Below are 60,948 nucleotides of genomic sequence, written 5' to 3' on the forward strand. Positions count from 1 at the left end.
ACTGTTTGTTTGTTCTGGCAGCCTTTACAGACCCTACACTAACTGTTTCACAGGAAAAATCTCTCCCTAGCTCAGCAGCGCTGTCCCTACACTGTCTGATCTGGAGCGTCTGTGTCCAAGATGGCGGCGCCCGGTTTTAAATACTCGAGGTGACGCTGTGCAGCCAACCAATCACTGTAATGCCCACAAACAACAAGGCAGTGGCATTACAGTGACTGGCTGGCAATCCCTGCATGTTCATTGGCTCTGTAAAGAGAGCCAAACATATATGGCGGAGACCCGAGCTCCGGCCCGAGTAACCCAGAAATGCTCGGTGCTCGCCGAACATCCCGAGTAGCGTGATGCACGGGCGAGTACCGAGCAGTGTCGAGCATGCTCGCTCAACACTAGTTGCAGCCAATTTTGAGCTTGATGACCAAGCACCGTTTTTTAAATCTGACATGTATCACTTTATGTGGCAATGCTTAACATATCCCCTTGATTCTGATAGTGTTATTTTGTAACACATTGTACTTTATATTAATGGTAAATTTAGGTCAATATATATTTAGTTTTTCTTGTGAAAATATCTAAAGTTGCACAATTTCATTGAAATGCGGTGATGCCCCATATGTCTTCAGAAACTACTGTTTGGTCACACAGCAGGCCTTTAAAAATAAGAGCGCTATTTGGGATTTGGGAACGCAGATTTTGCAAGAATATTTTGCGGGTGACATTTGCGAAGTTCCAAAAGTACCAAAACAGCAGAAACCCCTCCAAAGTGATCCCATTTTATAAATTACTCCTCACAATGAATTCATCAACACCGGCAATTACTATTTTTGTCGAACAGGTGTTTTCACTCTGCAACATCCAGAATTGCAAATAAGCCAGTTTAGTGCCCAGCTTGTGCTTATGGAGACAAGCACCCCATACATTTTAAGTGGGCTCTTCTCGCTAGAGAAATGCCAAATCTGTGGATTCTTTGTCTTACCATTAAAGTGGAAACCCCCTATTTTTAGAATGAAAGATGACGGTCCTGAGTTGGGGCTTGTGTTTTTTGCCTTCCTGACTTTTTCCCCAAACAGCTTTGTTCCTGGCATATTTTAGAAGCATATTTTTCTCACTAATGCCACAGCAATTCATAGTCAAAAGTACATGGCTGAAATCATTCAGCTAGTGTCCGATACATGCTGCCCGTATTAGCTATCAGGTTTCCTTTAAATCCTCATACAGCTAAGTCAAACTAAAATAAAACAAAATGATGACATCCAGAATGAAGGAAAAATTACAAAAAATATTATTTTTCTCAAAAAATAAAAGTGTTCAGTTCTTAAGTTTCTATCATTTTATTTCCTGTAGATAGTTATAATGATTAGGACTTTTACATTTTCTGTAAACAGTCAGTCCATATGCTTTGTTTATTTTCTGCTTAAAATTTAATGGGTGAAGAAGAAGACTTTTGCCGAAACCCGGGACCTTTAGGCTATGTGCCCACATTGCAGGAATGAAGCAGAAAATTTCTGCTTCATTTCTGCAAGTCCTCTCCCGGAAAAAAGCATGGGGAATTACTCACGCATTTATCGCGCGTTTTTCGTGCATTTATCGCGCGTTTTCCACATGCGGATTTGCCTTGCGTTTTTTAATGTATTGCACAAAGGCAATTCCGCTTGCGGAAATGCAAAATTAATTGACATGCTGCGGATTTTTGAACGCAGCATAAACGCTGCGGAAAAATCCGCAGCATGTGTATAGAACTTGCGGAATCCCCTTGGGGACCATGGGGTGCGGATTACCAAGCATTTTACAAGCGTTTCCGCTGCGAAAATTCCGCATCAAAAACGCTTTTAATCCGCAACGTGGGCACGCAGCCTTAGATCTTCAGTCTAACGCTCTCCCAAATGATCTATTTCGGTTGGACACATCTAATTTCAGGAATGATCAACACACTGCAAATGTCACAACTGGTTGTATTTAGTTTTACTTTGACTGGTTTTGGCAAAATAATCTATATTTGAATGTCCTGCTATTTTGCAGTACATATTTAAGAACTTTCATTAACTCTTTGTGAATGAATAGAAAAAAACAGCAATTCTGCATTTTTTTTACATTTTCAATTTTACTCCATTTGCCAGGGTAATTCTGACTGTGTCTCTGTAGGACAGGTGATGATAGAGCATAAAACACAATTTGTAAGCATTATGTTGCATCAAGCTTTATTTTTTCTTAGCTGCAAACAATTGGAGTGAAGAAAGGAGATGCAAATTTAGAGAAAATATTCTACTGATTGTTAATGTTGAAAGTGAAAACATTTGTCCCAAAATGTGGTGAAACTTTGATGTCAGTATCACATGCGCATTTCAGACTTGTTAAACTATGTTCATCTGCTCTTTTAGCTTTTGTTTATTAAGTATATTTATAGTCTATTGATGCCTGAGGTTGAAAAATCTGAAATTAGACTTACTGGTAATTCGGTTTCTAGGAATCTTCCACGACAGCACCTTAGGAGGTTCACTCTCTGCCCTAATAGGGACAGAGAACACATAGAGATGAAATAGTCCCTCCCATTTTCCTATCCACAGTATTTTTCTGGTGCCAAAACAACAACTAACATATGCACAAAGAAACTATTTGATGTTCCCAGAAGTCTTTTGTGAAAGCACAAATTCAGGACATTTAAGATTTGCCTTAAGGACCCGCAGGAATACAGCCAAAGTGCCAACGTTGAGAATTGGTTTTGCTAAGCCTCATCACTCTTAGTTTTCTGTTTGAGATTGCCACCAATAGAGCGGACCCCCAACTAATCAGTAACAGGAGTGAAGCTGAACAATTTCTTGAAAGAAAACGCTAATGTCAGAAGTGGGATTCAAACCCATGCCTCCAGGAGAGACTACGAACTGAACGCAGCGCCTTAGAACGTTTGGCCATCCTGACTAGAGTTGAGCCACCCCCGTACTGTTCGAGTTCGGTCCCTTCGCCGAAATGTTCGTTGAACTGTTCGTCGAACACCGTTGAACACCGTTAAAACCAATGGCAGGAAAACAAAAACACATAGAAACACATAGAAAACACCTTCAAAGGTGTCCAAAAGCTGACAAACTGCTCAGAAGACACAACTAACACATGGAAAAGTGACAAGTACATATAGTCATGCGAAAAGAAAAGAGGTGGAGGAGTTAAAGAAGGGGGAGACACAGATATAGGCATGTCATGCCCTTCTAAAACCAAGCAAGTGCGAAGCTGACACGGCCTGTCCGTTCCTGCCTGTGCCACCTCCGTGTCGCCGGATTTGTGCCAGAGCCGCGGTGGATCCTGACGGTGAGCCCCCCTCTCCCAATACTGGTGCCTGTCCACTGGTGGGTCGAGCGAACCCTCCTGGGGTGGAGACAGGTCTAATCTTTTTCATTTAAATTGTCTCTGTAATTTGAATGAGTACACTTTAAATCCTTTTACAAGGATCTATTGTAGGGCAAGTCTGATGCCAGCAGCTGCAGGAATTCCAGCTCCAGTAGCGTCCACTAAAGTTGCTGTAGTTAAAAAGCTTTTATAATGATCGTGCTTGGCGGGCTACCGCAAGGCGTCCTACCTCCAGTCCCAGCCCCTGTGACTTGGGGTGCCTCCCCAATGCTCTTCACTGAGTGTCCCGGGGGCCAGAACCATTTCCTTTGAAAAAATTAAGTGTCCAAACTACAGGTGGTGTAGCTTGCTTAACAGGTGGGATAATCCGTTGACTAGCAGACACTGCTACTAGGTCCAAAGTATTTCCTGGGCTAGATGCAGTTAAAAATTTGTAATTAGATACTCTCGTTGGATGCTGAGAAAGCATTCCATAGAGTCTCCTGGCACGCCATATATTATTCTCTTAAAAAGCTTGGTGTAGGGGTCTATTGGACCCTTTTATAGCCAAAATCATGGCCCTGTATCGCAATCCGTCAGCTAGGCTGAAGATAAATGGAACATTTTCATCACCTTTCATAATCACCAATGGCACAAGGCAGGGATGTCCTCTGTCCCCTCTCTTATACATCCTAGTGATGGAGCACCTGCTCTCATCAATTCGCGATAACCCCAATATTAGGTGGATTGAGGTGGGAGGCACCGAGTACAAGTGCTCTGCATTTGCTGATGATGTCCTAGTATATATCACTCAATCACATATATCCATCCCTGTTGTTATCGCTGAAATAGATCTCTTTGTTACATGGTCAAATTTTAAAATCAATGCAGAGAAACTTGAGGCCCTCGATGTCTCCCTCCCCAAATCCATACAGGATTCCATCCAGTCCAACTTTCCCTTTGCCTGGCTCTCACAGAGTATCAAATACTTAGGAATTCGTATTCATAGAGACCTCTCCCGTCTATTTTATCTTAATTTTGGGCCCTTTATTGAACAACTCCATAAAGATCTTACTTCTTGGACGGTGAAGGATTTTTCCTTGTTCGGCAGAATAAGAATACTAAAAATGAACGTCCTACCTAAACTCTTATACCTCTTCCCAACCATTCCCGTGGTAATTCCCTCAAATTTTTGGAAAAGGCTACTCAGTAGTTTTTAGTCTCCCCAGGATGACACAGGTGGGGCAGATGGTGGTTGTCCCGGCCCGCTAGGCCGCATTGTAGCACAGTGAGCTTTGCACTGCAACTTATGCATCATATCCATGTGACGGTTGATGCATGAAGTACTCAAACTATGTATTTTTTTACCTCTACTTAGCTTTTGGTGACAAATGTTACAGATAACACGAGTTGGGTCATCTTTAAGGATCTGAAAAAATGCACGGGCTATGCAAGGTTTAGAGCCCATGCGACTCTGCAACTAGCAATACTATCAAATGATTGGCTGGGTTAGATGCAGATCGTCTGTGTTTGGTTGGGGGTCCCCACAGTCTGCCTAGGCTAGATGCATTTAAAAATCATTATTAGATACACAGGCGATGGAGCTTGCTTCGCAGCTGGTTTACTAAGCTGACTAGCAGACAATGAAGCTTTGAAGCAGACCTCTGAGTAAACAGCTCTTCAGACTCAACCATCTGTGTTACCCCAAGCCATAGTGTATGCATTTTATTACGGTTAAAAGGGGGGGGGAGACATAACCCACCTCTAATTGATGATGGCAACGTCACGTAAAACAAAACAAAGGAACTCCAAAAAGAGTCTCCATTTTTTCCACTTAAGTGGCATTAATTGCCCCAGAGTTGCTTAAAACAGTTGGTTAGAATGAGTACCACACACTGCTACTATGCCCAAAATTATTTTCCAGACAAGATGCAGCTAAAAATTATTAGTAATTTGAAAGCTGGTGGAGCTTAGTATAGATGGCATAATAGAATGAGTACCGCACACTGCTACAGGCCCAAAATTATTTTCCAGACAAGAGGCAGCTAAAAATTATTAGTAATTTGAAAGCTTAAAACGATTGGTGAGGTGATTTTACGAAATCCTCAAGCTTTTACTCTCCCCAGGATGACACAGGGGTAGAAAAGTCCTTGCGGATCCATGATTTGTTCATCTTTATGAACGTGAATCTGTCTACATTCTCACTGGACAGCCGCATGCGCTTATCTGTCAGCACACCACCAGCAGCGCTGAACACACGTTCTGAGAGAACGCTGGCTGCGGGGTATGACAAGATCTCCAAGGCATAAGTGGCGAGCTCCGGACATTTATCCAGATTGGAAGCCCAAAAAGAGCAAGGGTCCAGTGACACAGTCATGGCTTCGATGTTTACTTGGAGGAACTCCTGTACCATCGTCTCTAGGCGTTGACTATGTGTCAGACTTCTTGTCTCCTGTGGCCTTGCAAAGGATGGGCTAAAAAAGCTGTGAAATGATTCCGCAAATTTGCTGTTGCCAGCAGATACTGTGTTTCTGTTACGGTTTGAGGGCTGAACACTCGACAGTCCCACGGTTGGCAAGTAAGAATTGTGAGATTCACTACGTGCACCACTGGTGTTTTGTGGAAAAGCACATGTAAGATTCTGCAACAGTCTCTGCTGATACTCCTGCATGCGTGAATCCCTTTCTACGGCAGGAATTATTTTGGCAAATTTACTTTTGTACCGGGGATCTAAGAGTGTGGCAACCCAGTAATTAGGATTATTTCGAATTCTGACAATTCGAGGGTCATGTTGCAGGTAGTGCAGCGAGAAGGCACTCATGTGTCTTGCGCATCCTGGAGCACCAAGTCCCTGTTGTGGTGGTGGCGAGGTAACAATCATGCTTCCTTCCTCTGCCCTCTCCCCCCAACCTCGCACAACAGAAATGTGATTAAGGTCTCCCTCATCTGATGAGTCTTCCATCAGTTCATCCTCCACTTCTTCCTGGGCTCCTGCACCTTCCTCACTAGTTTGGCTGCTACCATGCGCCATGGTAAATACATCTCCCCCACCCTCACATGCCTGCCGCCTTGGTGCTGCCGACCATCTGGACCTTGCAGATGTTAGCCCTTCCGCATACAACTCCTCCTCCTCTACTTCCTCCACCTCCTCTTGTCGCACCACCTGACTCCGAATTCTGTTTAACATGTGCTCCAGCATGTAAATCACCGGAATAGTCATGCTGATAATGGCATCATCAGCACTAAACCTCTTCGTCGCCATTTCAAAACTGTGCAGATCCCGTTGGCCCCGGCTATACATTAGAACATATTGCACAAGGGCTTGTCGGTGATGCCACAGTCGCTGCAACATGTGCAGAGTTGAATTCCACCGGGAAGGCACATCACATTTTAGCCGGTGAAGTGGCAGGCCCAACGACTTCTGTAGAGATGTAAGTCGCTGAACTGCGGGATGCGAATGGCGGAAGTGAGCACACCGCGACCCTGCGCTCTGCAGAAGGCCATCTAGTCCGGGATGGTAGCCTAAAAATTGCTGGACAACTAGGTTCAACACGTGAGCCATACAAGGCACGTGTGTGACATTGCCCGGCGAAGGGCCGCATCGAGGTTTGCAGCATTGTCGCACACGGCCTTCCCTGGTTTCAGGTCCAGTGGAGACAACCATTCATGAAACTGGTTCTCCAGAGCTGACCACAACTCCTCAGCTGTGTGACTCACATTTCCCAGACATTTCAAAGTAAAAACCGCCTGATGACGTTGAGTCCTGCTGCCAGCATAGTAAGGAGGTGTGCAGGATCCCTTCTGCGCAGTTAGAAAGTGTTTGGCATGACCAGACAGACTTTGGGTGCAGGTGGAGGACCGAGAGGAGGTTGAGGAGGCAGAAGCAGTTCAGGAACTTCGAGATAAAGAGGATTGACGCACAACTCGTGGGGATGGCAAGACTTGGACAGCAGCCCCTTGTCCTGCTGTCACCATAGTTACCCAGTGCCCAGTCAGCGACATATAATGCCCCTGTCCATGCCTACTCATCCAAGTGTCTGTGGTGAAATGCACCCTGTCACACACAGAGTTTCTCAAAGAAGCGATGATGTTGTGTGCGACATGCTGGTGGAGCCCAGGCACACCTTTCTTTGAGAAGTATTGCCGACTGGGCATCTGGTACTGGGGCACTGCGATGAACATAAGGTCTTGAAAATTCTCTGTGTCCACCAAGCGGAAAGGCAGCATTTCTGTATCCAAGAGCTTGCAGATGGTGAAATTCAACCTCTTAGCTTTCTCATGGCTAGGAGGAAAAGGTCTTTTACTTGTCCACATCTGAGGGACCGATGGCTGGCTGTTGTGCTTAGACGGGGTTGAGACGGGTGTCCCCGGCAAACTGCCGGTCTATACAGGCGGACATGTTAGGTTGCCTTGATCCAAAGGTGGTGCTCTCAGTGTTGGAGGGCGCTCAATACCAGCTGGTGTTTCCACCTCCAAATAAAATGATGACCTGCCAATCACGCTGGCTGTTGCGGGTAAAGAGGTGGCAGGTCTGCGTCCCAACACAGGTGTGACTGCTGTCCCCCCAGTCACAGAGGATGAAGAGGCCGCGGATGCACCAGATGGGGCAGACGGTGGTTGGCCCGGCCAACTAGGCCGCATTGTAGCACAGTGAGCTTCGCACTGCAACTTATGCTTCATATCCATGTGACGCTTCATGTATGAAGTACTCAAACTATGGATTTTTTGGCCTCTACTTAGCTTTTGATGACAAATGTTACAGATAACATGAGTTGGGTCATCCTTATCGATCTGAAAAAATGCCCAGGCTATGCAAGGCTTAACGCTCATGCGACCTGAAGAGCCACCACGACTTGTGGTCAGAGGCAGAGTTGTGTTTGAGGATGCAGTTGTTGACGTGCTTCCAGTACTACGTCACTGTCCAGGAAGGTGCAACCTGACCTCGTCGTCAATAGCATCCTCCTCCACCTCCTCTGCTGACCTCATCGACTGGCTGACTGTGGGTTGACAGTAAGTGGGATCTCCAACCTCGTCATTATCACCCTGTGTGTTCTCACACCCGTCGTCCTCAGAGCCAACCTCTTCCTGCCCTGACAAAAAACTCAAGTTGTCGCTCCAATCAGGTATTTGAGTCTCATCATCGTCTTCCTCATTGTCTCCACCAACAGGAGTTACAGTTTGGGAACGAAGGTCTTCATTATGGTCAGAACCTTCTGCGTCTGGTCCTGGATCTGACTCAAAGATTCTGGGCATCAGTGCAGATCATTTCCTCGTCTGGATTCACAGAAGCTCTGGAGCCGACCTCTTATTCCAAGGCTATAGTATGAGTAAACAGTAGAAATGAGCGGTGATCGAATCAAACTATTCGCCAATCTCAAATTCAAGCTGTTTTGGGCGGTGTTCGAGCCGTTCGGTGAACACGAACGCTTTGAAAAAAATTTGGCTGTTAGAGGTTATGTTTGATAACTGTTCGTGCACCAAAATCATAACTGGATTTTTTCTCAGTAATGCTGAAAATTATTGTTAATACGCAGTTTGAGTGCACAGCGGGGCGGGGGGAGGGGCAGGGGATGGATCTCTGCAGAAATAATGAAGATCTCCATTTTTTTTCTCTTTCCCGAATTTACAGTAGGGAGGTGCAATCTGTCAGACTATCGGCAGCGCACACACGGAGCGAAGTGCTTTTTTTCACACAAGCAAGGGCATGTGTCATTGGCTGTGTATGTCACATGTCCTTGCCCTATAAGACCCAGCCATTTTCCCTGTCGCCACCATTTTCTCACTGCTGCAGCTGCGTGTTAGACGGCACCACTGTTGCTGTTTGCGCTATACTTTCAGTGTTAATTTCAAGCCAATTTTCGCACAAATCTGCAGATAGCTTGGGAGTAGGGAATAGTTGTGATTGCAGTCCTTTTGAGGACTAGGTTACATAATTTCCTACAACTTTTATCAGGCAAGTCTGTGCTCTTAAATAGATAGGTTGGGAGTAGGGACTAAATGTAGTTGCAGTCCTTTTGAGGGCTAGGTTACATCAGTTCCTATTAGTTTTTACCAGGCAGGTCTGTGCCAGTGCTGTGCAAGTTTTTTCATAGCATTTGCCTAAATCTAGCTAAGAAAATCCCTTTTGGCCTCCTGCAGTGTGTGTTAGTCAGTGTAGTAGCCTATCTGTGTTGAAAGCTACACCACCTGTGTATAGAATACAATTTTTTTCGCTGAAACTAGGCAACTAAAACCTTTTGGGCATAGCATCATTCTAGTAGTCCATCTATACTAACCTCCACCAGGTTGCAAATAAAAAATAATTTTTATCTGCATCTAGCTCTGAAAAAATATTTGGGCTTGTAGCCGTGTGTGGGAATTGGTCTATTAGTCCATCTATACTAACCTCCACCAGGTTGCAAATTAAAAATAATTTTTATCTGCATCTAGCTCTGAAAAAATATTTGGGCTTGTAGCACTGTGTGGGACTTGTTCTATTAGTCCATCTATACTAACCTCCACCAGGTTGCAAATTAAAAATAATTTTTATCTGCATCTAGCTCTGAAAAAATATTTGGGCTTGTAGCAGTGTGTGGGACTTGTTCTATTAGTCCATCTATACTAACCTCCACCAGGTTGAAAGTTAAAATTAATTTTTATCTGCATCTAGCTCTGAAAAAATATTTGGGCTTGTAGCAGTGTGTGGGACTTGTTCTATTATTCCATCTATACTAACCTCCACCAGGTTGCAAATGAAAAATAATTTTTATCTGAATCTAGCTCTGAAAAAATATTTGGGCTTGTAGCAGTGTGTGGGACTTGTTCTATTATTCCATCTATACTAACCTCCACCAGGTTGCAAATTAAAAATAATTTTTATCTGCATCTAGCTTTGAAAAAATATTTGGGCTTGTAGCAGTGTGTGGGACTTGTTCTATTAGTCCATCTATACTAACCTTCACCAGGTAGCAAATTAAAATAATTTTTCTCTGCATATAGCTCTGAAAAAATATTTGGGCTTGTAGTACTGTGTGGGACTTGTTCTATTAGACCATCTATACTAACCTCCACCAGGTTGCAAATTGAAAATAATTTTTATCTGCATCTAGCTCTGAAAAAATATTTTGGCTTCTAGCAGTGTGTGGGACTTGTTTTATTAGTCCATCTATACTAACCTCCACCAGGTTGCAAATTAAAAATAATTTTTATCTGCATCTAGCTCTGAAAAAATGTTGGGCTTGTAGCAGTGTGTGGGACTTGGTCTATTAGTCCATCTATACTAACCTCCACCAGGTTGTAAATTAAAAATAATTTTTATCTGCATCTAGCTCTGAAAAAATATTTGGGCTTGTAGCAGTGTGTGGGACTTGGTCTATTAGCCCATCTATACTAACCTCCACCACCTGTGTATGTAATAAAATTGATTTACTGCATCTAACCCAGCCAATACTTTTGGGCTAATACCACAGTTTGGCCACTCAGCTCTGCTCGGTTCCCATCCATTGTTTTTTCTGCAAACAACTCCAGAGTTGTCAATTAGTTAACCACAAAAATGAGTGGAAAAAGGCCTGCTGCTGGTGGAAAGGGGAATAGGCGTGTTGGGAAGGGTAAGAAAGGTTGTGTCCATGGGGTAGGTGTTAAAGCAACGGTAACATCTGCAGCAAAAAGGCCATCTTCCAGCCAAACTAAGATGTCTACTTCTTTTAGCGGACAATGTGATACGATCCCTTTCTTACGGCGAAGCCCATCGCTACAAATTCCAGATGAGGCACAAAAACAGCAGGTGCTTCAACGGATATCAAGTGCTCCTTTAAGTAGGCTCTCCTCCACCTCAACTTCAACATCACAAATACTCCAGTCCTCAGAGGTGTCACCCCAATCGCATTTGCTTCCTCACAGCTCCCAAGTCTCCAGCTGCTCGTCTGATTATGGGGTAGAACAGATGGTTGAGTCTGCAGAGCTGTTTACTCATACTATAGCCTGGGAATCAGAGGTCGGCTCCAGAGCTTCTGTGAATCCAGACGAGGAAATTATCTGCACTGATGCCCAGAATCTTTATGAGTCAGATCCAGAAACAGACGCAGAAGGTTCTGACAATAATGTAGACCCTCGTTCCCAAACTGTAACTCCTGTTGGTGGAGACAATGAGGAAGACGATGATGAGACTCAAATACCTGATTGGAGCAACAACTTGAGTTTTTTGTCAGGGCAGGAAGAGGTTGGCTCTGAGGACGGCGGGTGTGATAACACACAGGGTGATGATGACGAGGTTGGAGATCCCACTTACTGTCAACCCACAGTCAGCCAGTCGATGAGGTCAGCAGAGGAGGTGGAGGAGGATGCTAGTGACGACGAGGTCAGTTTGCGCCTTCCTGGACAGAGACGTAGTACTGGAAGCACATCAACAACTGCATCCTCAAACATAACTCTGCCTCTGACCACAAGTCATGGTGGCACTTCAGGTCGCATGGGTGCTAAGCCTTGCATGGCCTGGGCATTTTTTCAAATCGATAAGGATGACCCAACTCGTGTTATCTGTAACATTTGTCAGCAAAAGCTAAGTAGAGGCCAAAAAATACATAGTTTGAGTACTTCATGCATGAACCGGCACTTGGATATGAAGCATAAGTTGCAGTGGGAAGATCACTGTGCTACAATGCGGCCTAGCCGGCCAGACCAACCACCGTCTGCCACATCTTGTGCATCCGCGGACTCTTCATCCTCTGTGACTGGGGGGACAGCAGTCACACCTGTTTTGGGACGCAGACCTGCCACCGCTTTACCCGCAACAGCCAACGTGATTGGCAGGTCATCATTTTCTTTGGAGGTGGAAACACCAGCTGGTGTTCAGCACTGTCCGACATCGATAGCACAACCTTTGGATCAAGGCAACCTAACATGTCCGCCTGCATCTTCCTCACAGACCGGCAGTTTGCCGGGGACACCCTTCTCAACTCCGTCTAAGCACAACAGCCAGCCCTCGGTCCCTCAGATGTGGACAAGTAAAAGACCATTTCCTCCTAGCCATGAGAAAGCTAAGAGGTTGAATTTCACCATCTGCAAGCTCTTGGCTACAGAAATGCTGCCTTTCCGCCTGGTGGACACAGAGGATTTTCCAGACCTTATGGCCATCGCAGTGCCCCAGTACCAGATGCCCAGTCGGCACGAATTCTCAAAGAAAGGTGTGCCTGTGTTCCACCAGCATGTTGCACACAACATCACCGCTTCTTTGAGAAACTCTGTGTGTGACAGGGTGCATTTCACCACAGACACTTGGATGAGTAGGCATGGACAGGGGCGTTACATGTCGCTGACTGGGCACTGGGTAACTATGGTGACAGCAGGACAAGGGGCTGCTGTCCAAGTCTTGCTGTCCCCACGAGTTGTGCATCAATCCTTTTTATCTCGAAGTTCCTCCAGTGCTTCTGCCTCCTCAACCTCCTCTCGGTCCTCAACCTGCACCCAAAGCCTGTCTTGTCATGCCACAAGCTTTCTAACTGCGCAGAAGGGATCCTGCACACCTCCTTACTATGCTGGCAGCAGGGCTCAACGTCATCAGGCGGTTTTTACTTTGAAATGTCTGGGAAATGTGAGTCACACAGCTGAGGAGTTGTGGTCAGCTCTGGAGAACCAGTTTCATGAATGGTTGTCTCCACTGGACCTGAAACCAGGGAAGGCCGTGTGCGACAATGCTGCAAACCTCGCTGCGGCCCTTCGCCGGGGCAATGTCACACACGTGCCTTGTATGGCTCACGTGTTGAACCTAGTTGTCCAGCAATTTTTAGCCCACTATCCCGGACTAGATGGCCTTCTGCAGAGGGCACGGTCGCTGTGTGCTCACTTCCGCCGTTCGCATCCCGCAGCTCAGCGACTTACATCTCTACAGAAGTCGTTGGGCCTGTCACTTCACCAGCTAAAATGCGATGTGCCTACCCGGTGGAATTCAACTCTGAACATGTTGAGGCGACTATGGCAGCAACGACAAGCCCTGGTGCAATATGTTCTGATGTATAGCCTGGGCCAACGAGATCCAGAGGAGGGGCAAATCACGCTGGAGGAGTGGTCTCAGATCAGGGACCTATGCACCCTTCTTCACAGTTTTGAAATGGCGACGAAGATGTTTAATGCTAACGATGCCATTATCAGTATGACTATTCCTGTGATTTACATGCTGGAGCACATGTTAAACAGAATTCGGAGACAGGTGGTGGCATAAGAGGAGGTGGAGGAAGTAGAGGAGGAGGAGTTGTATGCGGAAGGGCTAACATCTGCAAGGTCCAGACGGTCGGCAACACCAAGGCAGCAGGCATGTGAGGGTGGGGGAGAAGGTATTACCAGGGCGCATGGTAGCAGCCAAACTAGTGAGGAAGGTGCAGGAGCCCAGGAAGAAGTGGAGGACGAACTGTTGGAAGACTCATCAGATGAGGGAGACCTTGATCACATTTCTGTTGTGCGAGGTTGGGGGGAGAGGGCAGAGGAAGGAAGCATGATTGTTACCTCGCCACCAACACAACAGGGACTTGGTGCTCCTGGATGTGCAACACACATGAGTGCCTTCTTGCTGCACTACCTGCAACATGACCCTCGAATTGTGAGAATTAGAAATAATCCTGACTACTGGGTTGCCACACTGTTAGATCCCCGGTACAAAAGTAAATTTGCAGAAATTATTCCTGCCATAGAAAGGGATGCACGCATGCAGGAGTATCAGCAGAGACTGTTGCAGAATCTTACATGTGCTTTTCCACAAAGTACCAGTGGTGCACGTAGTGAATCTCACAGTTCCAACTTGCCAACCGTGGGACCGTCAAGTGTTCAGCACTCAAACCATAACAGAACCACAGTATCTGCTGGTAACATCAATTTTGCGGAATCATTTCACCACTTTTTTAGCCCATCCTTTGCAAGGCCACAGGAGACAAGAAGTCTGACACATAGTCAACGCCTAGAGACGATGGTACAGGAGTATCTCCAAGTAAACATTGAAGCCATGACTGTGTCACTGGACCCTTGCTCTTTTTGGGCTTCCAATCTGGATAAATGGCCGGAGCTAGCCACTTACGCCTTGGAGATCTTGTCATGCCCCGCAGCCAGCGTTCTGTCTGAACGTGTGTTCAGCGCTGCTGGTGGTGTGCTGACAGATAAGCGCACGCGGCTCTCCACTGATAATGTAGACAGACTCATGTTCATAAAGATGAACAAATCATGGATCCGAAACGACTTTTCTACCCATGTGTCATCCTGGGGAGAGTAAAAGCTTGATGATTGGTTAAAATCACCCTACCAACCGTTTTAAGCTTTCAAATTACTAATCATGTTTATCTGTATCTTGGCTGGAAAATAATTTGGGCTTTGTAGCAGTGTGCAGCACTGATTCTATTAGGCCATCTATAATAAGCTCCACCAGATTTAAAATTACTAATCATGTTTATCTGTATCTTGACTGGAAAATAATTTGGGCTTTGTAGCAGTGTGCAGCACTGATCCTATTAGGCCATCTATACTAAAGCTTCACCAGATTTAAAATTAATAATAATTTTTAGCTGCATCTAGCCCGGAAAATAATTTTGGGGCTCCGAGATGCGCAAGACACATAAGTGCCTTCTTGCTGCACTACCTGCAGCATGACCCTCATATTGTCAGAATTCGAAGTAATCATGACTACTGGGTTGCCACACTCTTAGATCCCCCAAACTTTTCGATCAACCTTTTCATTTTAATAAAGACCAAAAAAATGGTCATTTTTGAAATTATAAGCATTAGCAGGTTGTTAGAAACTGAAATCAAACAGTTTTCAACTCAAAACTTTATTCTAGGTGATGTTACATTTTCACATAGGACCCCTTGTTCGAAAGGAGCTTCTGAACTCTCTCGTCCATTGAATTTGTCAGGTTTTGGATGGTTTCTGCTTCAATTGTTTTGCATGAGGACAGAATACCCTCCCAGAGCTGTTGCTTAGATGTGAACTGCCTCCCGCCATCATAGACACTCCTTTTAATGATGCTCCAAAGGTTCTGAATGGGGTATAGGTAAGGGGAGCATGGGGGTCACACCATAAGTTTGTCCCCTTTTATGCCCATATCAGCCAGAGATGCAGATGTTTTATGTGCAGCATGAGATGGTGCATTATCATGCAAAAAAATGATCTTGCTGTGAAATACAAGGTTCTTCTTCTTGAACCATGGCAGGAAGTGCTGTTTGAGAAAATCCACATACATTATGGAGTTCATCTTTAGCGCCTTCAGGGATCCTAAAGGGGCCGACAATCTCTCTCCCCATGATTCCAGCCCAAAACATTACTCCACCTCCTCCTTGTTGGCGCTGTAGCCGTGTTTGCGTGGGGTGTCCATCAACCAGCCATCCTCCACTCCATCCATCTGGACTATCGAGCGCTGCACGGCACTCATCCGTGAACAAAACAGTTTTGAAATCAGTCTTCATGTAATGTTTGGCCCACTGGAGCCGTTTCTGCTTGTGTGAAGTGGATAGAGGAGGTCGACAGGATGGCGTATGCACAGCTGCAAACCTCTGAAGGACCCTGCATCTTGTTGTTCGGGGGACGTTGGAGGCACCAGCAGCTTCAAAAACTTGTCTGCTGCTATGACAAGGCTTTTTTGCCGCTGCTCTTTCAACCTGACGTAATTGCCTGTAGGAAAGAGTCCTCAATTTGCCCTTATCAGCACGCACACGTGTGTACTGTGAATCAGCTACATACTTCTTGATTGCCAAGACACTTCATCCTGATCATCGCACAATGTTGATTGTAGTCATGCCTTGACCTAAACACTCCACAATTTGTTGCTTCTCAGCAGCCGACACATCCTTTTTCTTTCCCATTTTGGCAGAAAATGTAGGCTGCTTAATAATGTGAGACAGCCTTCTTAAGTAGTCTTGCCTTTCATTGGACACACCTGCCAAACTAATTAGCACAGGTGTCTGCAATTGCTTACAGTGATATAAAGAGCCCTGACACACATCACCATCAATGAGTTTAACTGACAAACAAACAAATTCTTCCCTTATCACTCCTAAACACTTTTTGCATAATAATTTGGAACACAGTGTACATGTGCTTTTCCACAAAACACCAGTGGTTCACGTAGTGAATCTTACAGTTCTAACTTGCCAACCGTGGTCTGTATGGAGTTGTTCAATAAAGGGCCCAAAATTAAGATAACATAGATGGGAGAGGTCTCTATGAATAGGAATTCCTAAGTATTTGATACCCTGTGAGGGCCAGGCAAAGGGAAAGTTGGACTGGATGGAATCCTATATGGATTTGGGGAGGGAGACATCGAGGGCCTCAGACTTCGCTGCATTGATTTTAAAATTTGACCATGTAAAAAAGTGATCTATTTCAGCCATAACAGCATGGATGGATATATGTGATTGAGTGATATATACTAGGACATCATCAGCAAATAGAGAGCACTTGTACTCGGTGCCTCCCACCTCAATCCACCTAATATTGGGGTTATGGCGAATTGATGAGAGCAGGTGCTCCGTCACTAGGATGTATAAGAGAGGGGACAGAGAACATCCCTGCCTTGTCCCATTGGTGATTGTGAAAGGTGATGAAAATGTTCTGACGCGGCCCCTGGGCCTTGGGACACCCGGAGCCGGACCCTTTTTGGTGGATGCTGGTGGTTGTAGTCTCCGTGGCGGCGACCCGGTTCCGTGGCTCAGGGCGGTCAAACCAGTGGCGGAACTATTTATGTGGTTTTGATGTTTAAATGTCCGACTACGCCACCCGTGGATTGCGGTCAGAGTGAACCGCCGCTCCAGGGCAGACCGCTGAGGCTGGTGTTGTGGGTGCAGCAGAGCGTAGCATAACTCCCCACGGGAGGAGTATAGCCTCAGGGCAGTGTATGCGGAGGATGGGGGTGATGGTGCAGGGCAGCAGCAGTAACGACACGGAGTCAGTGATGCAGTCCAGGGCCTTTACTCACAGTTCTTATTATCCAGACCACGTTTGCAGGTAACGGCTGCCCACGTCGTACTGTGCTCACCAGGTGAGGGCCTCAGACAACTCCCAGATAACTTTGGAGCGCTTCACAGGACCCCCTTTGTGTGTCCTTTGTCTGGCTTTTCTTACCAACCCTTCTGTCCGGCTGCCTCGGGCCTCCTCTTGGTAAACTTGGCGCCAGTTTCCCTGACCCTATGTGGTGCCTTCCTAGCGGGTGTAGCGAGGGGCTGCGCCACATAAAATGTCACAGAATCCTGTTTCTAGCTGAGGGTCGTTTCCTGCCTCCACTAGTTTCGGGGACCGGTCTCCCCCTTTGGCCTGACCCCTCCACGCAGGTGGATTCGGGCGTGCGGTGGCGACTCGCCCGTCCGCACCCCTGGGATCCCTTCATTCCTCGTTCCTGGAGCCTTCTCCGCTCCTCTTCCTTCCTTCTCCCTCTTCCAGGCCTGGGCCTCTGTTACTAGGCCCGCCTCCGGAGCAGAGCTCATGCAGAGCCCCTGCTCCCTGCCACTTCTGCTCAGACTTCTCTGCACTGAACTAAGATGGTGCCCACCTTTTATACTCCCTTCTCAATGCACCCAGGAACTGCTTCCTCCCTGCTCCTGCACTACAGGGTTCCCCTTCCTCAGTGTTCCCTCCCCCCACTCCAGCCAGGGACAGGGACTGTCGTGCCCATCTCAGGGGCATATTGGTCGCCCTGCCCTACGGCAATGTGGTGTAATGCATGCAGGTGTCGGGTCCTGATCCACACTACATCCTTACCTGAGAGTGAGATATCACACCTCTGGGTGAGGTGCAATACCTCTGTAGCAACCGAGCCCTCAGGGTGCTACAGTTCCATTTATCTTCAGCCTAGGTGACGTATTTCGATACAGGGCTGTGATTTTGGCTATAAAAGGGTCCCCTAGACCCCTACCCCAAGCTTTTTAAGAGAATCATATATGGCGTGCCAGGAGACTCTATGGAATGCTTTCTCAGCATCCAACGAGAGTATCTAATTACAAATTTTTAACTGCATCTAGCCCAGGAAATACTTTGTGCCTAGTAGCAGTGTCTGCTAGTCAGCGGATTATCCCGGCTGTTAAGCAAGCTACACCACCTGTAGTTTGGACACTTAATTTTTTCAAAGGAAATGCTTCAGGACCACGGGATACTCAGTGAAGAGCATCAGGAGGCACCCCAAGGAATAGGGGCTGGGACTGGCATTAGGATGCCTTGCGGTGGACAGCCAAGCTCGATCCTTATAAAAGCTTTTTAACTGCAGCAGCTTTAGTGGACGCTACTGGAGCTGGAATTACGCGGCTGCTGGCATGAGACTTGCCCTCCAATAGATCCTTGTAAATGGATTTAAAGTGTATTCATTCAAATTAGAGAGACAATTTAAATTAAAAAGCTTAGAGCTGCCTCCACCACAGGGGGGCTCGCTCGACCCACCAGCGGACAGGCACCAGTATTGGGAGAGGGGGGCTGGCCATCAGGGTTCACCGCGGCTCTGGCACAAACCCGGCGACACGGAGGTGGCACGGGCAGGAGCGGACTGGCCGTGTCGGCTTCTCACTTTTTGGATTTTAGAAGGGCATGACATGCCTATATCTGTGTCTCCCCCTCCTTTTACTCCTGCACCTCTTTTCTTTTCGCATGACTATATGTACTTGTCACTTTTCCATGTGTTAGTTATGTCTTCTGAGCAGTTTGTCAGCTTTTGGACACCTTTGAAGGTGTTTTCTATGTGTTTTTGTTTTCCTGCCATTGGTTTAACGGTGTTCGACGAACAGTTCGACGAACACGAACCGAACTCGAACACTATGGGAGTGGCTCAACACTAGTCAGAAGGGGGATTCGAACCCACGCCTCCAGGAGAGACTGCGACCTGAACGCAGCGCCTTAGACCGCTCGGCCATCCTGACTTCTTCTGGCTTTTGTAATTTAACTCTTTCTAAGCTAAGCAGTGGAAAGATGAGCATTACTTGTGATGAAAGGAAATATGCCATGATTTCTTTTATTTTAATATTGATTTGTAACCTATTAGTTACAGCCAATTTTGAGCTTCATGACCAAGCACCGTTTTTTAAATCTGACATGTATCAATTTATGTGGCAATAACACTGGAATGCTTAACATATCCCTGTGATTCTGATAGTGTTATTTTGTAACACATTGTACTTTATATTAATGGTAAATTTAGGTCAATATATATTTAGTTTTTCTTGTGAAAATATCTAAAGTTGCACAATTTCATTGAAATGCGGTGATGCCCCATATGTCTTCAGAAACTACTGTTTGGTCACACAGCAGGGCTTTGAAAGTAAGAGCGCTATTTGGGTTTTGGGAATGCAGATTTTGCAAGAATATTTTGAGGGTGACATTTGCAGAGTTCCAAAAGTTCCAAAACAGCAGAAACCCCTCCAAAGTGATCCCATTTTATAAATTACTCCTCACAATGAATTCATCAACACCAGCAATTACTATTATTGTCCAACAGGTGTTTTCACTCTGCAACATCCAGAATTGCAAATAAGCCAGTTTAGTGCCCAGCTTGCGCTAATGGAGACAAGCACCCCATACATTTTAATTGGGCTCTCCTCGCTACAGAAATGCCAAATCTGTGGATTCTTTTTCTTACCATTAACGTGGAAACCCCTATTTTTAGAATGAAAGATGACGGTCCTGAGTTGGGGCTTGTGTTTTTTGCCTTCCTGGCTTTTTCCCCAAACAGCTTTGTTCCTGGCATATTTTTGAAGCATATTTGTCTCAGTAATGCCACAGCGATTCATAGTCAAACATAAATGGCTGAAATCATTCAGCTAGTGTCTGATACATGCTGCCCGTATTAGCTATCAGGCTTCCTTTAAATCCTCATACAGCTAAGTCAAACTAAAATAAAACAAAGTGATGACGTCCAGAATGAAGGAAAAATTACAAAAAATATTATTTTCCTCAAAAGTTAAAAGTGTTCAGTTCTCAAGTTTCTATCATTTTATTTCCTGTAGATAGTTATAATGATTAGGATTTTTATATTCTCTGTAAACAGTCAGTACATATGCTTTGTTTATTTTCTGCTTAAAATTTAATGGGTGAAGAAAAAAACTTTTGCCGAAACCCGGGATTGAACCAGGAACCTTTAGATCTTCAGTCTAACTCTCTCCCAACTGAGCTATTTCAGCAGGACAAATTTAGATTCAGGAATGTTCAACACACTGTACATGTCACAACTGGATGTATTTATTTTTACTTTGACTTGTTTTTGCAAGATTATCTATATTTGAAAGTCCCGCTATTTTGCGCACATATTTAAGAACTTACATTATTTCTTTGTGAATGAATAGAAAAAACAGCAATTCTGCATTTTTTTTACATTTTCAAATTTACTCATTTCGCCAGGGTAATTCTGACTGTGTCTCTGTAGGACAGGTGATGATTGAGCATAAAACACAATTTGTAAGCATAATGTTGCATCAAGCTTTATTTTTTTCTTAGGTGCAAACAATTGGAGTGAAGATAGGAGATGCAAATTTAGAGAAAATATTCTACTGATTGTTAATGTTGAAAGTGAAAACATTTGTCCCAAATTGTGGTGAAACTTTGATGTCAGTATCACATGCGCATTTCAGACTTGTTAAACTATGTTCATCAGCTCTTTTAGCTTTTGTTTATTAAGTATATATATAGTCTATTGATGCCTGAGGTAAAAAAATCTGAAATTAGACTTCCTGGTAATTCGGTTTCTAGGAACCTTCCACGACAGCACCTTAGGATGTTCACTCTCTGCCCTAATAGGGACAGAGAACACATAGAGATGAAATAGTCCCTCCCATTTTCCTATCCACAGTATTTTTCCGATGCCAAAGCAACAACTAACATATGCACAAAGAAACTATTTGATGTTCCCAGAAGTCTTTTGTGAAAGCACAAATTCAGGACATTTAAGCTTTGCCTCAAGGACCCCAAGGAATACTGCCAAAGTGCCAACGTTGAGAATTGGTTTTGCTAAGCCCCATCACTTTTAGTTTTCGATTTGAGATTGCCACCAATAGAGCGGACCCCCAACTAATCAGTAACAGGAGTGAAGCTGTACAATTTCTTGAAAGAAAATTCTAATGTCAGAAGTGGGATTCGAACCCACGCCTCCAGGAGAGACTGCGACCTGAACGCAGCGTCTTAGACTGACTTCTTCTGGCTTTTGTAGTTTAACTCTTTCTAAGCTAAGCAGTAGAAAGATGAGCATTACTTGTGATGAAAGGAAATATGCCATGATTTATTTTATTTTAATATTGATTTGTAGAGATGAGCTTTGTTCTACTCGAACTGTTCGCCAATCTCAAATTCGAGCTGTTTTGGGCGGTGTTCGAGCCGTTCGGCGAACACGAATGATTTGAGAAAAATTCGGCTGTTCGAGGTTATGTTCGATAACTGTTCGTGCACCAAAATCATAACTGGATTTTTTCTCAGTAATGATGAAAATTAATGTTAATACGCAGTTTGAGTGTACAGCGGGGTGGGGGGAGGGGCAGGGGATGGATCTCTGCAGGAACAATGAAGATCTCCATTTTTTTTTCTCTTTCCCTCATTTACAGTGGGGAGGTGCAATCTGTCAGCCTATCAGCAGCGCACACACGGAGCGAAGTGCTTTTTTTCACACAAGCAAGGGCATGTGTCATTGGCAGTGTATGTCACATGTCCTTGCCCTATAAGACCAAGCCATTTTCCCCGTCGCCACCATTTTCTCACTGCTGCAGCTGCGTGTTAGACGGCATCGCTGTTGCTGTGTGCGCTATACCTTGTTAATTTCAAGCCAATTTTCGCACAAATATACAGATAGCTTGGGAGTAGGGAATAGTTGTGATTGCAGTCCTTTTAAGGACTAGGTTACAGCATTTCCTACGACTTTTATCAGGCAGGTCTGTGCTCTTAAATAGATAGGTTGTGGGAGTAAAGACTAATTGTAATTGGAGTCCTTTTCAGGACTAGGTTACATCAGTTCCTATCAGTTTTTGCCAGGCAGGTCTGTGCCAGTGCTGTGCAAGTTTTTTTCACAGCATTTGGCTGAATCTAGCAAAGCTAATCCTTTTTGGCCTATTGCAGAGTGTGTTAGTCAGTGGAGTAGCCTATCTGTGTTGCAAGATATACCACCTGTGTATAGAATACCAATTTTTTTACTGCACCTAGTGAAGTAAAATCTTTTGGGCATAGCATCATTCTATTAGTCCATCTATACTGACCTCCATCAGGTTGCAAACTGAATATAATTTTTTTCTGCATCTAGCTCTGAAAAAATATTTGGCCTTCTAGCAGTGTGTCGGACTTTCTCTATTAGTCCATCTATACAGACCTCCATCAGGTTGCAAATTCAAAATAATTTTTATCTGCATCTACAGTACCTCTGAAAAAATATTTGGGCTTCTAGCTGTGTATGGGACTTGTTGTATTAGTCCATCTATACTGACCTCCATCAGGTTGCAAACTGAATATATTTTTTTCTGCATCTACCTCTGAAAAAATATTGGGCTTCTAGCTGTGTGGGTCTTGTTCTATTAATCCATCTATACAGACCTCCATCAGGTTGCAAACTGAATATCTTTTTTTTCTGCATCTAGCTCTGAAAAAATATTTGGCCTTCTAGTAGTGTGTGAGACTTTCTCTGTTAGTCCATCTATACTGACCTCCATCAGGTTGCAAACTGAATATATTTTTTTCTGCATCTACCTCTGAAAAAATATTGGGCTTCTAGCTGTGTGTTGGTCTTGTTCTATTAATCCATCTATACTGACCTCCATCAGGTTGCAAACTGAATATAATTTTTTTCTGCATCTAGCTCTGAAAAAATATTTGGCCTTCTAGTAGTGTGTCGGACTTTCTCTATTAGTCCATCTATACTGACCTCCATCAGGTTGCAAATTAAAAATAATTTTTATCTGCATCTACAGTACCTCTGAAAAAATATTTGGGCTTCTAGCTGTGTGTGGGACTTGTTGTATTAGTCCATCTATACTGACCTCCATCAGGTTGCAAACTGAATATATTTTTTTCTGCATCTACCTCTGAAAAAATGTTGGGCTTCTAGCTGTGTGTGGGACTTGTTGTATTAATCCATCTATACTGACCTCCATCAGGTTGCAAACTGAATATATTTTTTTCTGCATCTACCTCTGAAAAAATATTGGGCTTCTAGCTGTGTGTGGGTCTTGTTCTATTAATCCATCTATACAGACCTCCATCAGGTTGCAAACTGAATATAATTTTTTTCTGCATCTAGCTCTGAAAAAATATTTGGCCTTCTAGCAGTGTGTGGGACTTGTTCTATTAGTCCACCTATACTGACCTCCATCAGGTTGCAAATTCAAAATAATTTTTTGTATGCATCTAGCTCTGAAAAAATATTTGGCCTTCTAGCAGTGTGTGGGACTTTCTCTGTTAGTCCATCTATACTGACCTCCATCAGGTTGCAAACTGAATCTAATTTTTTTCTGCATCTAGCTCTGAAAAAATATTTGGCCTTCTAGCAGTGTGTCGGACTTTCTCTATTAGTCCATCTATACTGACCTCCATCAGGTTGCAAATTAAAAATAATTTTTATCTGCATCTACAGTACCTCTGAAAAAATATTTGGGCTTCTAGCTGTGTGTGGGACTTGTTGTATTAGTCCATCTATACTGACCTCCATCAGGTTGCAAACTGAATATATTTTTTTCTGCATCTACCTCTGAAAAAATATTTGGCCTTCTAGCAGTGTGTGGGACTTGTTTTATTAGTCCACCTATGCTGACCTCCATCAGGTTGCAAATTCAAAATAATTTTTTGTATGCATCTAGCTCTGAAAAAATATTTGGCCTTTTAGCAGTGTGTGGGACTCTCTCTATTAGTCCATCTATACTGACCTCCATCAGGTTGCAAACTGAATCTAATTTTTTTCTGCATCTAGCTCTGAAAAAATATTTGGCCTTCTAGCAGTGTGTCGGACTTTCTCTATTAGTCCATCTATACTGACCTCCATCAGGTTGCAAATTAAAAATAATTTTTATCTGCATCTACAGTACCTCTGAAAAAATATTTGGGCTTCTAGCTGTGTGTGGGACTTGTTGTATTAGTCCATCTATACTGACCTCCATCAGGTTGCAAACTGAATATATTTTTTTCTGCATCTACCTCTGAAAAAATATTGGGCTTCTAGCTGTGTATGGGTCTTGTTCTATTAATCCATCTATACAGACCTCCATCAGGTTGCAAACTGAATATAATTTTTTTCTGCATCTACCTCTGAAAAAATATTGGGCTTCTAGCTGTGTGTGGGACTTGTTGTATTAGTCCATCTATACTGACCTCCATCAGGTTGCAAACTGAATATATTTTTTTCTGCATCTACCTCTGAAAAAATATTGGGCTTCTAGCTGTGTGTGGGACTTGTTGTATTAGTCCATCTATACTGACCTCCATCAGGTTGCAAACTGAATATATTTTTTTCTGCATCTACCTCTGAAAAAATATTGGGCTTCTAGCTGTGTGTGGGACTTGTTGTATTAGTCCATCTATACTGACCTCCATCAGGTTGCAAACTGGATATATTTTTTTCTGCATCTACCTCTGAAAAAATATTGGGCTTCTAGCTGTGTGTGGGTCTTGTTCTATTAATCCATCTATACAGACCTCCATCAGGTTGCAAACTGAATATAATTTTTTTCTGCATCTAGCTCTGAAAAAATATTTGGCCTTCTAGCAGTGTGTGGGACTTGTTCTATTAGTCCACCTATACTGACCTCCATAAGGTTGCAAATTCAAAATAATTTTTTGTATGCATCTAGCTCTGAAAAAATATTTGGCCTTTTAGCAGTGTGTGGGACTTTCTCTATTAGTCCATCTATACTGACCTCCATCAGGTTGCAAACTGAATCTAATTTTTTTCTGCATCTAGCTCTGAAAAAATATTTGGCCTTCTAGCAGTGTGTCGGACTTTCTCTATTAGTCCATCTATACTGACCTCCATCAGGTTGCAAATTAAAAATAATTTTTATCTGCATCTACAGTACCTCTGAAAAAATATTTGGGCTTCTAGCTGTGTGTGGGACTTGTTGTATTAGTCCATCTATACTGACCTCCATCAGGTTGCAAACTGAATATATTTTTTTCTGCATCTACCTCTGAAAAAATATTGGGCTTCTAGCTGTGTATGGGTCTGTTCTATTAATCCATCTATACAGACCTCCATCAGGTTGCAAACTGAATATAATTTTTTTCTGCATCTACCTCTGAAAAAATATTGGGCTTCTAGCTGTGTGTGTTACTTGTTGTATTAGTCCATCTATACTGACCTCCATCAGGTTGCAAACTGAATATATTTTTTTGTGCATCTACCTCTGAAAAAATATTGGGCTTCTAGCTGTGTGTGGGACTTGTTGTATTAGTCCATCTATACTGACCTCCATCAGGTTGCAAATTGAATATAATTTTTTTCTGCATCTAACCCAGCCAATAGTTTTGGCCTAATACCACAGTTTGGCCACTCAGCTCTGCTCGGTTACCATCCATTGTTTTTTTGTGCAAACAACTCCAGAGTTGTGAATTAGTTAACCACCAAAATGAGTGGAAAAAGGCCTGCTGCTGGTGGAAAGGGGAATAGGCGTGTTGGGAAGGGGAAAAAGGTTGTGTCCGTGGGGTAGGTGTTAAAGCAACAGTAACATCTGCAGAAGAAAGACCATCTTCCAGCCAAACTAAAATGTCTACTTCTTTTAGCGGACAATGTGATAAGATCCCTTTCTTACGGCCACGCCAATCGCTACAAATTCCAGATGAGGCACAAAAACAGCAGGTGCTTCAACGGATATCAAGTGCTCCTTTAAGTGGGCTCTCCTCCACATCAACTTCAACATCACAAATACTCCAGTCCTCAAAGGTGTCACCCAAATCGCACTTGCTTCCTCACAGCTCCCAAATCTCCAGCTGCCCGTCTGAGTATGAGGTAGAACAGATGGTTGAGTCTGCAGAGCTGTTTACTCATACTATAGCCTGGGAATCAGAGGTCGACTCCAGCGCTTCTGTGAATCCAGACGAGGAAAGATCTGCACTGATGCCCAGAATCTTTATGAGTCAGATCCAGGACCAGACGCAGAAGGTTCTGACCATAATGTAGACCCTCATTCCCAAACTGTAACTCCTGTTGGTGGAGACAATGAGGAAGACGATGATAAGACTCAAATACCTGATTGGAGCGACAACTTTAGTTTTTTGTCAGGGCAGGAACAGGTTGGCTCTGAGGACGACGGGTGTGATAACACACAGGGTGATGATGATGAGGTTGGAGATCCCACTTACTGTCAACCCACAGTCAGCCAAGAGATGAGGTCAGCAGAGGAGGTGGAGGAAGATGCTAGTGACGACGAGGTCAGGTTGCGCCTTCCTGGACAGAGACGTAGTACTGGAAGCACGTCAACAACTGCATCCTCAAACACAACTCTGGCTCTCACCACAAGTCGTGGTGGCTCTTCAGGTCGCATGGGTGCTAAGCCTTGCATAGCCTGGGCATTTTTTCAGATCGATAAAGATGACCCAACTCGTGTTATTTGTAACATTTGTCAGCAAAAGCTAAGTAGAAGCCAAAAAATACATAGTTTGAGTACTTCATGCATGAACCGGCACATGGACATGAAGCATAAGTTGCAGTGGGAAGCTCAGTGTGCTACAATGCGGCCTAGTCGGCCGGGCCAACCACCGTCTGCCATATCTTGTGCATCCGCGGCCTCTTCATCCTCTGTGACTGGGGGGACAGCAGTCACACCTGTTTTGGGGCGCAGACCTGCCACCTCTTTACCCGCAACAGCCAGCGTGATTGGCAGGTCATCATTTTCTTTGGAGGTGGTAACACCAGCTGGTGTTGAGCGCTGTCCGACATCGATAGCACCACCTTTGGATCAAGGCAACCTAACATGTCCGCCTGCATCTTCCTCACAGACCGGCAGTTTGCCGGGGACACCCTTATCAACCCCGTCTAAGCACAATAGCCAGCCCTCGGTCCCTCAGATGTGGACAAATAAAAGACCATTTCCTCCTAGCCATGAGAAAGCTAAGAGGTTGAATTTCACCATCTGCAAGCTCTTGGCTACAGAAATGCTGCCTTTCCGCCTGGTAGACACAGAGGATTTTCGAGACCTTATGTCCGTCGCAGTGCCCCAGTACCAGATGCCCAGTCGGCACTACTTCTCAAAGAAAGGTGTGCCTGCGCTCCACCAGCATGTCGCACACAACATCACCGCTTCTTTGAGAAACTCTGTGTGTGACAGGGTGCATTTCACCACAGACACTTGGACGAGTAGGCATGGACAGGGGCGTTACATGTCGCTGACTGGGCACTGGGTAACTATGGTGACAGCAGGACAAGGGGCTGCTGTCCAAGTCTTGCCGTCCCCACGAGTTGTGCGTCAATCCTCTTTATGTCAAAGTTCCTCCACTGCTTCTGCCTCCTCAACCTCCTCTCGGTCTTCCACCTGCACGCAAAGCCTGTCTGGTCATGCCACAAGCTTTCTAACTGCGCAGAAGGGATCCTGCACACCTCCTTACTATGCTGGCAGTAGGGCTCAACGTCATCAGGCGGTTTTTACATTGAAATGTCTGGGAAATGTGAGTCACACAGCTGAGGAGTTGTGGTCAGCTCTGGAGAACCAATTTCATGAATGGTTGTCTCCACTGGACCTGAAACCAGGGAAGGCCGTGTGCGACAATGCTGCAAACCTGGGTGCGGCCCTTCGCCGGGGCAATGTCACACACGTGCCTTGTATGGCTCACGTGTTGAACCTGGTTGTCCAGCAATTTTTAGCCCACTATCCCAGACTAGATGGCCTTCTGCAGAGGGCACGGTCGCTGTGTGCTCACTTCCGCCGTTCGCATCCCGCAGCTCAGCGACTTACATCTCTACAGAAGTCGTTGGGCCTGCCACTTCACCGGCTAAAATGCGATGTGCCTACCCGGTGGAATTCAACTCTGCACATGTTGCAGCGACTGTGGCAGCACCGACAAGCCCTGGTGCAATACGTTCTGACGTATAGCCTGGGCCAACGAGATTCAGAGGTGGGGCAAATCACGCTGGAGGAGTGGTCTCAGATCAGGGACCTATGCACCCTTCTGCACAGTTTTGAAATGGCGACGAAGATGTTTAGTGCTGACGATGCCATTATCAGCATGACTATTTCGGTGATTTACATGCTGGAGCACATGTTAAACAGAATTCGGAGTCAGGTGGTGGCACAAGAGGAGGTGGAGGAAGTAGAGGAGGAGGAGTTGTATGCGGAAGGGCTAACATCTGCAAGGTCCAGAAGGTCGGCAGCACCAAGGCGGCAGGCATGTGAGGGTGGCTGAAATGGTTTTACCAGGGAGCATGGTAGCAGCCAAACTAGTGAGGAAGGTGCAGGAGCCCAGGAAGAAGTGGAGGACGAACTGATGGAAGACTCATCAGATGAGGGAGACCTTGATCACATTTCTGTTGTGCGAGGTTGGGGGGAGAGGACAGAGGAAGGAAGCATGATCGTTACCTCGCCACCAACACAACAGGGACTTGGTGCTCCTGGATGCGCAACACACATGAGTGCCTTCTTGCTGCACTACCTGCAACATGACCCTCGAATTGTGAGAATTAGAAATAATCCTGACTACTGGGTTGCCACACTGTTAGATCCCCGGTACAAAAGTAAATTTGCAGAAATTATTCCTGCCATAGAAAGGGATGCACGCATGCAGGAGTATCAGCAGAGACTGTTGCAGAATCTTACATGTGCTTTTCCACAAAATACCAGTGGTGCACGTAGTGAATCTCACAGTTCCAACATGCCAACCGTGGGACCGTCAAGTGTTCAGCACTCAAACCGTAACAGAACCACAGTATCTGCTGGTAACATCAATTTTGCGGAATCATTTCACCACTTTTTTAGCCCATCCTTTGCAAGGCCACAGGAGACAAGAAGTCTGACACATAGTCAACGCCTAGAGATGATGGTACAGGGGTATCTCCAAGTAAACATTGAAGCCACGACTGTGTCACTGGACCCTTGCTCTTTTTAGGCTTCCAATCTGGAAAAATGGCCGGAGCTAGCCACTTACGCCTTGGAGATCTTGTCATGCCCCGCAGCCAGCGTTCTGTCTGAACGTGTGTTCAGCGCTGCTGGTGGTGTGCTGACAGATAAGCGCACGCGGCTCTCCACTGATAATGTAGACAGACTCACGTTCATAAAGATGAACAAATCATGGATCCGAAACGACTTTTCTACCCCTGTGTCATCCTGGTGAGAGTAAAAGCTTGATGATTGGTTAAAATCACCCTACCAACCGTTTTAAGCTTTCAAATTACTAATCATGTTTATCTGTATCTTGACTGGAAAATAATTTGGGCTTTGTAGCAGTGTGCAGCACTGATCCTATTAGGCCATCTATAATAAGCTCCACCAGATTTAAAATTAAAAATAATTTTTAGCTGCATCTAGCCCGGAAAATAATTTTGGGGCTCCGAGATGCGCAAGACACATAAGTGCCTTCTTGCTGCACTACCTGCAGCATGACCCTCATATTGTCAGAATTCGAAGTAATCATGACTACTGGGTTGCCACACTCTAAGATCCCCCAAACTTTTCGATCAACCTTTTCATTTTAATAAAGACCAAAAAAATGGTCATTTTTGAAATTATAAGCATTAGCAGGTTGTTAGAAACTGAAATCAAACAGTTTTCAACTCAAAACTTTATTCTAGGTGATGTTACATTTTCACATAGGACCCCTTGTTCGAAAGGAGCTTCTGAACTCTCTCGTCCATTGAATTTGTCAGGTTTTGGATGGTTTCTGCTTCAATTGTTTTGCATGAGGACAGAATACCCTCCCAGAGCTGTTGCTTAGATGTGAACTGCCTCCCGCCATCATAGACACTCCTTTTAATGATGCTCCAAATGTTCTGAATGGGGTAGAGGTCAGGGGAGCATGGGGGTCACACCATAAGTTTGTCCCCTTTTATGCCCATATCAGCCAGAGATGCAGATGTTTTATGTGCAGCATGAGATGGTGCATTATCATGCAGAAAAATGATCTTGCTGTGAAATACACGGTTCTTCTTCTTGAACCATGGCAGGAAGTGCTGTTTGAGAAAATCCACATACATTATGGAGTTCATCTTTAGCGCTTTCAGGGATCCTAAAGGGGCCGACAATCTCTCTCCCCATGATTCTAGCCCAAAACATTACTTCACCTCCTCCTTGTTGGCGCTGTAGCCGTGTTTGCGTGGGGTGTCCATCAACCAGCCATCCTTCACTCCATCCATCTGGACCATCGAGCGCTGCACGGCACTCATCCGTGAACAAAACAGTTTTGAAATCAGTCTTCATGTAATGTTTGGCCCACTGGAGCCGTTTCTGCTTGTGTGAAGTGGATAGAGGAGGTCGACAGGATGGCGTATGCACAGCTGCAAACCTCTGAAGGACCCTGCATCTTGTTGTTCGGGGGACGTTGGAGGCACAAGCAGCTTCAAAAACTTGTCTGCTGCTATGACAAGGCTTTTTTGCCGCTGCTCTTTCAACCTGACGTAATTGCCTGTAGGAAAGAGTCCTCAATTTGCCCTTATCAGCACGCACATGTGTGTACTGTGAATCAGCTACATACTTCTTGATTGCCAAGACACTTCATCCTGATCATCGCACAATGTTGATTGTAGTCATGCCTTGACCTAAACACTCCACAATTTGTTGCTTCTCAGCAGCCGACACATCCTTTTTCTTTCCCATTTTGGCAGAAAATGTAGGCTGCTTAATAATGTGAGAGAGCCTTCTTAAGTAGTCTTGCCTTTCATTGGACACACCTGCCAAACTAATTAGCACAGGTGTCTGCAATTGCTTACAGTGATATAAAGAGCCCTGACACACATCACCATCAATGAGTTTAACTGACAAACAAACAAATTCTTCCCTTATCACTCCTAAACACTTTTTGCATAATAATTTGGAACGCGGTGTACATGTGCTTTTCCACAAAACACCAGTGGTTCACGTAGTGAATCTTACAGTTCTAACTTGCCAACCGTGGTCTGTATGGAATTGTTCAATAAAGGGCCCAAAATTAAGATAACATAGATGGGAGAGGTCTCTATGAATAGGAATTCCTAAGTATTTGATACCCTGTGAGGGCCAGGCAAAGGGAAAGTTGGACTGGATGGAATCCTATATGGATTTGGGGAGGGAGACATCGAGGGCCTCAGACTTCGCTGCATTGATTTTAAAATTTTACCATGTAACAAAGTGATCTATTTCAGCCATAACAGCAGGGATGGATATATGTGATTGAGTGATGTATACTAGGACATCATCAGCAAATAGAGAGCACTTGAACTCGGTGCCTCCCACCTCAATCCACCTAATATTGGGGTTATGGCGAATTGATGAGAGCAGGTGCTCCGTCACTAGGATGTAAAAGAGAGGGGACAGAGGACATCCCTGCCTTTTCTTATTGGTGATTGTGAAAGGTGATGAAAATGTTCTGACGCACCCCCTGGGCCTTGGGACACCCGGAGCCGGACCCTTTTTGGTGGATGCTGGTGGTTGTAGTCTTCGTGGCGGCGACCCGGTTCCGTGGCTCAGGGCGGTCAAACCAGTGGCGGAACTATTTATGTGGTTTTGATGTTTAAATGTCCGACTACGCCACCCGTGGATTGCGGTCAGAGTGAACCGCCGCTACAGGGCAGACCGCTGAGGCTGGTGTTGTGGGTGCAGCAGAGCGTAGCATAACTCCCCACGGGAGGAGTATAGCCTCAGGACAGTGTATGCGGAGGATGGGGGTGATGGTGCAGGGCAGCAGCAGTAACGACACGGAGTCAGTGATGCAGTCCAGGGCCTTTACTCACAGTTCTTATTATCCAGACCACGTCTGCAGGTAACGGCTGCCCACGTCGTACTGTGCTCACCAGGTGAGGGGCTCAGACAACTCCCAGATAACTTTGGAGCACTTCACAGGACCCCCTTTGTGTGTCCTTTGTCTGGCCTTTCTTACCAACACTTCTGTCCGGCTGCCTCGGGCCTCCTCTTGGTAAACTTGGCGCCAGTTTCCCTGACCCTCTGTGATGCCTTCCTAGCGGGTGTAGCGAGGGGCTGCGCCACATAAAATGTCAGAGCCTCCGGTTTCTAGCTGAGGGTCGTTTCCTGCCTCCACTAGTTCGGGGACCGGTCTCCCCTTTGGCCTGACCCCTCCACGCAGGTGGATTCGGGCGTGCGGTGGCGACTCGCCCGTCCGCACCCCTGGGATCCCTTCATTCCTCTTTCCTGGAGCCTTCTCCGCTCCTCTTCCTTCCTTCTCCCTCTTCCAGGCCTGGGCCTCTGTTACTAGGCCCGCCTCCGGAGCAGAGCTCATGCAGAGCCCCTGCTCCCTGCCACTTCTGCTCAGACTTCTCTGCACTGAACTAAGATGGTGCCCACCTTTTATACTCCCTTCTCAATGCACCCAGGAACTGCTTCCTCCCTGCTCCTGCACTACAGGGTTCCCCTTCCTCAGTGTTCCCTCCCCCCACTCCAGCCAGGGACTGGGACTGTCGTGCCCATCTCAGGGGCATATTGGTCGCCCTGCCCCACGGCAATGTGGTGTAATGCATGCAGTTGTCGGGTCCTGATCCACACTCCATCCTTACCTGAGAGTGAGATATCACACCTCTGGGTGAGGTGCAATACGTCTGTAGCAACCGAGCCCTCAGGGTGTTACAGTTCCATTTATCTTCAGCCTAGGTGACGTATTGCGATACAGGGCCGTGATTTTGGCTATAAAAGGGTCCCCTAGACCCCTACCCCAAGCTTTTTAAGAGAATCATATATGGCGTGCCAGGAGACTCTATGGAATGCTTTCTCAGCATCCAACGAGAGTATCTAATTACAAATTTTTAACTGCATCTAGCCCAGGAAATACTTTGTGCCTAGTAGCAGTGTCTGCTAGTCAGCGGATTATCCCGGCTGTTAAGCAAGCTACACCAACTGTAGTTTAGACACTTAATTTTTTCAAAGGAAATGCTTCGGGACCATGGGATACTTAGTGAAGAGCATCAGGAGGCAGCCCAAGGCATAGGGGCTGGGACTGTTAGTAGGATGCCTTGCGGTGGACAGCCGAGCTCGATCCTTATAAAAGCTTTTTAACTGCAGCAGCTTTAGTGGACGCTACTGGAGCTGGAATTACCGCGGCTGCTGGCATGAGACTTGCCCTCCAATAGATCCTTGTAAATGGATTTAAAGTGTATTCATTCAAATTAGAGAGACAATTTAAATTAAAAAGCTTAGAGCTGCCTCCACCACAGGGGGGCTCGCTCGACCCACCAGCGGACAGGCACCAGTATTGGGAGAGGGGGGCTGGCCGTCAGGGTTCACCGCGGCTCTGGCACAAACCCGGCGACACGGAGGTGGCACGGGCAGGAGCGGACTGGCCGTGTCGGCTTCTCACTTTTTGGATTTTAGAAGGGCATGACATGCCTATATCTGTGTCTCCCCCTCCTTTTACTCCTCCACCTCTTTTCTTTTCGCATGACTATATGTACTTGTCACTTTTCCATGTGTTAGTTATGTCTTCTGAGCAGTTTGTCAGCTTTTGGACACCTTTGAAGGTGTTTTCTATGTGTTTCTATGTGTTTTTGTTTGCCTGCCATTGGTTTTAACGGTGTTCGAAGGTGTTTCAACGAACAGTTCGACGAACAGTTCGGCGAACACACGGGTGTTTGACGAACCGAACCGAACTCGAACACTACGGGGGTGGTTCAACACTATTGATTTGCAACCTATTAGTTACAGCCAATTTTGAGCTTCATGACCAAGCACCGTTTTTTAAATCTGACATGTATCAATTTATGTGGCAATAACACTGGAATGCTTAACATATCCCCGTGATTCTGATAGTGTTATTTTGTAACACATTGTACATTATATTAATGGTAAATTTAGGTCAATATATATTTAGTTTTTCTTGTGAAAATATCTAAAGTTGCACAATTTCATTGAAATGCGGTGATGCCCCATATGTCTTCAGAAACTACTGTTTGGTCACACAGCAGGGCTTTGAAAGTAAGAGCGCTATTTGGGTTTTGGGAATGCAGATTTTGCAAGAATATTTTGAGGGTGACATTTGCGGAGTTCCAAAAGTACCAAAACAGCAGAAACCCCTCCAAAGTGATCCCATTTTATAAATTACTCCACACAATGAATTCATCAACGCCAGCAATTACTATTATTGTCCAACAGGTGTTTTCACTCTGCAACATCCAGAATTGCAAATAAGCCAGTTTAGTGCCCAGCTTGCGCTTATGGAGACAAGCACCCCATACATTTTAAGTGGGCTCTCCTCGCTAGAGAAATGCCAAATCTGTGGATTCTTTGTCTTACCATTAACGTGGAAACCCCTATTTTTAGAATGAAAGATGACGGTCCTGAGTTGGGGCTTGTGTTTTTTGCCTTCCTGGCTTTTTCCCCAAACAGCTTTGTTCCTGGCATATTTTTGAAGCATATTTGTCTCAGTAATGCCACAGCGATTCATAGTCAAACATAAATGGCTGAAATCATTCAGCTAGTGTCTGATACATGCTGCCCGTATTAGCTATCAGGTTTCCTTTAAATCCTCATACAGCTAAGTCAAACTAAAATAAAACAAAGTGATGACGTCCAGAATGAAGGAAAAATTACAAAAAATATTATTTTCCTCAAAAGTTAAAAGTGTTCCGTTCTCAAGTTTCTATCATTTTATTTCCTGTAGATAGTTATAATGATTAGGATTTTTACATTCTCTGTAAACAGTCAGTCCATATGCTTTGTTTATTTTCTGCTTAAAATTTAATGGGTGAAGAAAAAAACTTTTGCCGAAACCTGGGATTGAAACAGGGACCTTTAGATCTTCAGTCTAACGCTCTGCAAACTGAGCTATTTCGGCAGGACACACTTAGATTAAGGAATGTTCAACACACTGTAGATGTCACAACTGGATGTATTTATTTTTACTTTGACTTGCTTTTGCAAGATTATCTATATTTGAAAGTCCCGCTATTTTGCGTACATATTTAAGAACTTACATTAATTCTTTGTGAATGAATAGAAAAAACAGCAATTCTGCATTTTTTTTACATTTTCAAATTTACTCAATTCACCAGGGTAATTCTGACTGTGTCTCTGTAGGACAGGTGATGATTGAGCATAAAACACAATTTGTAAGCATAATGTTGCATCAAGCTTTATTTTTTTCTTAGGTGCAAACAATTGGAGTGAAGAAAGGAGATGCAAATTTAGAGAAAATATTCTACTGATTGTTAATGTTGAAACTGAAAACATTTGTCCCAAAATGTGGTGAAACTTTGATGTCAGTATCACATGCGCATTTCAAACTTGTTAAACTATGTTCATCTGCTCTTTTAGCTTTTGTTTATTAAGTATATATATAGTCTATTGATGCCTTGAGGTAAAAAAATCTGAAATTAGACTTACTGGTAATTTGGTTTCTAGGAATCTTCCACGACAGCACCTTAGTAGGTTCACTCTCTGCCCTAATAGGGACAGAGAACACATAGAGATGAAATAGTCCCTCCCATTTTCCTATCCACAGTATTTTTCCGATGCAAAAGCAACAACTAACATATGCACAAAGAAACTATTTGATGTTCCCAGAAGTCTTTTGTGAAAGCACAAATTCAGGACATTTAAGATTTGCCTCAAGGACCCCAAGGAATACTGCCAAAGTGCCAACGTTGAGAATTGGTTTTGCTAAGCCCCATCACTTTTAGTTTTCGATTTGAGATTGCCACCAATAGAACGGACCCCCAACTAATCAGTAACAGGAGTGAAGCTGTACAACTTCTTGAAAGAAAATCCTAATGTCAGAAGTGGGATTCGAACCCACACCTCCAGGAGAGACTGCGACCTGAACGCAGCGCCTTAGACCGCTCGGCCATCCTGACTTCTTCTGGCTTTTGTAATTTAACTCTTTCTAAGCTAAGCAGTAGAAAGATGAGCATTACTTGTGATGAAAGGAAATATGCCATGATTTCTTTTATTTTAATATTGATTTGTAACCTATTAGTTACAGCCAATTTTGAGCTTCATGACCAAGCACCGTTTTTTAAATCTGACATGTATCAATTTATGTGGCAATAACACTGGAATGCTTAACATATCCCCGTGATTCTGATAGTGTTATTTTGTAACACATTGTACTTTATATTAATGGTAAATTTAGGTCAATATATATTTAGATTTTCTTGTGAAAATATCTAAAGTTGCACAATTTCATTGAAATGCGGTGATGCCCCATATGTCTTCAGAAACTACTGTTTGGTCACACAGCAGGGCTTTGAAAGTAAGAGCGCTATTTGGGTTTTGGGAATGCAGATTTTGCAAGAATATTTTGAGGGTGACATTTGCGGAGTTCCAAAAGTACCAAAACAGCAGAAACCCCTCCAAAGTGATCCCATTTTATAAATTACTCCTCACAATGAATTCATCAACACCGGCAATTACTATTATTGTCCAACAGGTGTTTTCACTCTGCAACATCCAGAATTGCAAATAAGCCAGTTTAGTGCCCAGCTTGCGCTTATGGAGACAAGCACCCCATACATTTTAAGTGGGCTCTCCTCGCTAGAGAAATGCCAAATCTGTGGATTCTTTGTCTTACCATTAACGTGGAAACCCCTATTTTTAGAATGAAAGATGACGGTCCTGAGTTGGGGCTTGTGTTTTTTGCCTTCCTGGCTTTTTCCCCAAACAGCTTTGTTCCTGGCATATTTTTTAAGCATATTTGTCTCAGTAATGCCACAGCGATTCATAGTCAAACATAAATGGCTGAAATCATTCAGCTAGTGTCTGACACATGCTGCCCGTATTAGCTATCAGGTTTCCTTTAAATCCTCATACAGCTAAGTCAAACTAAAATAAAACAAAGTGATGACGTCCAGAATGAAGGAAAAATTACAAAAAATATTATTTTCCTCAAAAGTTAAAAGTGTTCAGTTCTCAAGTTTCTATCATTTTATTTCCTGTAGATAGTTATAATGATTAGGATTTTTACATTCTCTGTAAACAGTCAGTCCATATGCTTTGTTTATTTTCTGCTTAAAATTTAATGGGTGAAGAAAAAAACTTTTGCCGAAACCTGGGATTGAAACAGGGACCTTTAGATCTTCAGTCTAACGCTCTCCCAACTGAGCTATTTCGGCATGACACACTTAGATTCAGGAATGTTCAACACACTGTAGATGTCACAAATGGATGTATTTATTTTTACTTTGACTTGTTTTTGCAAGATTATCTATATTTGAAAGTCCCGCTATTTTGCGTACATATTTAAGAACTTACATTAATTCTTTGTGAATGAATAGAAAAAACAGCAATTCTGCATTTTTTTTACATTTTCAAATTTACTCAATTCACCAGGGTAATTCTGACTGTGTCTCTGTAGGACAGGTGATGATTGAGCATAAAACACAATTTGTAAGCATAATGTTGCATCAAGCTTTATTTTTTTCTTAGGTGCAAACAATTGGAGTGAAGAAAGGAGATGCAAATTTAGAGAAAATATTCTACTGATTGTTAATGTTGAAAGTGAAAACATTTGTCCCAAAATGTGGTGAAACTTTGATGTCAGTATCACATGCGCATTTCAGACTTGTTAAACTATGTTCATCTGCTCTTTTAGCTTTTGTTTATTAAGTATATATATATAGTCTATTGATGCCTTGAGGTAAAAAAATCTGAAATTAGACTTACTGGTAATTCCGTTTCTAGGAATCTTCCACGACAGCACCTTAGGAGGTTCACTCTCTGCCCTAATAGGGACAGAGAACACATAGAGATGAAATAGTCCCTCTCATTTTCCTATCCACAGTATTTTTCCGATGCCAAAGCAACAACTAACATATGCACAAAGAAACTATTTGATGTTCCCAGAAGTCTTTTGTGAAAGCACAAATTCAGGACATTTAAGATTTGCCTCAAGGACCCCAAGGAATACTGCCAAAGTGCCAACGTTGAGAATTGGTTTTGCTAAGCCCCATCACTTTTAGTTTTCGATTTGAGATTGCCACCAATAGAGCGGACCCCCAACTAATCAGTAACAGGAGTGAAGCTGTACAATTTCTTGAAAGAAAATTCTAATGTCAGAAATGGGATTCGAACCCACGCCTCCAGGAGGGACTGCGACCTGAACGCAGTGCCTTAGACCGCTCGGCCATCCTGACTTCTTCTTGCTTTTGTAATTTAACTCTTTCTAAGCTAAGCAGTAGAAAGATGAGCATTACTTGTGATGAAAGGAAATATGCCATGATTTCTTTTATTTTAATATTGATTTGTAACCTATTAGTTACAGCCAATTTTGAGCTTCATGACCAAGCACCGTTTTTTAAATCTGACATGTATCAATTTATGTGGCAATAACACTGGAATGCTTAACATATCCCCGTGATTCTGATAGTGTTATTTTGTAAGACATTGTACTTTATATTAATGGTAAATTTAGGTCAATATATATTTAGTTTTTCTTGTGAAAATATCTAAAGTTGCACAATTTCATTGAAATGCGGTGATGCCCCATATGTCTTCAGAAACTACTGTTTGGTCACACAGCAGGGCTTTGAAAGTAAGAGCGCTATTTGGGTTTTGGGAATGCAGATTTTGCAAGAATATTTTGAGGGTGACATTTGCGGAGTTCCAAAAGTACTAAAACAGCAGAAACCCCTCCAAAGTGATCCCATTTTATAAATTACTCCTCACAATGAATTCATCAACGCCAGCAATTACTATTATTGTCCAACAGGTGTTTTCACTCTGCAACTAGAGATGAGCGTTGTTCTACTCGAACTGTTCGCCAATCTCAAATTCGAGCTGTTTTGGGCGGTGTTCGAGCCGTTCGGCGAACACGAACGATTTGAGAAAAATTTGGCTGTTCGAGGTTATGTTCGATAACTGTTCGTGCACCAAAATCATAACTGGATTTTTTCTCAGTAATGATGAAAATTAATGTTAATACGCAGTTTGAGTGTACAGCGGGGTGGGGGGAGGGGCAGGGGATGGATCTCTGCAGGAACAATGAAGATCTCCATTTTTTTTTCTCTTTCCCGCATTTGCAGTGGGGAGGTGCAATCTGTCAGCCTATCAGCAGCGCACACACGGAGCGAAGTGCTTTTTTTCACACAAGCAAGGGCATGTGTCATTGGCAGTGTATGTCACATGTCCTTGCCCTATAAGACCAAGCCATTTTCCCCGTCGCCACCATTTTCTCACTGCTGCAGCTGCGTGTTAGACGGCACCGCTGTTGCTGTGTGCGCTATACCTTGTTAATTTCAAGCCAATTTTCGCACAAATCTACAGATAGCTTGGGAGTAGGGAATAGTTGTGATTGCAGTCCTTTTAAGGACTAGGTTACAGCATTTCCTACGACTTTTATCAGGCAGGTCTGTGCTCTTAAATAGATAGATTGTGGGAGTAAAGACTAATTGTAATTGGAGTCCTTTTCAGGACTAGGTTACATCAGTTCCTATCAGTTTTTGCCAGGCAGGTCTGTGCCAGTGCTGTGCAAGTTTTTTTCACAGTATGTGGCTGAATCTAGCAAAGCCAATCCTTTTTGGCCTATTGCAGAGTGTGTTAGTCAGTGGAGTAGCCTATCTGTGTTGCAAGATATACCACCTGTGTATAGAATACCAATTTTTTTACTGCACCTAGTGAAGTAAAATCTTTTAGGCATAGCATCATTCTATTAGTCCATCTATACTGACCTCCATCAGGTTGCAAATTGAATATAATTTTTTTCTGCATCTAGCTCTGAAAAAATATTGGGCTTCTAGTTCTGTGTGGGACTTGTTCTATTAATCCATCTATACAGACCTCCATCAGGTTGCAAACTGATTATATTTTTTTCTGCATCTACCTCTGAAAAAATATTGGGCTTCTAGCTGTGTGTGGGACTTGTTCTATTAATCCATCTATACAGACCTCCATCAGGTTGCAAACTGAATATATTTTTTTCTGCATCTACCTCTGAAAAAATATTGGGCTTCTAGCTGTGTGTGGGACTTGTTCTATTAATCCATCTATACAGACCTCCATCATGTTGCAAACTGAATATATTTTTTTCTGCATCTACCTCTGAAAAAATATTGGGCTTCTAGCTGTGTGTGGGACTTGTTGTATTAGTCCATCTATACTGACCTCCATCAGGTTGCAAACTGAATATATTGTTTTTCTGCATCTACCTCTGAAAAAATATTGGGCTTCTAGCTGTGTGTGGGACTTGTTCTATTAATCCATCTATACAGACCTCCATCAGGTTGCAAACTGAATATATTTTTTTCTGCATCTAAATCTGGAAAAATATTGGGCTTCTAGCTGTGTGTGGGACTTGTTCTATTAATCCATCTATACAGACCTCCATCAGGTTGCAAACTGAATAAATTTTTTTCTGCATCTACCTCTGAAAAAATATTGGGCTTCTAGCTGTGTGTGGGACTTGTTGTATTAGTCCATCTATACTGACCTCCATCAGGTTGCAAACTGAATATATTTTTTTCTGCATCTACCTCTGAAAAAATATTGGGCTTCTAGCTGTGTGTGGGACTTGTTCTATTGATCCATCTATACAGACCTCCATCAGGTTGCAAACTGAATATATTTTTGTCTGCATCTTGCTCTAAAAATATATTTTGCCTTCTATCTGTGTGTGGGACTTGTTCTATTATTCCATCTCTACTGACCTCCATCAGGTTGCAACAGAATATAATTTTTTTCTGCATCTACCTCTGAAAAAATATTTGGCCTTCTAGCTGTGTGTGGGACTTGTTCTATTAGTCCATCTATACTGACCTCCATCAGGTTGCAAATTGAATATAATTTTTTTCTGCATCTAGCTCTGAAAAAATGTTTGGCCTTCTAGCAGTGTGTGGGACTTGTTCTATTAGTCCATCTATACTGACCTCCATCAGGTTGCAAATTCAAAATAATTTTTTGTCTGCATCTACCTCTGAAAAAATATTTGGCCTTCTAGCAGTGTGTGGGACTTGTTCTATTAGTCCATCTATACTGACCTCCATCAGGTTGCAAACTGAATAAAATTTTTTTCTGCATCTACCTCTGAAAAAATATTTGGGCTTCTAGCTGTGTGTGGGACTTGTTCTATTAGTCCATATATACTGACCTCCATAAGGTTGCAAACTGAATATAATTTTTTTCTGCATCTAGCACTGAAAAAATATTTGGCCTTCTAGCAGTGTGTTGGACTTGTTCTATTAGTCATCTATACTGACCTCCATCAGGTTGCAAATTCAAAATAATTTTTTGGCTGCATCTACCTCTGAAAAAATATTTGGCCTTCTAGCAGTGTGTGGGACTTGTTCTATTAGTCCATCTATACTGACCTCCATCAGGTTGCAAACTGAATATAATTTTTTTCTGCATCTAACTCTGAAAAAATATTTGGCCTTCTAGCAGTGTGTGGGTCTCATTGTATTAGGCCATCTATACCAAGCTCCACCAGCTTTTCAATTAATAATAATTTTTCGCTGCATCTAGCCCTGAAAATAATTTTTCTTCCCAATAGTGGTAGCAATAGAAATATGGGGCGCGCTCCTGGCTTACAAAAATATACGCTTCATAACAAAAAACACCAGCTTAGCGCACTGCATTAATAAGATGGCATCATCGTCTCTCCCAGTGCTAGGCCTACTACCCAGGCTAGCATTCCTGTGCCTAAAACACAATGTATGGGTCCGCGCTAGCCACTATGCTGAGGGGTCTAAAGCTGCTGCTAACACTTTATAACAATTCAATTGGCAGATTTTCACAGAGCTCTTCCACAATGCCCACCCATCGGGACAACAGTTGCCCACCTTCCCTATGGGATCTAGTGGCGAATAGTTGATGCCATTAATCAGAGCGTCAGTTGCCCCGTCGACGTGGCAAGCATACGGTAAGGCATGGGAAGAGTGGACACGACTAGTAGCAGGCAGACGGGTTGACCAATGTGAACAAGCCAGATCACAAGTCACCATAGAATTTCTCCACCAGCTAATGATGAGGGGCATATCAGGGGCGTCAGCGCAGCGGTGTCTGACCGGAGTAGCATTTCACTTCCAACTACTGAATTGGGGAGATGTGACAAAGATTCATCATCAGACAATCCATAAAAGGGTGGAAAAGGGGTCAGCCAAGTCAGGAGTGTAGACGTCCCGTCCCGTGTCACTAAAACTGATTTCTCACATCATATCCCTAACACCATTAACATGACACTCACAATTTGAAGCAACACTACTGTCTACTGCATTTGTGATCGCCTTCTTCGGGGCGCTATGCATAAGCGAATTAGTCCCTCAATCCAAAATTAGCACCAGTGGAGGCTTATTACACCAGGACGTAGTCATAGGCAATAATGCAATACGTCTACGCATACACAAATCGAAAATGGTTCCAGCGGGCAGGGGCACTTGGGTACTTCTACAACCCACAAACGGTACACTGAGTCGGGTAACAATAGTAAAACCATATCTAACCATCATATCACAAAGTAATTTGTTCCTATCACACATTGATGGGACGCCATTATCAAGATACCAGTTCCAAGCTATATTTAATAAATGCATAACATCGGCAGGGAACCACCCCAAAGATTACGGGACACACTCATTCCGCATAGGCGCGGCCACAGAAGCAGCAAGAGCAGGACTGTCAGAAACGGAAGTTCAGAGGATAGAGAGATGGTGATCCACGTGTTTGGCAAGATACATAAGACCGGACTTGTTATCCTAACGTTATTTGTTTCTTTTACAGGTGACGCTAAGCCAACAGTGTGGGTGATAGGCCACTCGTATATATATTGGGCAGATTAAAGGGCGAAAGTCCGCCCAGGCGGGAGGAAATTAGAGTTTCATAACACATATTTCAACTGGAGAGGTATTAGAGGCCTGCTATGGCCACAGGTACTAAAATCAAGGTAGGGAGAGAGGCAAGATGTCTGGTCATCTTAGTTATACAGGCCGGGGGAAACAACCTAGGTCATCACAAGAGCGCATAACTAATGGCAATAATGAAACTAGACACTGAGCGCTTCAGAGAATTTTTCACAAAACTAGCTATAGTATAGTCAGAGATTGTGCCGATAGCGGTATGGCAAGGTGCGCGAGACATCACGGCCATCGAACGGACAAGGCGGGTAATAAATATTCGGATGGCAAAATTTAGAAGAGACAGAGGCAGTGTAGTGGTACGACACCGACAACTGGAAGGAGATAAAGCAGGCCTCATACGGCCCGACGGTGTTCACTTAATGGATATTGGACTGGACATATTCCTGTCAGGACTCCAGGACGGAGTGGAACAAGCGTTAAGAGTGATGGGTGGGGGTCAGAGTCCTGCATACGAGTACGCAGGATCCTCCATGGCCTGGAAATAGAAAGGACATGTTGGAGAGTTACACTTGTTGGCCAAGTTGCCGGAGTGGAGACCCAGGGCATGCTGCAACAAGCTGAATTATTTTAGAAATAAAATGTCTTTCTAATGGAATGAGTATAAAGAGTTAATAAAGCTGTGACCGATCCTCACCCATCCAGTTGTAAGAGTTACATTATTGTATTGTCAAGGAAAGGGGGGCGGTAGGGGGGCTGAGCGTCTGGGTTTGGTTGGGGGTCCCCACAGTCTGCCTAGGCTAGATGCATTTAAAAATTCTTATTAGATACACAGGCGGTGCAGCTTGCTTCGCAGCTGGGCTACTACGACCAAAGTATTGCCTAGGCTAGATGCAGTTAAAAATTCTACGCTGACTAGCAGACACTGAAGATTTGGAGCAGACCTCTGAGTAAACAGCTCTTCAGACTCAATCATCTGTGTTACCCGAAGCCATAGTGTATGTAGTTTCTTACAGTTAAAAGGGGGGGGGAGCGACCCAACCCACCTGGAATTGACGATGCCAACGTCACGTAAGACACAGCAAGGGGACTCCAAAAAGAGTTTCCATTTTTTCCCAAAATTGTGGCACAGACACCACTTAACCCTAGAACGCATACCTGGGGCCTCGCAGTCCCGCCCTGTTAATTGTTTTCTATTTTCTGCAAGATTACTTTAGTTAGAATTTTGAAACTCTAGGTATTCTTCATGTATATAGTTGTTTGTCATTTGAGTTTGAGTTATTCAATGTTATTTGCACACGGGCCTAAAAGGCCCCAGGTATATGAAAGTGTAGATTTTTATGGTCATGCGTTCTAGGGTTAAGTGGCATCAATTGCCCCACAGTTGCTTAAAACGGTTGGTGAGGTGATATTACCAAATCCTCAAGCTTTTAGCCTCCCAAGGATAACACAGGATTAGAAAAGTCCTTGCGAATCCATGATTTGTTCATCTTTATGAACGTGAGTCTGTCTACATTCTCAGTGGACAGCCGCGTGCGCTTATCTGTCAGCACACCATCAGCAGCGCTGAACACACGTTCATGACAAGATCTCCAAGGCGTGAGTGGCGAGCTCCGGCCATTTTTCCAGATTGGAATACCAAAATGAGCAAGGGTCCAGTGACACAGTCATGGCTTCGATGTTCACTTGGAGATACTCCTGCACCATCCTCTCTAGGCATTGACTATGTGTCAGACTTCTTGTCTCCTGTGGCCTTGCAAAGGATGGTCTAAAAAAGTGGTGAAACGATTTCACAAAATTGCTGTTACCAGCAGATACTGTGTTACTGTTACGGTTTGAGTGATGAAGACTCGACAGTCCCGCGGTTGGCAAGTTAGAACTGTGAGATTCACTTCGTGCACCACTGGTGTTTTGTGGAAAAGCACATGTAAGATTCTGCAGCAGCGTCTGCAGATACTCCTGCATGCGTCAATCCCTTTTTATGGCAGGAATTATTTCGGCAAATTTACTTTTGTACCGGGGATCTAAGAGTGTGGCAACCCAGTAGTCGAGATTACTTCGAATTCTGCAATCTGAGGGTCATGTTGCAGGTAGTGCAGCAAGAAGGCACTCATGTGTCTTGCGCATCCAGGAGGACCAAGTCCTTGTTGTGTTGGTAGCGAGGTAAGAATCATGCTTCTTTCCTCTGCCCTCTCCCCCCAACCTCGCACAACAGAAATGTGATCAAGGTCTCCCTCATCTGATGAGTCTTCCATGCCCATCGCCAGTTCATCCTCCACTTCTTCCTCGGCTCCTGCACCTTCCTCAACAGTTTGGCTGCTACCATGCGCCCTGTTTAATCCCTCTCCCCCACCCTCCCATGCCTGCCTCCTTGGTGCTGCCAACCGTCTGGACCTTGGAGATGTTATCCCTTCCGCATACGACTCCTCCTCTACTTCCTCCACCTCCTCTTGTCCGACCACCTGACTCTGAATTCTGTTTAATGTGTGCTCCAGCATGTAAATCACCGGAATAGTTATGCTGATAATGGCATCGTCGTCAGCACTAAACATCTTCATCGCCATTTCAAAACTGTGCAGAAAGGTGTGTGGCGCCCCTGAGGGTGCAGTCACCACAGAGTTACTGCATCTCACCCAGAGGTGTGGTATCTCACCCTCAGGTAAGGAAGGCGTATGGCTCGGGACCCTAACACCTGCATCCAACACATACCCGCAGTGGGGTTAAGGCGAGATTGCTCCTAAGGGAGAGCACAGTCCCAGGTCCCTAGCTGGTGGGAGGATCCTATGTAGTGGGTGCTTAGGGGAGCAGCTTAGGGGAGCACATGACAGGGAGAGTATAAATAGGAAGCCATCTTAGAAAGAGCAAGCCAGTCAGAGGAGGAAAAGTGACAGGAGCAGAGGCTCGGCATGAGCTCTTCTCCGGAGGAGGGCCTAGCCTGGGAGGCCCAGGACTGAAGGAGAGAAGAGAGGAGTGGGAGCAGGAAGGCTCCAGGAACCGAAGGGACCCTAGGGCTACGGGCCGTGCAGAAGGCCACCTGTACTCCCGCTGCTACCAGGAGGTAGAGGGGTCAGGCCAGATAAGGGGAACCAGTCCCTCAACTAGAGGAGAAACAGCAAGGCTCAACTAGAAACCGGAGGCTGCAGCATTTCATGTACTGCAGGCAAAAGTCCACACCAGTCTCACTAAGAAGGTAGCCACATAGGACCCAGGGGACGGATCACAAGTCGCCCGCCAAGGCCCGAGGATACCGGATAGAAGTGTCACTGGGTGTGAGGTGCAGGGAGAAGGCCAGAGAAAGGACACACAGAAGGGGGTCCTGCTAAGTACTCCGGAGCTATCTGGGGGTGGACTGAGCCCCTCACTGAGTACGCACAGCACGACGGGTGAGATAGCTCTGGTACCTGTAATCTGGACTGCAACAACTGTGAGTAAAGATCTTGGGACTGCATCACACGGACTCTGTGTTCATTACTGACTCCCTGCACTACAACCACCATCATCCACCCACACTGCCCTGAAGCTACACTCTTCCTGTGGTGAGTAATAATACCATTGCAGCAAAACCACCAGCTTCAGAGGACTGTTCCGCAGCGGCGGCCCCTTTGGCCGCACTCCACAGGTGGCGTAGTCGGACATTATAAAATCCATATATACAAATTACCGTTGGATTGACCGCCCTGGGTCACGGACCGGGTCACCGCCACAGTGACTACAACCCCCAGTGTCTACCAGCCCGGCTCCGGGTACCCCACGGCCCAGGGGGCACGTCAACTTCATAGGTCCCTGATCTGAGACCACTCCTGCTGTGTGATTTGCCCCACCTCTGGATCTCGTTGGCCCAGGCTATACTTCAGAAACTATTGCACCAGTGCTTGTCGGTGCTGCCACAGTTGCTGCAACATGTGCAGAGTTGAATTCCACCGTGTCGGCACATCGCATTTCAGCCGGTGAACTGGCAGGCCCAACGACTTCTGTAGATCTGCGGGATGCGAACGGCGGAAGTGAGCACACAGCGACCGTGCCCTCTGCAGAAGGCCATCTAGTCCGGGATAGTGGGCTAAAAATTTATGGACAACCAGGTTCAACACGTGAGCCATACAAGGCACGTGTGTAACATTGCCCCGGCGAAGGGCCGCACCCAGGTTTGCAGCATTGTCGCACACGGCCTTCCCTGGTTGCAGGTCCAGTGGAGACAACCATTCATGAAACTGGGTCTCCAGAGCTGACCACAAGTCCTCAGCTGTGTGACTCACATTTCCCAGACATTTCAAAGTAAACACTGATGCCGTTGAGCCCTGCTGCCAGCATAGTAAGGAGGTGCGCAGTTAGAAAGCAGGTGGCATTACCAGACAGGCTTTGGGTGCAGGTGGAGGACCGAGAGGAGGTTGAGGAGGCAGAAGCAGTGGAGGAACTTCTAGATAAAGAGGATTGACGTACAACTCGCGGGGATGGCAAGACTTGGACAGCAGCCCCTTGTCCTGCTGTCCCCATAGTTACCCAGTGCCCTGTCAGCGACATGTAACACCCCTGTCCATGCCTACTCGTCCAAGTGTCTGTGGTGAAATGCACCCTGTCACACACAGAGTTTCTCAAAGAAGCGTTGATGTTGTGTGCGACATGCTGGTGGAGCGCAGGCACACCTTTCTTTGAGAAGTAGTGCCGACTGGGCATCTGGAACTGGGGCACTGCGACGGACATAAGGTCTCAAAAATCCACTGTGTCCTCCAGGCGGAAAGGCAGCATTTCTGTAGCCAACAGCTTGCAGATGGTGAAATTCAACCTCTTAGCTTTCTCATGGCTAGGAGGAAATGGTCTTTTACTTGTCCACATCTGAGGGACCGAGGGCTGGCTGTTGTGCTTTGACGGGGTTGAGTAGGGTGTCCCTGGCAAACTGCCGGTCTGTGAGGAAGATGCAGGCGGACATGTTAGGTTGCCTTGATCCAAAGGTGGTGCTCTCGATGTCAGAGAGCTCTCAACACCAGCAGATGTTTCCACTTCCCAATGAACTGACGACCTGCCAATCACACTGGCTGTTGCAGGTAAAGAGGTGGCAGGTCTGCGTCCAAAAACATGTGTGACTGCTGTCCCCCCAGTCACAGAGGATGAAGAGGCCGCGGATGCACAAGATGGGGCAGACGGTGGTTGGCCCAGCCTGCTAGGCCGCATTGTAGCACAGTGAGCTTCCCACTGCAACTTATGCTTCATATCCATGTGACGGTACATGCATGAAGTACTCAAACTATGGATTTTTTGGCCTCTACTTAGCTTTTGGTGACAAATATTACAGATAACTCGAGTTGGGTCATCCTTATCGATCTGAATAAATGCCCAGACTATGCAAGGCTTAGAGCCCATGCGACCTGAAGAGCCACTACGACTTGTGGTCAGAGGCGGATTTGTGGTTGAGGATGCAGTTGTTGACGTGCTTCCAGTACTCCGTCTCTGTCCAGGAAGGCGCAACCTAACCTCGTCGTCAATAGCATCTGTGACGCCCCGCTGCGCTTGGTATCACAGATCCTAGAAGAGTGTATTGATGGAATCCTCCACAAGAGGCCCCCATAAACATTCACACATCTCCACCTTCCACCTCAGACCAGCAGAGGGAGCCCGTTAGGGATATAAATAGGGAAGGTGGAGCTAGGCAGTTCAGTTCCTCTGAAGAGTTCCTGCAGTAGAGAAGCCTAAGAGAGGTCAGTCTGCAGTGGAGCTCAGTCTAGTCTAGAGAACTCAGTTAATAGTTCAGCAGTGGAGCACGAGGCTCCTGCTAGCTAGATTCAGGGAGCCCAGATAGAGCTTAAGGTGTGCCGGCGTCATAAGATCGGTGAAGCGCGGCAAGCTGCCGTTAGTGTGTATAGCCTATTGAGGGCCCGAGTAGGCCGAAGGCGAGTGGCGAGTTAGTACATAAGGGGCAGAGGAGCTTAACCAGCTCACCCCGAAGCATTTACCGGACACCAGATCCGAGCTTACCGGGATCTCTATGACCCAGTAAGGCATAACCGGAATCCCTGGAGAACTACAAGTCCCAGGATCGCTAAGGTGCTGATACGTAACAGAGCCAGGAGACGCTTAGGCCCCGCATACTGGGAGCGTGAACTTCAAGAGAAGGCCCTACCACAAGGTCAGCCAGCGCAGGACAGAGACAAAGTTAGGCCTAGCTCCAGGCAGGTCAGAAACTTACTGCGCAGAGGCAAGAAACAGGAGGCCCTACACCCGCTCATTGGGGAGGATCCTGATATGCACCCTTCACCCTACAGTGCTCCAGGATGTGCCTGAATTTCCTCCAGTAAAAGGTACTGAAGTGACTACCGTGTCCGTTTCCGTTCTTGCTCTGACCCAGCTGGGTCTCGCCTGTCCTGCATTCCCCCTGCATACGCTGCCCTGAGACCTAGCTCCACCTGTGGGGAGCTATACCATCGAGCTGCCTTATCACGGGCCTCAGTGGACTGCTGCAGCGCTGGTGCTTCTCACCAGATACCACAGGTGGTGTCACAAACTCTTATAAAATTAACAATTATCCACCCTTTTAAAGAGTGACCCCAGGGTACGGGCCAGGGAGCCGACCACCGCGACATCCCAAAGGCCAGGCAAAGGCCCGGGTGACCTCATCGACTGGCTGACTGTAGGTTGACAGTAAGTGGGATCTCCAACCTTGTCATCATTACCCTGTGTGTTATCACACCCGTCGTCCTCAAAGCCAACCTCTTCCTGCCCTGACCGAAAAGTCAAGTTGTCGCTCCAATCAGGTATTTGAGTCTCATCATCGTCTTCATCATTGTCTCCACCAACAGGAGTTACACTTTGGGAACGAGGGTCTACATTATGCTCAGAACCTTCTTCATCTGGTCCTGGATCCGACTTATAAAGATTCTGGGCATCAGTGCAGATCATTTCCTCGTCTGGATTAACAGAAGCTCTGGAGCAGACCTCCGTTTCCCAGGCTATAGTATGAGTAAACAGCTGTGCAGACTCAACCATCTGTGTTACCCATACTCAGACGGGCAGCTGGAGACTTGGGAGCTGTGAGGAAGCAAGTGCGATTGGGGTGACACCTCTGAGGACTGGAGTATTTGTGATGTTGAAGTTGAGGTGGAGGAGAGCCCACTTGAAGGAGCACTTGATATCCGCTGAAGCACCTGCTGTTTTTGTGCCTCATCTGGAATTTGTAGCGATGGGCGTGTCCGTAACAAAGGGATCGTATCACATTGTCCACGAAAAGAAGTCGACATGTTAGTTTGGCTGGAAGATGGTCTTTCTTCTGCAGATGTTACTCCCCCCCCACCGCGGGGGGCTCGACCCACCAGCGGACAGGCACCAGTATTAGGAGAGGGGGGCTGGCCGTCAGGGTCCACCGCGGCTCTGGCACAAACCCGGCGACACGGAGGTGGCACGGGCAGGAACGGACTGGCCGTGTCGGCTTCTCACTTTTTGGATTTTAGAAGGGCATGACATGCCTATATCTGTGTCTCCCCCTCCTTTTACTCCTGCACCTCTTTTATTTTCGCATGACTATATGTACTTGTCACTTTTCCATGTGTTAGTTATGTCTTCTGAGCAGTTTGTCAGCTTTTGAACACCTTTGAAGGTGTTTTCTATGTGTTTCTATGTGTTTTTGTTTGCCTGCCATTGGTTTTAACGGTGTTCGAAGGTGTTCGACGAACAGTTCGACGAACAGTTCGGCAAACACACGGGTGTTCGACGAACCGAACCGAACTCGAACACTACGGGGGTGGCTCAACACTAGATAGGAGATGCAAATTTAGAGAAAATATTCTACTGATTGTTAATGTTGAAAGTGAAAACATTTGTCCCAAAATGTGGTGAAACTTTGATGTCAGTATCACATGCGCATTTCAGACTTGTTAAACTATGTTCATCTGCTCTTTTAGCTTTTGTTTATTAAGTATATTTATAGTCTATTGATGCCTGAGGTAAAAAAATCTGAAATTAGACTTACTGGTAATTCGGTTTCTAGGAATCTTCCACGACAGCACCTTAGGAGGTTCACTCTCTGCAATAATAGGGACAGAGAACACATAGAGATGAAATATTTCCTCCCATTTTCCTATCCACAGTATTTTTCCGATGCCAAAGCAACAACTAACATATGCACAATGAAACTATTTGATGTTCCCAGAAGTCTTTAGTGAAAGCACAAATTCAGGACATTTAAGATTTGCCTCAAGGACCCCAAGGAATACTGCCAAAGTGCCAACGTTGAGAATTGGTTTTGCTAAGCCCCATCACTTTTAGTTTTCGATTTGAGATTGCCACCAATAGAGCAAACCCCCAACTAATCAGTAACAGGAGTGAAGCTGTACAATTTCTTGAAAGAAAACTCTAATGTCAGAAGTGGGATTTGAACCCACGCATCTAGGAGAGACTGCGACCTGAACCCAGGGTCTTAGACCATTCGGCCGTTCTGAATTCTTCTGGCTTTTGTAGTTTAACTCTTTCTAAGCTAAGCAGTAGAAAGATGAGCATTACTTGTGATGAAAGGAAATATGCCATGATTTCTTTTATTTTAATATTGATTTGTAACCTATTAGTTACAGCCAATTTTGAGCTTCATGACCAAGCAGCGTTTTTTAAATCTGACATGTATCAATTTATGTGGCAATAACACTGGAATGCTTAACATATCCCCGTGATTCTGATAGTGTTATTTTGTAACACATTGAACTTTATATTAATGGTAAATTTAGGTCAATATATATTTAGTTTTTCTTGTGAAAATATCTAAAGTTGCACAATTTCATTGAAATGCGGTGATGCCCCATAAGTCTTCAGAAACTACTGTTTGGTCACACAGCAGGGCTTTGAAAGTAAGAGCGCTATTTGTGTTTTGGGAATGCAGATTTTGCAAGAATATTTTGAGGGTGACATTTGCGGAGTTCCAAAAGTACCAAAACAGCAGAAACCCCTCCAAAGTGATCCCATTTTATAAATTACTCCTCACAATGAATTCATCAACACCAGCAATTACTATTATTGTCCAACATGTGTTTTCACTCTGCAACATCCAGAATTGCAAATAAGCCAGTTTAGTGCCCAGCTTGCGCTTATGGAGACAAGCACCCCATACATTTTAAGTGGGCTCTCCTCGCTAGAGAAATGCCAAATCTGTGGATTCTTTGTCTTACCATTAACGTAGAAACCCCTATTTTTAGAATGAAAGATGACGGTCCTGAGTTGGGGCTTGTGTTTTTTGCCTTCCTGGCTTTTTCCCCAAACAGCTTTGTTCCTGGCATATTATTTAAGCATATTTGTCTCAGTAATGCCACAGCGATTCATAGTCAAACATACATGGCTGAAATCATTCAGCTAGTGTCTGATACATGCTGCCCGTATTAGCTATCAGGTTTCCTTTAAATCCTCATACAGCTAAGTCAAACTAAAATAAAACAAAGTGATGACGTCCAGAATGAAGGAAAAATTACAAAAAATATTATTTTCCTCAAAAGTTAAAAGTGTTCAGTTCTCAAGTTTCTATCATTTTATTTCCTGTAGATAGTTATAATGATTAGGATTTTTACATTCTCTGTAAACAGTCAGTCCATATGCTTTGTTTATTTTCTGCTTAAAATTTAATGGGTGAAGAAAAAACTATTGCCGAAACCTGGGATTTTACGAGGGACCTTTAGATCTTCAGTATAACGCTCTCCCAACTGAGCTATTTCGGCAGAACACATTTAGATTCAGGAATGTTCAACACACTGTAGATGTCACAACTGGATGTATTTATTTTTACTTTGACTTGTTTTTGCAAGATTATCTATATTTGAAAGTCCCGCTATTTTGCGTACATATTTAAGAACTTACATTAATTCTTTGTGAATGAATAGTAAAAACAGAAATTCTGCATTTTTTTTACATTTTCAAATTTACTCATTTCGCCAGGGTAATTCTGACTGTGTCTCTGTAGGACAGGTGATGATTGAGCATAAAACACAATTTGTAAGCATAATGTTGCATCAAGCTTTATTTTTTTCTTAGGTGCAAACAATTGGAGTGAAGATAGGAGATGCAAATTTAGAGAAAATATTCTACTGATTGTTAATGTTGAAAGTGAAAACATTTGTCCCAAAATGTGGTGAAACTTTGATGTCAGTATGACATGCACATTTCAGACTTGTTAATCTATGTTCATCTGCTCTTTTAGCTTTTGTTTATTAAGTATATATATAGTCTATTGATGCCTTGAGGTAAAAAAATCTGAAATTAGACTTACTGGTAATTTGGTTTCTAGGAATCTTCCACGTCAGGACCTTAGGAGGTTCACTCTCTGCCCTAATAGGGACAGAGAACACATAGAGATGAAATAGTCCCTCCCATTTTCCTATCCACAGTATTTTTCCGATGCCAAAGCAACCACTAACATATGCACAAAGAAACTATTTGATGTTCCCAGAAGTCTTTTGTGAAAGCACAAATTCAGGACATTTAAGATTTGCCTCAAGGACCCCAAGGAATACTGCCAAAGTGCCAACGTTGAGAATTGGTTTTGCTAAGCCCCATCACTTTAAGTTATCGATTTGAGATTGCCACCAATAGAGCGTACCCCCAACTAATCAGTAACAGGAGTGAAGCTGTACAATTTCTTGAAAGAAAATTCTAATGTCAGAAGTGGGATTTGAACCCACGCCTCCAGTAGAGACTGCGATCTGAACGCAGCGCCTTAGACCACTCGGCCATCCTGACTTCTTCTGGCTTTTGTAATTTAAAGCTTTCTAAGCTAAGCAGTAGAAAGATGAGCATTACTTGTGATGAAAGGAAATATGCCATGATTTCTTTTATTTTAATATTGATTTGTAACCTATTAGTTACAGCCAATTTTGAGCTTCATGACCAAGCACCGTTTTTTAAATCTGACATGTATCAATTTATGTGGCAATAACACTGGAATGCTTAACATATCCCCCTGATTCTGATAGTGTTATTTTGTAACACATTGTACTTTATATTAATGGTAAATTTAGGTCAATATATATTTAGTTTTTCTTGTGAAAATATCTAAAGTTGCACAATTTCATTGAAATGCGGTGATGCCCCATATGTCTTCAGAAACTACTGTTTGGTCACACAGCAGGGCTTTGAAAGTAAGAGCGCTATTTGGGTTTTGGGAATGCAGATTTTGCAAGAATATTTTGAGGGTGACATTTGCGGAGTTCCAAAAGTACCAAAACAGCAGAAACCCCTCCAAAGTGATCACATTTTATAAATTACTCCTCACAATGAATTCATCAACGCCAGCAATTACTATTATTGTCCAACAGGTGTTTTCACTCTGCAACATCCAGAATTGCAAATAAGCCAGTTTAGTGCCCAGCTTGCGCTTATGGAGACAAGCACCCCATACATTTTAAGTGGGCTCTCCTCGCTAGAGAAATGCCAAATCTGTGGATTCTTTGTCTTACCATTAACGTGGAAACCCCTATTTTTAGAATGAAAGATGACGGTCCTGAGTTGGGGCTTGTGTTTTTTGCCTTCCTGGCTTTTTCCCCAAACAGCTTTATTCCTGGCATATTTTTGAAGCATATTTGTCTCAGTAATGCCACAGCGATTCATAGTCAAACATAAATGGCTGAAATCATTCAGCTAGTGTCTGATACATGCTGCCCGTATTAGCTATCAGGTTTCCTATAAATCCTCATACAGCTAAGTCAAACTAAAATAAAACAAAGTGATGACTTCCAGAATGAAGGAAAAATTACAAAAAATATTATTTTCCTCAAAAGTTAAAAGTGTTCAGTTCTCAAGTTTCTATCATTTTATTTCCTGTAGATAGTTATAATGATTAGGATTTTTACATTCTCTGTAAACAGTCAGTCCATATGCTTTGTTTATTTTCTGCTTAAAATTTAATGGGTGAAGAAAAAAACTTTTGCCGAAACCCGGGACTTTTAGATCTTCAGTCTAACGCTCTCTCAAGTGAGCTATTTCGGCAGGACACATTTAGATTCAGGAATGTTCAACACACTGTAGATGTCACAACTGGATGTATTTATTTTTACTTTGACTTGTTTTTGCAAGGTTATCTATATTTGAAAGTCCCGCTACTTTGTGTACATATTTAAGAACTTACATTAATTCTTTGTGAATGAATAGAAAAAACAGCAATTCTGCATTTTTTTTACATTTTCAAATTTACTCAATTCGCCAGGGTAATTCTGACTGTGTCTCTGTAGGACAGGTGATGATTGAGCATAAAACACAATTTGTAAGCATAATGTTGCATCAAGCTTTATTTTCTTCTTAGGTGCAAACAATTGGAGTGAAGATAGGAGATGCAAATTTAGAGAAAATATTCTACTGATTGTTAATGTTGAAAGTGAAAACATTTGTCCCAAAATGTGGTGAAACTTTGATGTCAGTATCACATGCGCATTTCAGACTTGTTAAACTATGTTCATCTGCTCTTTTAGCTTTTGTTTATTAAGTATATTTATAGTCTATTGATAGTGCTGAGCCACCCCCGTAGTGTTCGAGTTCGGTTCGGTTCGTCGAACACCCGTGTGTTCGTCGAACTGTTCGTCGAACACCTTCGAACACCGTTAAAACCAATGGCAGGCAAACAAAAACACATAGAAACACATAGAAAACACCTTCAAAGGTGTTCAAAAGCTGACAAACTGCTCAGAAGACATAACTAACACATGGAAAAGTGACAAGTACATATAGTCATGCGAAAAGAAAAGAGGTGGAGGAGTAAAAGGAGGGGGAGACACAGATATAGGCATGTCATGCCCTTCTAAAATCCAAAAAGTGAGAAGCCGACACGGCCAGTCCGCTCCTGCCCGTGCCACCTCCGTGTCGCCGGGTTTGTGCCAGAGCCGCGGTGAACCCTGATGGCCAGCCCCCCTCTCCCAATACTGGTGCCTGTCCGCTGGTGGGTCGAGCGAGCCCCCCTGTGGTGGAGGCAGCTCTAAGCTTTTTAATTTAAATTGTTTCTCTAATTTGAATGAATACCCTTTAAATCCATTTACAAGGATCTATTGGAGGGCAAGTCTCATGCCAGCAGCCGCGTAATTCCAGCTCCAGTAGCGTCCACTAAAGCTGCTGCAGTTAAAAAGCTTTTATAAGGATCGAGCTCGGCTGTCCACCGCAAGGCATCCTACTGCCAGTCCCAGCCCCTATGCCTTGGGGTGCCTCCTGATGCTCTTCACTAAATATCCCATGGTCCCGAAGCATTTCCTTTGAAAAAATTAAGTGTCTAAACTACAGGTGGTGTAGCTTGCTTAACAGCCGGGATAATCCGCTGACTAGCAGACACTGCTACTAGGCACAAAGTATTTCCTGGGCTAGATGCAGTTAAAAATTTGTAATTAGATACTCTCGTTGGATGCTGAGAAAGCATTCCATAGAGTCTCCTGGCACGCCATATATGATTCTCTTAAAAAGCTTGGGGTAGGGGTCTAGGGGACCCTTTTATAGCCAAAATCACGGCCCTGTATCACAATACGTCACCTAGGCTGAAGATAAATGGAACTGTAGCACCCTGAGGGCTCGGTTGCTACAGACGTATTGCACCTCACCCAGAGGTGTGATATCTCACTCTCAGGTAAGGATGGAGTGTGGATCAGGACCCGACACCTGCATGCATTACACCACATTGCCGTGGGGCAGGGCGACCAATATGCCCCTGAGATGGGCACGACAGTCCCTGTCCCTGGCTGGAGTGGGGGGAGGGAACACTGAGGAAGGGGAACCCTGTAGTGCAGGAGCAGGGAGGAAGCAGTTCCTGGGTGCATTGAGAAGGGAGTATAAAAGGTGGGCACCATCTTAGTTCAGTGCAGAGAAGTCTGAGCAGAAGTGGCAGGGAGCAGGGGCTCTGCATGAGCTCTGCTCCGGAGGCGGGCCTAGTAACAGAGGCCCAGGCCTGGAAGAGGGAGAAGGAAGGAAGAGGAGCGGAGAAGGCTCCAGGAACGAGGAATGAAGGGATCCCAGGGGTGCGGACGGGCGAGTCGCCACCGCACGCCCGAATCCACCTGCGTGGAGGGGTCAGGCCAAAGGGGGAGACCGGTCCCCGAACTAGTGGAGGCAGGAAACGACCCTCAGCTAGAAACCGGAGGCTCTGACATTTTATGTGGCGCAGCCCCTCGCTACACCCGCTAGGAAGGCACCACATAGGGTCAGGGAAACTGGCGCCAAGTTTACCAAGAGGAGGAACGAGGCAGCCGGACAGAAGTGTTGGTAAGAAAGGCCAGACAAAGGACACACAAAGGGGGTCCTGTGAAGTGCTCCAAAGTTATCTAGGAGTTGTCTGAGCCCCTCACCTGGTGAGCACAGTACGACGTGGGCAGCCGTTACCTGCAGAAGTGGTCTGGATAATTAGAACTGTGAGTAAAGGCCCTGGACTGCATCACTGACTCCGTGTCGATACTGCTGCTGCCCTGCACCATCACCCCCATCCTCCGCATACACTGCCCTGAGGCTATACTCCTCCCGTGGGGAGTTATGCTACGCTCTGCTGCACCCACAACACCAGCCTCAGCGGTCTGCCCTGTAGCGGCGGTTCACTCTGACCGCAATCCACGGGAGGCGTAGTCGGACATTTAAACATCAAAACCACATAAATAGTTCCGCCACTGGTTTGACCGCCCTGAGCCACGGAACCGGGTCGCCGCCACGAAGACTACAACCACCAGCATCCACCAAAAAGGGTCCGGCTCCGGGTGTCCCAAGGCCCAGGGGGTGCGTCAGAACATTTTCATCACCTTTCACAATCACCAATGGGACAAGGCAGGGATGTCCTCTGTCCCCTCTCTTATACATCCTAGTAACGGAGCACCTGCTCTCATCAATTCGCCATAACCCCAATATTAGGTGGATTGAGGTGGGAGGCACCGAGTACAAGTGCTCTCTATTTGCTGATGATGTCCTAGTATATATCACTCAATCACATATATCCATCCATGCTGTTATGGCTGAAATAGATCACTTTGTTACATGGTAAAATTTTAAAATCAATGCAGCAAAGTCTGAGGCCCTCGATGTCTCCCTCCCCAAATCCATATAGGATTCCATCCAGTCCAACTTTCCCTTTGCCTGGCCCTCACAGGGTATCAAATACTTAGGAATTCCTATTCATAGAGACCTCTCCCATCTATGTTATCTTAATTTTGGGCCCTTTATTGAACAACTCCATACAGACCACGGTTGGCAAGTTAGAACTGTAAGATTCACTACGTGAACCACTGGTGTTTTGTGGAAAAGCACATGTACACTGCGTTCCAAATTATTATGCAAAAAGTGGTTAGGAGTGATAAGGGAAGAATTTGTTTGTCAGTTAAACTCATTGATGGTGATGTGTGTCAGGGCTCTTTATATCACTGTAAGCAATTGCAGACACCTGTGCTAATTAGTTTGGCAGGTGTGTCCAATGAAAGGCAAGACTACTTAAGAAGGCTCTCTCACATTATTAAGCAGCCTACATTTTCTGCCAAAATGGGAAAGAAAAAGGATGTGTCGGCTGCTGAGAAGCAACAAATTGTGGAGTGTTTAGGTCAAGGCATGACTACAATCAACATTGTGCGATGATCGGGATGAAGTGTCTTGGCAATCAAGAAGTATGAAGCTGATTCACAGTACACACGTGTGCGTGCTGATAAGGGCAAATTGAGGACTCTTTCCTACAGGCAATTACGTCAGGTTGAAAGAGCAGCGGCAAAAAAGCCTTGTCATATCAGCAGACAAGTTTTTGAAGCTACTTGTGCCTCCAACGTCCCCCGAACAACAAGATGCAGGGTCCTTCAGAGGTTTGCAGCTGTGCATACGCCATCCTGTCGACCTCCTCTATCCACTTCACACAAGCAGAAACGGCTCCAGTGGGCCAAACATTACATGAAGACTGATTTCAAAACTGTTTTGTTCACGGATGAGTGCCGATGGTCCAGATGGATGGAGTGGAGGATGGCTGGTTGATGGACACCCCACGCAAACACGGCTACAGCGCCAACAAGGAGGAGGTGGAGTAATGTTTTGGGCTGGAATCATGGGGAGAGAGATTGTCGGCCCCTTTAGGATCCCTGAAGGCGCTAAAGATGAACTCCATAATGTATGTGGATTTTCTCAAACAGCACTTCCTGCCATGGTTCAAGAAGAAGAACCGTGTATTTCACAGCAAGATCATTTTTCTGCATGATAATGCACCATCTCATGCTGCACATAAAACATCTGCATCTCTGGCTGATATGGGCATAAAAGGGGACAAACTTATGGTGTGACCCCCATGCTCCCCTGACCTGTACCCCATTCAGAACCTTTGGAGCATCATTAAAAGGAGTGTCTATGATGGCGGGAGGCAGTTCACATCTAAGCAACAGCTCTGGGAGGGTATTCTGTCCTCATGCAAAACAATTGAAGCAGAAACCATCCAAAACCTGACAAATTCAATGGACGAGAGAGTTCAGAAGCTCCTTTCGAACAAGGGGTCCTATGTGAAAATGTAACATCACCTATAATAAAGTTTTGAGTTGAAAACTGTTTGATTTCAGTTTCTAACAACCTGCTAATGCTTATAATTTCAAAAATGACCATTTTTTTGGTCTTTATTAAAATGAAAAGGTTGATCGAAAAGTTTGGGGGATCTAAGAGTGTGGCAACCTAGTACTCATGATTACTTCGAATTCTGACAATATGAGGGTCATGCTGCAGGTAGTGCAGCAAGAAGGCACTTATGTGTCTTGCGCATCTCGGAGCCCCAAAATTATTTTCCGGGCTAGATGCAGATAAAAATTATTTTTAATTTTAAATCTGGTGAAGCTTTAGTATAGATGGCCTAATAGGATCAGTGCTGCACACTGCTACAAAGCCCAAATTATTTTCCAGTCAAGATACAGATAAACATGATTAGTAATTTGAAAGCTTAAAACGGTTGGTAGGGTGGTTTTAACCAATCATCAAGCTTTTACTCTCCCCAGGATGACACAGGGGTAGAAAAGTCGTTTCGGATCCATGATTTGTTCATCTTTATGAACGTGAGTCTGTCTACATTATCAGTGGAGAGCCGCGTGCGCTTATCTGTCAGCACACCACCAGCAGCGCTGAACACACGTTCAGACAGAACGCTGGCTGCAGGGCATGACAAGATCTCCAAGGCGTAAGTGGCTAGCTCCGGCCATTTATCCAGATTGGAAGCCCAAAAAGAGCAAGGGTCCAGTGACACAGTCGTGGCTTCAATGTTTACTTGGAGATACTCCTGTACCATCGTCTCTAGGCGTTGACTATGTGTCAGACTTCTTGTCTCCTGTGGCCTTGCAAAGGATGGGCTAAAAAAGTGGTGAAATGATTCCGCAAAATTGATGTTACCAGCAGATACTGTGGTTCTGTTACGGTTTGAGTGCTGAACACTTGACGGTCCCACGGTTGGCAAGTTGGAACTGTGAGATTCACTACGTGCACCACTGGTATTTTGTGGAAAAGCACATGTAAGATTCTGCAACAGTCTCTGCTGATACTCCTGCATGCGTGCATCCCTTTCTATGGCAGGAATAATTTCTGCAAATTTACTTTTGTACCGGGGATCTAACAGTGTGGCAACCCAGTAGTCAGGATTATTTCTAATTCTCACAATTCGAGGGTCATGTTGCAGGTAGTGCAGCAAGAAGGCACTCATGTGTGTTGCGCATCCAGGAGCACCAAGTCCCTGTTGTGTTGGTGGCGAGGTAACAATCATGCTTCCTTCCTCTGTCCTCTCCCCCCAACCTCGCACAACAGAAATGTGATCAAGGTCTCCCTCATCTGATGAGTCTTCCATCAGTTCGTCCTCCACTTCTTCCTGGGCTCCTGCACCTTCCTCACTAGTTTGGCTGCTACCATGCGCCCTGGTAAAACCATCTCCCCC

The 60,948-nt window shown here is 44.7% G+C and overlaps 7 non-coding genes across 7 annotated transcripts; all 7 read right to left on the reverse strand.

Annotated features, from left to right (window-relative positions):
- Positions 1-19,084: 19,084 nt before the first annotated feature.
- On the reverse strand, positions 19,085-19,167 carry TRNAL-CAG (transfer RNA leucine (anticodon CAG)). Its single transcript has one exon. It is a non-coding gene; the product is annotated as a tRNA-Leu (tRNA).
- Positions 19,168-20,351: 1,184 nt separating this feature from the next.
- On the reverse strand, positions 20,352-20,424 carry TRNAF-GAA (transfer RNA phenylalanine (anticodon GAA)). The gene has a single exon. It is a non-coding gene; the product is annotated as a tRNA-Phe (tRNA).
- A 14,664-nt stretch (positions 20,425-35,088) lies between these two features.
- On the reverse strand, positions 35,089-35,161 carry TRNAF-GAA (transfer RNA phenylalanine (anticodon GAA)). The gene has a single exon. It is a non-coding gene; the product is annotated as a tRNA-Phe (tRNA).
- Positions 35,162-36,096: 935 nt separating this feature from the next.
- Positions 36,097-36,179, reverse strand: TRNAL-CAG (transfer RNA leucine (anticodon CAG)). The gene has a single exon. It is a non-coding gene; the product is annotated as a tRNA-Leu (tRNA).
- A 1,184-nt stretch (positions 36,180-37,363) lies between these two features.
- Positions 37,364-37,436, reverse strand: TRNAF-GAA (transfer RNA phenylalanine (anticodon GAA)). The gene has a single exon. It is a non-coding gene; the product is annotated as a tRNA-Phe (tRNA).
- A 937-nt stretch (positions 37,437-38,373) lies between these two features.
- TRNAL-CAG (transfer RNA leucine (anticodon CAG)) lies at positions 38,374-38,456 on the reverse strand. Its single transcript has one exon. It is a non-coding gene; the product is annotated as a tRNA-Leu (tRNA).
- A 15,265-nt stretch (positions 38,457-53,721) lies between these two features.
- Positions 53,722-53,804, reverse strand: TRNAL-CAG (transfer RNA leucine (anticodon CAG)). The gene has a single exon. It is a non-coding gene; the product is annotated as a tRNA-Leu (tRNA).
- Between the last annotated feature and the right edge of the window lie 7,144 nt (positions 53,805-60,948).

The sequence above is a fragment of the Phyllobates terribilis genome, unplaced genomic scaffold, assembly GCF_046119375.1.
Source record: "Phyllobates terribilis strain yellow unplaced genomic scaffold, ASM4611937v1 Scaffold_12__6_contigs__length_324123572, whole genome shotgun sequence".
In the NCBI taxonomy this organism is placed as follows: Eukaryota; Metazoa; Chordata; class Amphibia; order Anura; family Dendrobatidae; genus Phyllobates; species Phyllobates terribilis.